Below are 72,089 nucleotides of genomic sequence, written 5' to 3'. Positions count from 1 at the left end.
ACCTGCCCCATGTACACAGACAACCCCCCCCCCAACAAATACAAATATATGTAAGAGATGCAACTATTTATCCAAACTGGAGGCCGAGCTCTCTCAACTCAGTACTGGCAAAACCAGTCAGGAGGAGAAGGTAACAACACACACTACAAACCCAGTCTCACATAGACCTATCACAACTGCAAACCAAAGACATAAACACACAAAAACATTCCCAGAGGCTCTAATTAAAAATCTACCAAATCAACAGAGGCCTCCAAAGCAGACACCCAAGCAACCACTACCTCAAAACATAGCACATGCAACACATAGTTCACAAAGTCAGTGTGCCAAACAGTCACAGCCCTTAAGGACAAACAACATGCCTGATACACTTGTAATAGGTGACTCCATAGTCAGACACATTGATGTCCCGCTCACCAGACTGAACAAGGAAAAGGTTACAGTAAGCGGCCTGTTGGGCGCTACAATCCACCACATAACACAAGCACTCAGGTCACTCCAAAGCAAGTAGAAATATGACTCAGTCATTGTCCATGCTGGTGTGAATGACCTGAGACGTACCTCCCTGGACTACACGAAAAGAGACATAGAGGAGCTCTCTGATTATGTAGCCCAGGCCGGTATGACCCTGACCCTGAGCAGCATCTTATCCTCACCAAGAATGATGCCACAGTACAAACACAGAATGATCAGCTTTAACAATTGGCTCAATTACTGGTGTCATTCCAAGGGGATCCAATGTCTGTCTGCTTGGGATGACATGTTTGACAAGCCACACTGCTTTGCCAGGGACAGCTTGCACCTGTCACCCCTGGGCTTCTGGATATTGGCCAAGGCTCTTGCCACCTCCATAGTGCCTTTTTTAGGCAAGGCTCAAAAGACAAACCCACCTCCCTAGAAAACATAAGTGGAAGAAAATAAGGGTAATGCTGCTCAACGCCAGAAGTCTAAACCTCAAGATGCACGCTCTCGAGGCCCTCCTCAGTATGGAGAACATCGATGTCTGTGCAGTGATGGAAACCTGCTTGAAGGCTCCTGAGAGCACCCCAGCACTACCAGGTTATACCTCATATCATGCTTTTCGGACCCAAAACCTGGACCAAACCACAAAAGGAGGGGGAGTATCCATATTCATCAAAGATTCCCACACCTCCAGGTTACTGAGAATGCACGAAGCATCGGAGACCATCCATGTGCAACTAACCATAGGCAAAACTGCTGTACAGTTTGTAGCATGCTACAGACCACCCTCTCAAATCCAGGAACCCCACTCAGCCTTCCTGAAGACACTGGAGAGTATGAATGTCTCTCCAAATACCAAACAAGGTACCCACAAATTACCACATAGGTGGTAATCCATTACGTACAGAAGAAGTAATCAGGGACCTAGGGACACAAGTGGACAGTAACCTCTCATTTGACACTCACATTGCCAAGGTGGCTAGGAAGACCTTCTATATTTGCCACCTTATGAAAGGATTCACATCTACATCAAGAGAGGTCATTGTGCCCCTATACTCTTCTCTTATCAGGTCCATAATTGAGTACAATGCCACATTTGGGATGTACCTTACCCGACACCTGCAGCAGTTAGAAAGACCCCAAAAGTACCTCACCAAGAGGATAAAGGGTCTCAAACATTTGTCATACACTGCCCGGCTGAAGAAACCCCAGCTGTATTCAGTCACATACTGCCTACTCAGAGGTGATGTATGCCCGACGTACAAGGCCATGTCCAATCCAGAATTAATGGACATGCTCCACCTCAGAAAATCCAAATCCATCAGAGCCACGAGAGATTTCAACCTCAACACAAAAATAAATAGGATGTGCTGGAGGGACAGATTCATAACCCAGAGGCTCCCTACACTCTGGAACAGAATCCCAGTCCATGTTAGGTAGAGCCCCTCACTGACTCTCTTCAAGAGAAATCTTGACGAGTGGATGGGAGATTGTAGATTTACATGGGGGGGGTCATCACTGTGTGACATCTAGACAGAGGCACAGTAAAGTAAACCCTAAATGGGCATAATATTCACATTGCAAGGGGTGGCGAAAGCCACACACACTCTGGCCAGGCTTATAAATGCCCTAGGGCAGATAGCCTAGTATGAACCTATGAACCTATGAAGATACAAATTGTACAGGACACTAAGGTAATCACAAGGCTTTCTTAACTGATGGTAGGAACCTTGGTGGGAATTCACAGATATGCTCTGAATTGCTCAAATATTACAGACAATACACCAAAACCACACACATTGCCAACATCCAACCTGACAGGTTCAGTGCAAACTCCCCCCCCCCCACCAAAATGCCAAATATCTATCCCAGCAGAGTGCTGGCCCCCTGACATTGCAGATGCTGAGGTAACAGCCAGCATCTTCAAAGCAAAACACACAGCATCAATGGTTCGAGATGGTGTCCTGGGCTGCGTCCAACATGAACTTCAAGAAGAATGGAACACCAAATAACACTACTGCTCAATCTCAGCCTTACCACAGGATATGTACCCAAAGAGCAGTGTACAGCAACAGTGGTCCCTCTCCACAAAGGTGGTGCCTGAATGGATACTGCAAACTATCACCCCAGAATCCTGACAAGCTTGGTCTGCAAAGCTATGGAAAGGATCATCATGGACCTCAGAAATAAAGATACTGGGGACCTACAGACACTGGACCCTACCCAGTGTGGCTTTCTTAAGGGCAGATCCTGCCCCTTAAACATGTTTGACTCATTTGTAACAGTCATCAAGGCCATTGATGAGGGGAATGTGGTCCACACAGCCTATCTGGATCTTGCAAAAGCCTTCCATACAATACCCCACTTGTTCATTATAGATAAGCTCACCAGCTTAAATATAAACCCCGATGTCAGTAGATGGGTTGCAAACCAGCTCAAGGACAGAACTGACATGGTCAGAAATGCTGCAGCCATGTCAGACTACAAACCAGCTACAACTTGCATCCCACAAGGCTCAGTCCTGGGACCTTCTTTGTTTGGTATATATTTCCCACAGGTACAGGCCAACATGGAAGGACTGTGTCTGAACAAGTTTGCAGATGACTACAAACTGGGCACCATATCTGACCCTCCAGCTGACACAAGCATCCTACAAAAGGGCCACATAGAAACAGACAACTGGTGCCAGAGCCATGTCATCAAGCTAAATGCAGAAAAGTGTATAGTCATCCCCTTTGGAAAAACAGTAAGAGCCCACCAATTACCACATAGGTGTTAACCCATTAAGTACTTTAGAAGTAATAAGTAACCTGGGGACACAAGTTGACAGATATCTTACATTTGACAACCATGTGGCTGTAGTGGTTACAGAAACATACCATATACCCACCTAATTATGAAGGTATTCACATCTAGATCAAGGGAGGTCATCGTGCCTCTTCAGTCATCCTTCATCAGCCTCACAATTGAGTACAATGGCCCCTATGGGATGTACCTTAGCAGACACCTCCAGCAACTGGAAAGACCCCAAAAGTACCTCACCAGGAGGATCAAAGAGCTCTAACAGATGCCATGTGTTGCCTGATTAAACAAACTGCAGCTCCACACAGTGCCATACTGCCTGCCCAGAGGCAATCTGTGCCTGATGTATAAAGCCATGTCCAAGCTGGAATCAATGAACATGCTGCACCTTGTACAATCTGAATGCCAGTGAGCTATGCACATGAGAGACCTGAACCCCAGCACTGACATAAATAGGACATGCTGTAGTGATTGATCCATAACCCAGAAGCTCCCTCCACTCGTGAGTAAACTCCCAGTACAGGTTAGCCAGAGAGTCCCTCATTGACTCTCCTCAAGAGGAATCTTGATGAGTGGATGGGAGATGGTAGGTTTACCCTGGGTATCACTTTTATGTCACAGGTAGACAGAGGCACAGTATACTAACCTTGAAATATGTCATGGCAAACTCCAGTTACAATGTGTGTTGAAGGACAAACACACTCTCTGACTAGCATTAGAAATGGTCTAGGGCACATAGCTAGTGTTTGTCAATGTCCACCCAAGTTGCGGAGTACACTACCAATGTTGGACAAGCCTGGTTTAAGTAGTCCATATCTGAACAAAATGCAACATGGTCATATTTGCACAACTGGCCCTTAACCAGTCTGGTGTGCTCACTATGAATATTTAAAGCAGTGATAGGACTGAAACCCAGGATACTGTCCACCACAGTGAAAGTACTGAACCAGTACACTATACGATATTACAGTGTTTGGTCAGTATGAAAGGATGTTGACAACTGTATGCAAACTATCCCATGGAAACCCTGCAGGCACAGTATAATCCCTGTTGGGTTCAGACACAAAGCAGTTGGGCAGTAAGAACACAACATGACTTCCAACACACAACTATAAATGTTTAATATTGTTGAAGTTCACACACAACCACAAATGTGGTGGACCTCAGATTTCAACATATGGAAAGCTCACACTGGGCATGCTCGCACACTTTGATAAATGAGACATATGTCAGGCAACAAGCCATGGAAAGCCTGAACTGGGCATGCTCACACACTTAGGCCATGTCTCAGTTTAGCAGTTGGCCACACATATCTGGCATTTGTATGTGTTAAGCCAGGAACCACTCACAATACAGCAATCTGCCCAGTGCACACAGTTAAATGACAACAGAGACATAAGTAAAATAGTGGATCCCTCTCATATTCAAACGTCTTCCACAGATACACAAGTTGTTCATAGAAACAGGGAAAGCTATGGCAATAAAGACCTGCAAACAGTTTATCAGCAACAAATATTGTGCATCTGAAAATTAAACATATGGGTGTAGAGGTCAATACTAGGCTGTTTGCCCTAGGGAATACATAAGCTTAGCCAGAGTGTGTTTGGCATCTGCCTCTCCAGTACAGTAGGCTACTGTGCCTCTGTAAAGTAGGTCACAGAAGGCACCGTTTAAGGCTAGTGTGCTGTGCCTCCATCAAGCAGGGACACAGTGGAGATCCCAGTGGTTGAATTTGCAATGTCACATCCATGTGGCTGGAGTTTGCTGGAAGATGGTTGGCGAGGACTTATAACAGTAATTGGGTGTCAATTACAGACTGAGGGGAGCCTTATCTGCAGTGTCTGGACAATTTCACTGTCAACACTTTGAAGTGATGATTTTGAGAGATTGAAGTGTCTTGCCAATACTGTTCAGAGACGTCCTCCCTCTGTGGGATATTGCTCTGTAATGTATTACCTCGCTCCTTCTGTTGTACAGCTTATATATGGCTGGTGTACACCAGACAGGTCTCCTGTTGTGGAGGAGTCTTGGGTTTATTTGGGATAGCATGATCAATGCAAACCTTCCGGATGCTCATAGAATGCAATTGTCAAGGATTATGCAGAGTGTCCTGTATAATCCTCCAGCATGGGTCCTTTGAAGTCTTCCACCCCAGTCTTCACAAGTGCAAAGTCTGCTTTTGATAAATACTTTGTTTGCAGTGACTTCCTTGCCTGGGGGTGGGGATGGGATATGGATGTCCAGGGAAAGTTGGTTATGGTCAGATATTAACAATGGTGGTCTACCTCTGGTGTGGAACATAGAGTCCCCATGTTGCAAATGGTCAGGTCCAATATGTATTCCACCTTGTGGCTGTGGTGACTGGCCCTGCCATAGCACATGGATTCACAAATTGTAGTGGCTGTAGGGTGATGTTGCTGAGGCCTGAGTAGTTCCCCCACTCAATATACCTGTACCTGAAGTTAACCACTGTAATGGTGTATGTGAACACCTTCATATCCTACACTGTTCCCAGGGAAGCAAAGTGTAGTTCCTGGATATGGGAGGGGTGGTCTGAACTGGTTGTGTTGTGTGCTACAGGTCCTGTGGTCACGAAGCATGGTATAAAACATAACCTGGCAGTGCTGATGTGTATATGTGACCCTGAAGTAGGCGTCTGTTAATGCATATATATGCTATCCCCCTTACTGACAGATAGTAATAGATGTACATACATCTTTATAAATAATGATGTCAGCACCCTATAAATACTGCAGGAGAAGAAAAGATACCCAGTAATTCGAATAGCATGCTCCGCTAATGCATTTCTCTCAAGTGTCATAATAGGTAGGGGTTTGAATCCCGCAAATGCACAGTGTGTGTGATTGGGCAGGGGGGGGTTAGTGTGTGTGCAATCCTATTTGAAAGAAATGTCCCTTTTGGCAACTAGAAGAACACACTAGATGATGTACATTCCTCTTTCTAAACACTGATGATGTCAGCACCCTATACGTATAGCAGGAGAAGGGAAACTTCCCAGCAATGCAAATAGCACACTCCGCTAATGCGTCTCTCTCAAGTGTTATAACATAGTTAGGTACAGGGTTAAATCCTACAAATGCCATGTGTGTTTTTGTCACACAGTTTGTCCATGTGTGTTGGGTGTTGCTCTTAATATTGTATGACATATATTATATCAGTAATTTCAATGCACACATGAGGTATGTGTGTGCCACATAGACATATGCACCTGTGACCTTAAATAGTTCCCATGTGTGAAGCCTGCCTCATGTGAATACATGGAATTTGCATTACACAACTTTTTGACTGTGGTTTTCTGTGCAGGGGCTGCGGTTGGTATGTGAATATACAGTGAGAGTACTCTATGGTGTCATCTTACCAGTGAGGGATACACTTCTGGTCTGGAGCATATAGTCCACATGTTAGTGATGATCAGGTGCAGCATGTTTTCCCCTCTTGTGGGAGTGGTAACAAGTTGTTCCATAGCATTTGAGTGTATGGATTCTAGGAACCTTTCGCCTAGGGTGCTGGAGCTACAGTAATGCTCCCAGTCCATGTGCGGGTAAATGAAGCTGCCCAATATATCTTTGTTTGGAGACACCTGCATATATTCATGTGTTCTTAATTAGGCCAAGTGGGTTACCTGGGTTTAGGAGGGTGGTCTGTAACAGGCTATGAACTGGAAGTCTGTTTAACCCACTGTTAGTTGCACGTGGATAGTCTGTGATGCGTCACGCTGTGGCAACAACCTGGGGGTGTGGGTATAGGTTCATAGGTTCATAATAGGCTATCTGCCCTAGGGCATTTATAAGCCAAGCCAGAGTGTGTTTGGCTTTCGCCACCCATTTTAAATTAATGTTGCTATGCCCTTTTTCGAGGTTAGTATACTGTGCCTCTGTCTAACAGTGACACAGAAGTGATACCCGGGGTAAACCTACGATCCCCCATCCACTCATCAAGATTCCTCTTGAAGAGAGTCAATGAGGGACTCTGCCTAACCTGGACTGGGATTTTATTCCAGAGTGAAGGGAGCCTCTGGGTTATGAATCTGTCCCTCCAGCACGTCCGATTTATGTCAGTGCCGAGGTAGCTCGATGGGATTTGGATTTTCTGAGGTGCAGCATGTCCATTAATTCCAGGTTGGACATGGCGTTATACGTCAGGCACAGATCGGCTCTGAGCAGGTGGTATGCCACTGAGTATGGAGTTTCATTAACTGGGCAGCATATGGCATCTGTTTGAGCCCTATGATCCTCTTGGTGAGGTACTTTTGGGGTCTTTCCAGTTGCTGCAGGTGTCTGGTAAGGTACATCCCAAAAGGGGCATTGTACTCAATTATGGGCCTGATGAGGGATGAGTAAAGAGGCATGATGACCTCCCCTGATCTAGATGTGAATCCCTTCATGATTAGGTGGGCTATATAAAATGTTTTTCTAACCACTTTGGCCACGTGGTTGTCAAATGAGAGATTGCTATCAACTTGGGTCCCCAGGTCCCTAACTACTTCTTCCGTACTTAATGGATTACCACCTATGTGGTAATTTGTGGGCACTTTGTTTTTGCCAAAGAGGATGATTATACACTTTTTGGCGTTTAGCTTGAGGCCATGGCTCTGGCACCAGTTGTCTGTTTCTATAAGGCCCTTTTGGAGGATGCTTGTGTCAGCTGGAGAGTCGATTATAGCGCCCCAGTTTGCAGTCATCTGCGAACTTGGTCAGCCACAGTCCTTCCGTGTTGGCCTGTACCTCTGAGAAATATATACCGAACAGGAGAGGTCCCAGGACTGAGCCTTGTGGGAAGCCACTTGTAACTGGTTTGGAGTTTGACATGGCGCCAGCAATTCTAACCATGTGGGTTCTGTCCTTGAGCCAGTTTGCAACCCATCTAGTGACATAGGGGTTTATATTTAAGCTGGTGAGCTTATCTATAATGCCCGAGTGGGGTATTGTATCAAAGGCTTTTGCAAGGTCCAGGTAGGCTGTGTGGACCACCTTCCCCTCGTCAATGGCCTTGGTGACTGGTTCAAAGAAATCGACCAGGTTTAAGAGGCAGGATCTGCCCTTAACAAAGCCGAACTGGGTAGGATCCAGTGTCTGTAGGTCCCCAATATCTTTATTTATGAGGTCCATGATGATCCTTTCCATAGCTTTGCAGACCAAGCTAGTCAGGCTTATGGGGCGATATTTTCCAGGATCCGTTGAGGCACCACCTTTGTGTAGAGGGACCACTGTTGCTGTACGCCACTCTTTGGGTACATATCCTGTGGTAAGGCTGAGATTGAACAGTAGTTTTATGTCTGGGTTTAGCTCTTCTTGGAGTTCATGTAGGATGCAGCCCGGGACACCGTCTGGTCCCATTGATGCTGTGTTTTTTGCTTTGGAGAGGGCGGCTCTGACCTGCGCATCTGAGATGTCAGGGGGGCAGCACTCTGCTGGAATAGATATTTGCCCTTCTGGTGGGGAGGGGGTGGAGTTTGTGCTGAACCTGTCAGCTAGGATATTGGCAATGTCTGTGGGTTCAGTGTATTTTTTGTCATTTTGGACTAATTCTGAGCATATCTGGGAATTCCCACCCAGGTTCCTAACATAACTAAAGAAAGCCTTGTGATTATCCTTAGTGTCCTGTGCAATTTTTCTCTCAAAGCTGGCCTTAGATGATTTCATGAGTGCCCGTAGTTTTTTGCTAACACTGATCAGAGATACCTTCCCTTTTTGGGATTTTGCTCTATCATGTAGTAGCTTCCTCCTTCTATTGTATAGTTTGTTTATGGCTGTGGTCCACCAGACAGGACGTCTGCCTTTGGAGGACTGGGTCTTGGTTTTATTTGGGATTGCGTGATCCATGCATTCCTGAAGGTGTTCATAGAATGCGTTTATAAAGGATTCTGCAGTCTGGGCTGTATTTTCCACAGGCCCGGGGGCTTTGAAGGATTTCATCTCAGTTTTGAGGAGTGTGAAATTTGCTTTAGAGAAGTTTTTCACTGTGGTTTTCTGGGCAGGGGTGGGGTTGGGATGTGAATATCCAGTGAGATTAGTTTATGGTCTGATCTTACCAGTGAGGGATACACTTCTGGTCTGGAGCATAGAGTCCCCATGTTGGTGATGATCAGGTCCAGTATGTTTTCCCCTCTTGTGGGTGTGGTAACAAGTTGTTCCATAGCATTTGAGTTTATAAATTCTAGGAACCTTTGAGCTAGGGTGTTGGAGCTAGAGTAATGCTCCTAATCTATGTTTGGGTAGTTAAAGTCGTCCAATATAATGGTGTTTGGAGAGACCTTCATATTTTCCAGTGTTCTCAGGAAGGCCAAGTGGGGTTCCTGGGTTTGGGAGGGTGGTCTGTAGCAGGCTATGAACTGGAAGGCAGTTTTACCCACTGTTAGTTGCACATGGATAGTCTCTGATGCTTCGTGCTGTGCCACCAACCTGGAGGTGTGGGTATCTTTGACGAATATTGATACTCCCCCTCCTGTTCTGGTTCGGTGCAAGTTTTGGGGCCAACAAGCATGGTATGAGGTATAACCTGGCAGTGCTGGGGTGCTCTCGGGAGCCTTGAACCAGGATTCTGTTACTGCACAGATATCGATGTTCTCCATGCTAAGGACAGTTTCCAGTGCATGCATCTTGAGGTTTACACTTCTGGCGTTGAGTAGCATTACTATTAGTTTCTTATCCCTTGTGATACCTATGGAGGTGGGTTTGTCTTTTGAGCCTTGCCTAAAAAAGGCACTATGGGGGTAGCAAGAGCCTTTGCCAATATCCGAAAGCCCAGGGGTGACAGGTGCAAGCCGTCCCTAGCAAAGCATCGTGGCTTGTCGAGCATGTCATCCCAGGCTGACAGGTATTGGATCCCCTTTGAATGACACCGATACTTAAGATAATTGTTGAAATTGATCATCTTGTCGTCATATTGTGGCATCATTCTTGGTGAGGGTAAGATGCTACTCAAGGTCAGGGTCATACCGGCCTGGGCCACATGCTCAGAGACCTCCTCTATGTCTCTTTTCATGTAGTCCAGGGAGGTACGTCTCAGGTCATTCACACCAGCATGGACAACGACTGAGTCATATTTGTACTTGCCTTGGAGTGACCTGAGTGCTTGTGTTATGTGGCGGATCCTAGCGCCCGACAGGCAGCTCACCGTGACCTTCTCCTTGTTCAGCCTGGTGAGCGGGACGTCAGTGTGTCTGACGATAGAGTCACCTATTACAAGTGTATCAGGTGTGTTGTTTAACCTTAAGGGCTGTGACTGTTCGGCACACTGGCTTTGTGAGCTATGTGTTGCACGTGTTTTGTTTTGGGGTAGCGGTTGCTTGGGTGTCTGCTTTGGTGGTCTCTGCTGCTTAGGGATTTTTATTTAGAGCCTCCGAGTATGTTTTTGTGTGATTATGTGTTTGGTTTGCTGTCGTGGTAGGTCTATGTGAGACTGGAATTGTAGTGAGTGTGGTTTCCTTCTCCTCCTGACAGGTTTCGCCAGTACTGAGTTGAGAGAGCTTACCCTCCAGTTTGGCTATATGGTTGCATCTCTCACATGTGTTGGAATTTGTTGGGAGGAGGAGAGGGTTGTCTGTGTACATGAGGCAGTTGTAACATTGCCTCAAGATTCCCAGATTCACCAGCTGGACAGGAGAGGAGATTGACAACTGACCTTTGGACATGCTAGAATAGTATTGGGAATTCCTTTATAATTGACAAAAAAAGGGCCAAAGGGGAACAAGGTACTCAAGGGGAGTTTGTGAGGGTGTAGTGCTTTTAATTTGTTAGTGCTGACTTATATAATTGCTTTAGTGAGCAAGTGCCAGGTAACTTAAATGCAATGTGTTACAGGTAACTTAAATGCAAAAATGACAAACAGTAACTTTCTTTCAAGTGAAACAAGGAAATAAGTACAGTAAGCAATGCAGATGTCACTAGGGATCCACAGAAGTGCTGAAAAGCCGTGTTTTAGGTGGAATTAGCATTTCAGGGAAATAACAAGCAAACAAGCATACAAACAAAGCTACATTCAGCAGGCCTGGATCTAGTCTATGCTACAGCAAACAAGGTGTACCAATTTCAGTAAGAAACAGTTCAAATATGCAGGCACTATAAGCCTTTAACCAGAAATTCCCAGCTCAGAAGGGCAGAGTCCAGCCTCTCCTCCCACAAGAGTGCAGACCATGAACCTTCTTAATGTAAAATAACTGGCCTGAAGCCCAAGTGCTTAAACCAGAACTAATACACTTTTAGAATAACAGACACTGAGCCCTCAATCAGCAGTTCCCAACTTAGAAGGATGTAAGCTACCTGTCCTGCCACCACAGTATCCTTGACATTTAATGAGACTCGCTCTCCTGTCATAGTTATTTCAGTGTTTTGGGGCTGTCAAGCATGGTATGAGGTGTAACCTGGTAGTGCTAGGGTGCTCTTGGGAGTCTTGAACCTGTTGTCTATTACTGCACAGATATCAACATTCTCCATGCAGAGTAGAGATTGGACTGCATGCATCTTGCGGTTTACATGTCCGACATTGAGTATCATTACTTCCATTTTCTTATCCCTGTGCTACCTATGTAGGTAGCCTTCTGTTTACAGCCTTACCACCAGAATGCAAAGATGTGCAGACATTACACTATGGTAATTAATAGGGGTGTACCAAACAATACAATGACAATCATACTGTTAATGCAACAGGCATGCTGGGATATACCCACAATGATATCATTACACTGTACAGTTGACAACATGATAATATTACTACACTTCTATGTAGTCACCCTGTGCATCAGCACCATGTTAACCTGTTCCTGCATCAGTGTTACAGATTGCAGGAGGTGGCACAGTTTCATCATATGCACAGGGTGTGTACTTGTTGTGCCTGAGTCTGCCACTGATACAACCAATCGACATGTATGTGTGTGTGTGTTAGTGAGGGACAACAGTACAAGATGGGGCAATGTTAATGCGGTGTGTGTGTATGTGTTAGCCCTAGGTGTTAGCATTATGCATGTGTGTATGCATGCACACAGTTCCACCTCGTGGCTGCCATATATGGGTGTTTGTGGACAGCCACAGACTGTACCTGCCAGGTCATACAGATCACTGTCTCTGGCCACGGACATGGTACCTGTGCTTGGCAGGGGTGCTACAGACAGTATCAGGTACTAAGCCAGACTGGGTACTGTCATCAGAAGCAGTTGGTTGATGACTGGACACATGTCCCTGCTGGACTGTCCAGAGCCATGTGCACGTGGTCTCTTGGGGTGGTCTGATGACAGCACAGACCCAGCATTGCTGGGGCTGGTACTGGCACTATGGGAGCAGCTGCGGGTTTGTTGTCATCCGCGATGACTGCCAGCTGCTGATGTTGCTGGCATACGTCCACATCAACGCCTCAACCGTCCTGCATTGCCCTGGCTCATGGACATGTATTTGTGGAACAGATCTAATGTGTCCCCCCAATGTCTGTCAATGACCTCGGTGAAATTACGGATGGCAGCTGCAACGTCACGCATAGTGTCATTCATAGCAGTGCGATGTGCTCTAAGCTCCCTCAGACCCTGTCTGGTGTACCGTTCCATATGTGTCTGTGCCTGCATTACAGCCCGGAACATAGCTGAGGTTGAAAGACCTCTGTGGGCATGTCTGACAGGGACAGTACGACCACGGATGCTTCCACGAGACCCCCTGGACATCTGCCTGTGTGGTACCATGTCAGGACTCTGGCCATGGCTGCTGTGAGGGGATGCATATGCCACTGATACCACATTACCCTGGTCAATGCCCACTGTATGCTGTCCCTCACCTAAGGACATTGGTGACAATGGATGTACTGGCAGGATGACTGTGTGCATTGATGGGGTTGACTGCTGTGTACTGTCGATTGGCTGACAAAAAGCAGACCCTGTCACACCTCCCTGTGCCATTACACATGTATCATCATTATCACTATCCCCAGCAGTGGCTTCAGGTTCCCTGCTGCACACCACCAGAGCAACACCAGAACCTGTGAGAGGAAGACAGGAAACACAGTTTACAATGTGTACACAATGTTACCACAGATGCACACGGGCACATGCACACATGCGCACATGGGCACATGCACACATGGGCACATGGGCACATGCACACATGGGCACATGCACACATGCACACATGCACAAATATGCACATGCACACATGGGCACATGCACACATGCACACATGGGCACATGCACACATGCACAACTGCACACATGCACAAATGCACACATGGGCACATGTACACATGGGCACATGCACACATGCACATATGCACACATGGGCACATGCACACTCCTCAGTACATGAGATACAAACACACAGACACAAACACACCTGCAATCCAACACCTAGCAATACTGTTTGAGGGTATTATTACTATTATTATCATTAGTGTTAAAATTATTGTTATTACACACACACCAGCATGGATTGACTGCCTTGCTGTTACACCAGAGGGACCTGCACAAATAAGACATTTATTGTCAGTGGGAACAACTGTGCCATTGATACTGTGAGTATGATACAGTACAGTACAGTAGTATAACAGTTGGCTTTCACAGGTCTACTGCTGATATTGAGAATATCAATCTTGCACAATAATTTCCAGGATAACAGCTACAAACACAGTACACATCTCACACATGCATAAACTACCAGTGTAGAGAACAGTCAACTATAGATATGGCATGTTACCTGCACGCTCCATGTCTACATGCTGGGTGGCTCCAGCCTCCATCATTACACATGTCTGCGGATGTTGTTGTTGTTGGGCTGGAGCCACAACACTTAGGAGGAGCTCCTCCAGTCTGGTGAGGGGGGGTGTATAGCTGCCCCACCACCTGTGGCAAGCTGTTGCCTGTGGATATCAGACGCACGGTGACGGACATTTCTAATTAAATCACTGCAGTGATGGCGTACCTGCTCATATGTCCGGTTATGCATGCCTATGTCATTTACCCGACGGACAAGGTCTTGCCACAGTGCAGCCCTCTCCTGCTGGTTCTGGCTGGTGCGGGAAAAGAGTGTGGCAAAATCCCGCACCAGACTCTGGTGTATCTCCTCATCCTCTGCAGCCGAGTATGAAGGGTTGCGCTGGTGCACCATCGCCTTGGAAGGAAAAGAAAAATATGTGAGCAAGTAATATGGCACACATAATACTCTACTGTAGTGATATCACTGAACTGCCATATATAGCATTTGTCTGTCTATTGGGGGATACACATGTAAATGACCACATATCAGTGCTCAGCCAACATCTGTGTGACAGTGCCTGGCACACTCCATACAACAAACTAGTATACACCAGCAGTTGGCACACTGTTTGAGGTCCAATGCACAACCTCACACTGGGGGTATGTATCAAGGTAATAGATGGGGAACATTGTCAACCCGTACAATGCATGCAATGCACAGTTAAAATTTCAATGGTAATGCACCCTAGTCTTTGCGGCCATACCCCTACCTACACCACAGTCATATACAGGGAACCACAGCACAACATATGGCAATATAGTATGTTTGCATCCCAATACCTGACACATCTTTCTCTGGCCTCACACCAAGGACACACACTACCATGACAGACACAAAGTCATGCTGAGCAATCACACCATTACAGACCTTGCACACAGTCAGTGGCACACTCATTCCACCTCACATAGTTGGTATGGCAATGAGTACATGTGTGTGTGTGCATTGTGTCATAGGTAGGTAGTATGCCATTGGCCCTGGGCCTACAGCAGCATACCGTTATGCTACCCTGCCCCTTGGGACACATGTAATGTGATTGTACTTGCTCCTGTCAAACAGTTACACAGGGGACTCATATGGCATATTACCTATCTGCATAACATTCAACAGGGGTATGTCTGACATCTACTAATGAGGAGCCTTGCTTCTTAATGCTGGGTGGTTTACTCCAGGGTATGGCTTATTTGTGGGTAGGAACCTGTACCTCCACCATGTGCTCTTTACTGCGGTGCCAAGGATGACAGACATAGGTCATTTAGGCTGGGGATATTGTGAGGTGTTACCATGGTTGTTGGACAACTGTTATGGGTGTGACTTAACTATGTATATCCAGCAGTGGTAACCTCTGTGTAGGTAGTATGAAAGGCACTCTATCTGTGGTTTTGTCAGTCACTCTGCATAGGTAATGTGTTTGAGGGCATTATCACTGTTTGTTAGGTATGACTGTGTCCTTCTCCCTTTCTGTAGTTGTCACGGGAGGTACATACTGTGTAGGACATTGTGAGGTGTAGAGGGGTACAGTGACCTACATTTCCCTAGCTGATACACCATTTGTGCTGACACGTACCATGTACAGGGATTACAAGACTAGTGTGCCACTGTGAATATCAAAGGGGAGGCTATTGTACACTTGTTTCCCATGTTCCCTTCTGACACATCCAGTAGTAGGCAGGCAACCACCTATGCGGTGGTTAGTGGTGAAAGTGTTTTGGAATGGGGTATGGTACTCCAGTATCCACACTGGTGTTCAGTCCATGCCTTTGTCACCAGGCACCTGTTGCAATACATCTGCACACATGTGCCTCTCTTAGTATACATACATATATATATATATATATATATATATATAGAGAGAGAGAGAGAGATTCATATACATACATATCTCTAGACATTCATATCTGTCTATATATGTGTATGCATCTATATATATATGTGTCTATTGCATATATACGTATATGCATATTCTATCTATCTATATATGTCTATCTATTTATACATCCCTCTCTATGTACACATATATGCATATTATATATATATATATATATATATATATATATATATATATATATATATATATATATATACACATATATAAATATACATATATATATATATATATATATATATATATATATATACATATATATATATTTTTTTTATTTACACATACGAATACACACACTACCATACTGCTAAACATCCATTACTGTAGAACCTACATTGTACGTTGTACTACAACCTACATTGATATGTGCACAGAGCAACCTTCAAATACATATGTATGTCCAGCCTTCACTAACAGTTGCAGTATGTCCCCTGCCCTATGCACATCTTCATATATATATATATATATAGATACAGACTGCTAACACATATGGAGGGTTCACAGTATGTAGATTATTAGATTATGTAGTTTACATTACCTTTGTTTCTCACTGCTGTTTGGGATGGCTTGCTGCTGGCTGGCCTGCTGATGGTTGGCTTGATGTTTTTTATTTTTATTTATTTATTTTGGTGTCTCTCTCTGTCTCTGTCTCTCCCTCCGGTTGTTGCAATAAAACTATTGCATGCGTGGACTGGGAGTACAGACTGCTTTTGTAGGTATCTGCACATGTGCATGTGATGGCCTCTACACCAATTGTTAGCCAGTATTTACTAATTGCATGCAGCCTGCTGTGTGGCAATTGCAGTTCTCACTGTGAGTGTAAAGGTTGGTAAGTCTCTCATATTTAAGGCTGTGTTGTAGGCACTGAAATGCATGTTGTACTGAAACCTGACTATTGCTTCCTCCAGTTCATTTTTCTCAGTGTGTATGTTAACTGACACCTAATAATACTAATACTGTTTAAATGGGAGTATGTGCTTTCCTGTGGAACTTGTGGATTAACAGGTATACAGCAGTGGCTCTTGCAATTTGTTGCTATGGCTTCACTATTTAGCCTTTACATTCACTCCTTGAAGGCCTGCTAGGTGTCTTTACTGGAATGTGTTGCTATGGCTTTCCTATTTTCCATTTACATTCACTCCTTGTAATGCTTGCTATATTTCTTTCAGCAGCAATTCCTTATATGTTTGGTGTGGTTTGGTGGTACTACATGCAATCTGGTCTGGCCAAGGTGTGGGGCTTGACACCTACAAGGGTATTTTATTTTACTGCTGAGCAGTAGTGGGGCCTTGTACTTTGTACTAACAGTTATAGATAGCAGGCACATGCGGCGCTTGTAAGCTGCTATACTGTCCTTATTTTATTAGTTGGCTACATCCTTTGATATTTCTGGGTTGTACTCCTACATGAGGGTGTGCTTGTGGAAGCAATTCGACAGCTATTCACAGAGTGTGTGACAGCAGACAGAATGATATGCCTGTGAGTTTGTGACACTTGCAGGCCTCAGATACTCTCAGGTGTATCTTTTATCAGCCTCAGGGAATGGTACATATCAGTGGGATACACCCGTGATATATTTCAGATATTCTGCAGTTGTGACTGTGGGGTATTTTGAGCATATGTATTACTACACCATTTCTGACATGCAAGTAGTGCATACTTTAAGTAACTTGACAGTTATCATTACATGGGATTCCACACCTTTCTGCCTACTGTTAGTACATTTCATAGGGAGTCAATGGGGCACAGTTAACATTTGTTTTCAAATCAGGAACATCCCTGTAAATCAGTCACAATTGCAAGGTCTGGCCTCTTACCTATTCAAATATGGTGGTGTTTATCCTGCTCTGATAGTGTGTGTGGTTTGCAAGGTGCTACTGTCACATTATTACCTACTAGCTACCTACTAGCATGGCTGTTTCTCTTCTCACACTAATGTAATACAAATCCACAAGAATTGCCAGTAAAGATACAAGAAAAGCTTTGTGTAATAGCCTTCCTATATTCCCTTTACATTCAGTCCTATTATTTCATGGTATATTGATTTCAGCACAAAGTTCTTGTATATCAGTCATGGCTTAGTGGTAAGTCATGCAGACTAGTGTTTCCAAGGTCCTGGGTTCAAGACTGACAGAGGAATTTTATTTTGCTGCTGAGCAGACTACAGACCTTGTCATTCAGAGTGACTAAGGCACTTTTAAGCAGTTGTAAGCGGGTTAGCGCTGGTTTGCGCGGTGCTCATGCATGCGAACTGTCGCTTAGCTTCATGCACACACGCTTAGTTAAGTGCACACAAGTGCACACCCGCTTACAACTGCTTAAAAGTGCTTACTCTCGCGCACACCCATGCTAATTTCTTTGAAAGAAAAGAAAATGGGGAGATAGGAAAGTGGTTAAAAAGGGGGCACAAAGAGGGTAGGACAGTAGGAAAACAAGCTCGGGATTTGCAGGAAATATGTAGGAAATGCCCATGGCTGCCCATTTCTTTGTCAGCAACAGCTGTGCATATGTGTGTAACTTGGTGTGAAATTTGAAACCTTCCACCCCTGAGAGAGGGGTGAGGACAACAAAATATGTTGTACAGCCAATTGTAATTACCAGTTCACATGTCCAGCAGACATGTCTGCAAAACGGGCAGCTATGTATGGGGCATAATTTTTTTGCAGGAACAGAGTGCCCTTTTTTTATTTTTTTTTCAGGTGAGAGTGGAATGTGAGGTACAGGAAGTAGGTATATTTGGGGAGGTAGGTAGGGGAGGTTAACAGACAAGACAAACAAGACGCATACAGGGCTGGAGTATGACACATGTGGGGGGGGGAACACAATTGACGGGGATGGATGTTTGGATATCGCGAGCCCATGAGCCCACAGATGGCAACAGTGGAACTGAGATCCCCACCCATGGGCAGTTGCCACTGCGCCTTCACTGCCCAGGACGAGGCTGTGCTGGGGGCTGTGTAGGACGGGCAGCAGGCACACCCGTGAGTTGCACCACCCGTGCCTCAAGCTGGCGTAGGGGTTCAAGCACAGAATGCCTGATCTCGCTACGCACCACAGACCGGACACTTTGGAGGGTGAGTGGACGTTCTCTTCCGGCCATGCTTGCAGAGGGGGGACGAGCCCCATCCCCTGCAGCGCTTCCACCCGAAGGTGGCACAGGGCCACCGGAGGAGGTTCCGGCCTAGGCACTAGTGCCAGGTGCACTCGCCAGCTGAGGTGGGAGAGGTGGGTCCGCTGAAACCCGCCTTCCCTGTTGTCCTATGTTTAGCAATATTTTATGACATTTTGGGTTAGTAACAAACAAAACCATTCAAAATTAGTTGTAACAGCATGCATCAGTATTCCCATTACCAAACACCCATGAATTCCAAACATTGAACAGCAAGCATAACACATGCATATTTTGAACAACAGTACACAATCCAACAGCACGCAGGGTTGATTGATGGCAACAGGCCATCAGGTTTGGATATGTGAACAGGGCACATGCATCAACGTACATGCAAATATGTATGAACCAACAGGACAAATGTCCATAGGAATTAATTGTGAATACACATACCGTGTTTGTTGTGGAATGGCATTATTTGTGAATATAGGTTAGGGTGAAGAAATATTTCATTAACAACTTCAACTACCTATACATATGCTGTACATTTTTAGTAGCTGCAGATATATATACCCTACAGGCCTTAGTACAGTTTCCTATATGTAACCTTAGGAATGTTGGTGATGGGAATGTTACTGCTACATTAATATACATTGCATTTTTATACATACACGTTCATATCTGTCTGTGTTCAGGTATAGCATCCTGCTACATTTGATTTATATGGCTCTAGACAACTGTGGATGTTCATTATTTCATACAACCATACTATCTCCATATTGCAAGGGTACAGCAACATATCCAAATTGTGGGACAGTCACATTCCAGCTACAGCACTTTATTTCAGACATTTCACTGTTTGATTGTGGCTGTCTCATTCATTTCATTATGTACTGACTGCAGTATACTTTATTCAAGAGTTATTACAGCTTTCTTGGTGGATTCATACCTCTTTCTCACACTCTCACTTGTTTTATTTTTACAATTCAAGATGGTACTTAATTCTAGGCATTATTAACATGTCTTACTTGGTTACAACAATCCTTTCCAACAGACTCACATGTTTCATATGACAGATTTTAAAAGGGGATGTATTTGACACATGTCTACTGTCTTTAGCTTGCTTACCACTAATTTTCAGGCTGCAGCAAGTTATCTGATATTACAATACAGGTGAAAAATCTCTATTTCAGACTTGTTTAATTTTTATTTCTGGATTACAGGCTGCATCACTTATCTAATCATACTGTACTAGCAGAATCTTTCTTCTAGTGTTATTTGAACTTTATTAATATGTAACTACACTGAAGTCTTTTACAAGCTGTCTCACTTATATTGTATAACAATTACAGAAAAATAATTACTAACCTGCCTGGTGGCGCAACCGCACCAGCCTATCACCATAGGCTCGCCGATTCGTGGAACGCACACCTGCAGATGTAATATAAATGAAGTAATATTGGAACATACATCTCCATAATATCAGCTAGGATAATTTCTTACATATGTAATTACATGGATACTTACTCAGTAGTGGGGCTTTGGGCATTTGCCGGGCCTCCTGGATCCAACGGTTCAGTTGGTCCTGCTTTTGTCTCTTCCGGTCCGCATGATGGTGATGGACCTGTTCACCAGTCCTTGGTATGCCTGTGGCACTGGTGCGATCATGTGCCAACCAGTTCCACGGCTCTGCCTTGTACGCACCTCACAGAACCTGGCCCTGCATGAGTTGAGCCTCATGATCATGGACTAGGAGCCAAACCATATATTTGGACTCCTCAACACCCCACCTCTGTGCTTGGAAGCGACTACCCTCTCCTACACCTGCCATCCTGACTGCAAATAGGTTCCACAATCAGTTATGCTGTGTATTCCCACCTATGGGGCTTATATATGCCGTTTTCCCGCACTTATCTGTGATTGGCCATTTTGGAAATATATCAGCTTGAAAAAACCTGCTTTGTCATGCTTCTATTTCCATTCATTCCTATATATATGCTAATACTGCATTTCTCAGTCCAACTGTCATGGCTTAGTGGTTCAGTACTTTGACTATGGTGCACGGTATCCTGGGTTCAAGCCTGGGCATTGCTTTTTTTTTATTTTATGACTGTCTACACAGGCTAGGAGGTGTGTCTATGTAAAGGCGGCTTTGATACAGCCTGCCCAACGTTGCCCGCTGGTAAGCTGGTTGGCGCGTTGCGCAGCTCCGCGCAAATGGGTTACGCTGGTTTATGCGTCATTTGGCTATAAGCACGCATTACACTGTGTGAGACGTTGCTCAGCTACGGGCACACAGTTTCAGCATGTTAAAGCGCCGCTCAACTCCAGGCACTCATATTACACCTGTTAAACCACTGCTCACCTGCAGGCAGTCATACTCAGCTTGGTAGAGCACTGCTCAGCTATGGGCACTTATGCATTTTTTTTTTTTTAATCAGATTTCTTCAAAAATACATGGCCCATTTCATTACATTTTACTTAAATTATAGTTATATATATATGTCAGGGGATTGTTTTGTGCTTATTTCACTAAAAATAGAAAATGATGTTGGGGCTCGAACCGTGACTACCTCCTCTTTGGCCAACGTCTCTACCACTACGCTATTGTTACTTGGCTTAATTTGCATATTTAGATCTTTTATGCTTTTCCAATGACTGCTAACTGTGGCTGAGCGAAGGGCACACCCGCACAAACAAGCGCAATTACGGGCAAACTTTTTTTAAATTATAAAAAAAAATAATTAAACTGTTAATTTTTACATTTTATGTTACAGTTGGGTTTATAGTCTGTGGGGGCATGTGTGGTGTTGTGTTTCTTGACATTTCCGCGGACTCACTCGTGGGAGTTTCCTTTCAGGACTGTGACTCTTCTGGGGGTGTGTCCCTTTGCAGGACTCGCCGTGCGGACACACCCCCTACTTTCCTACACGGACCGTGTTAGCCTAGGGTGTGATTCAGCATGCCCTCATGAATATGCATGGCATGCTGACATCACCCCGTTTAACTACAGCCTCCGTGTAAGACTTGCTAACTCTTACACGGAGGTTTCGTGAATCCTGCCTATGGAACTTTAAACATATTGTTTTAAGTATTATCTCAACCAGAAGCGAAAATAATAGCAATATAGTACAAATATATTAACAGAGACCTATTTTTTACTGGTATGCAACATCTTAACTTGCTGAAATACAGAAAATAATATCAATTTAATATATGTGCTGTGTCAGTGTCACTGTACAAGTATCACTTAACAGGAAATATGGTCAAAATGTGTCTATTTAGAGGTTGCGTTAATATCGAAGAGTGATTGTTTCCCTACACAGGAACACAGCTATCCTTTTTTTTAAGACTGGCGGGCAAAATCTGTAGGGGGGGGGGGTCCGTCCCTATTTTGAAGGTGTGTGGAAATTTCTGTGTGCGTGGTGTGTGTACGCAAAAGTGGAACAGCTGTAGTAAGGATACAGCTATCGGGTATACGTTACTCACCTGGCAGGTGTTCACAGAGTGCACCTGATGACTTATCTGTGCATCCTTTGCTACTGGATAATAAAAATGTCACCGCACATAACTAGAAGGAGAAACATTGTTTTTAGGAACAGACCAAAATAGGACTTAAAAGTATATGGACATTCTGTGAGGGCAAAAATCTTTGGACGGTTACAGTTATATGGTCATTGCCATAATTACTCATGTACATAGAGGCAGTTGCAATGTTACAAGGAACATAATCTCTATGACCTACTTTATAAATGTTTATTACAACAACCAAAAAAAAAAAAAGATCGGTATCCTTTTATTGGACTCACAAGGCTAACCTTCGCTGTGGGCAAAGATAATGGTTGGGGGTGGCAAAGAGCCAAAGCCAGGGGAAACTTGTACATTTTATTTGAATTCAGTTAATAAAATGTTTCCTATATGTTATATGCCTTAAGCTAAACTGAAAATGCATTGATGTTTTTTCATAAAGTGGCTTTCATGATCTGGTTGTGTTAATACTAAGTACCCATTACTTTTATAAACCTAAAAAATAGTTTGAATAGTAGGTTTTTCATTGGCATACACTTTCCGAAGTATGTAAAGTCTGAAACTCAAATGTCTGTTTTTATTTCTTGATTTCAGTCCTCAATGACTTACTAGAAAAACACAAATTTTATGAGGAGCACACCAAAAAAATGTAAGGCAAAAGTCTGGACACTTGAGAGGTACGAGAATAATGGCTCTTAAAATGTGTAACACAGCCGTTGCTAACAGCTTTAACTTGGAAGTTCACAGCATGATTAAAAATTAATATTTTGTTCACCTTCCCCCACCCATTATTTTTGGCTTTATCCAGATTTGTTCGTTTAAGAGGTTAAGTGTTATGATGACCGTTCTACGTTTGACAAACTGAAGGTTGAAACTATTGTTAGCTGTTTTAATTCAGCAGTTTCTCAGCAGGTGTGTAACCATAAGCTGATACTGCGATTTGGATATCACCACTGCCCAGTCCAACACGCAGGAAGTCCCAAAATGGAAGTTATAGGCAGACGTAAAAAAGGGCAGGGCCGCAGGTGAAGCATTGACGTATTTCTCGAGTGAAGGTGATTCATGTGAACAGGTTTCGTTTTTTTTTCTCACTACTGACTGATACTACATTGTCCAGGATATATATAAGTGAGATTAACTGCTTCTCAGATTGTAAGACTTGAACCTGCATGAACATCGGGATTGTTGTATTGGAGTTTTACGTTTCTGGTTAATTTAATATATTGTAAACTGTGTTTGGATTGCTAGCTACAGCGTGTAAAGAAAACGGTCACGTCGAATGGTTCTTTTGTTTGATACCTAACCTAGTGTAACCTGAGCTTTTGTTTCTCCAGTGGTGAATCGGTTGCATAAACCGGTTTTTCTGGTCCTTGTTTCTTCAGAGAAGTCATCTAAAAGAGACAAAAAGTTTATAGCCGAGCAGTTTGAACGGCAGCCTCGCCCTTCCGTGTACAACACCTTATAGACTTGTTCGTGAGATTGTACTGATTAAACGCACCGAAGAGTTATTTACAAGAAGAACGCTTATTAAATCCCATTATGAGAACTGTTTTGAGCTTAATACTTTTCTCCCTGACTGTGGCTGTAATCTCTTCTCAACAAGGTGAGTTGATTTGGGCTTAAATGTAATGGTTCGACCTACCTGTTACTCTGCTGTGAAGTAGTAGATAGCTCTGCGAGCAGTCTGGTACTGCTCAGCATAAAAAAGCTTTGAAGCTCTTGACAAGGCCCTCTTGCAAAGGGCTGTCGATATTTTAGTGCCAATTCTACTGAACGTTAAATTCAAGTGCGCTCTAACTTGATTATAGTAGCTTGTCCCTGGTTCATAAAAGGAGCACCTTAGATATGTTTGGTGATATCGATGTGTGCTGTTTCGGGTTTCTCAGAAATTTCTATGTGCCTTTTATGGTCTGTCTAAAAATATTTTATGGGAAGATCGACGCCAGGTGTTAACCTGACATTGTGGATGTGGAGAAGCTGATGCACTCTTAATTTTGAAATGTGACTATCGTCCCAGGTTTGGATATTACTTTTTCTTTGGATCCGAGTCTTCTTGAGCTGCGAAGTTGAGCTACAGAGGGCGAAGTGATGAGTGGAACTGTTTGGGAGGTGTGTTATAAGGGCGTTTGCAAACATTCGAGATGCAGAATGTATGGGGATATTTGGCTCAATTTTATGGTAAAAATATGCCAAAAGTCGGGGACCGTGCCTCGCCCCGTTCCAAAAATATGTAACGCTTTTATAGTTGGGGAATATATGGGTAAAATATTAAAGATTTTATTAAACTACCAGGATAAATCAACGGTATAGTATTGAATAAACATGACTGTTGCCCCTTTTTAATGTGCTTTGAAACGCAAATGAGGAACGCACCACGTAATGAGAGCTACGAGAACGCTTTGCGGTTTTACTAATAGTCTTTCATTGTGATTTAGTCTCTTATCCGCCGTGGCGGCGCCACCTGCTAATTTTCGAACACCTCTGTCTACCTGGTCAGTTCCCGGATGTATTGTACTAAATGGCGTAAACAAGGTCTACGCCCCGCCACCAGTGGGCCTCCGCTCATTTTGTAATGGTTATAATTGTGGGTGATTCGTGATCTGCTTGTAGAACTCTTTATTTACCGCCCCCTCGCGGTAATTCTTTCTAGAGTCGGGGGTCTGTTCAGAAGACATACCGCGCTGTCCTTTTTGGGAACGGAAGGGTCCTTGCTTATCAACTATACAGATTTTCGCAGAATGTCTAGAGCTTTGCCTTGGGTGGGCTGTTTGTACTCCAATGTTTGGATTTTTGCCCCACCTACTCAGTTTTGGCTTTGTCAGGACTTTTTGTTCTAAGAGGTTGAAAGATATGGAGGGGATCCTAAAATACTTGTCCCATCAGTCAACCAATTATTCCTACTGTTCAATTTTCTGTTGGTGCCAGGGGACATCCTTGGGTCAGCTGGTGCCCTAGCCAAGAGCACTCCATAGTGCCTCCACACCACCCTGTTGCCCCCATCCTAGGCTACCTACACCGTCCAATTACTTTCTTCCCTTTTCTCATGGTTTGTCTTGCTCTTGGTCTTCTGGTATACATTTTTTTAAGGATCAGTTTCTTTACTAAAACAAATACTGGAAAAGCACCCGTGCTAGAGCAGCACCCTAGGTGGCTGCTTAGTTGACCTATGGCCAAGGCCGGCTATGGTACCAGAAGTCTCTGACCCTCGCGTTGCACCACCTGGTTCTAAGATGGAGAACTTTCTCTATTTGGCTGTTCTAAAACCATACGTTCACAAATCTTTAAGGATTTGTATCAAAATGGGCCTTGGCTCAAATCGGACATACCAATTAACAAATGTCATAATGTGCACAATTTTTCTTCAGTGCCACACAACCCATGTAAGTGGAATGTCTTCTGAATTCAGTTCTCAATGTCAATTTCCAGAAAACCTCAAATTTTGAGCCAGACAGGCAAAAATCTGAATCTGGTTTATACAGTAGTTAAACCATTTGGCTAATAGCATAATGTTGGTTTGCCTTAAGGTTGTAGCTAGGCACACTTAAACGAGTAGAGTTTTCTTAAGCATTTCCTGGAAACTTTCGGCACTGGTAGTGTTAGTGAAGTAATACCAAATACATGATGGAACACGCCCCTAAAGATAATGGCTGATTGGCAGCAATTGAAAATGGTGCTTTTTTTGTGTATTAAGGCAATATTTTTGTGTATCAAGTAAATTTTGAAATTAACTTTGACATGAGAAATATTTAATGATGTGAATTGCCTTTTTAAAAGACTGCTTTCCTTCATAAATCCTTTTCTGCATGTACCCTAAGCATTCGTAACTTGGTGACTTGCATAGACACTTCACCACTGATTAAACTATTGAACTGCTAATCTCTAAACATTTTGCATATATTATTTTCGGGGACAAGGTCATAGAAACTACAAAAACAAGCCCCAGCACTTGTAGATGGGTACCCTGCTCCCAACAGTTTGGATCCCTGCACTTGTGTCAACAGTTCTCGCCCCCTTGTGTAGACTTAGCTGCACATGGGTAGTTAAAAAAAAAAATCTTGAAGGCTCGTGAATTGAATTTAATCTACCAAAATGCACTACAAGTTTTATCACTATAGTCTGCCTATTATAGACGTGTACACCTGTGCTTGGCATTACATGTCCTCAAGGGTACCCCCCCAAACACGTAAATCTATTTTTGAACATCCACCAGTACATAAAACACACTGGAGGAGAAAGTCCATGGTGGTTTATCTTTGAGTGACACTTGTCTCATTCAATATTATCCATGACAATTTGGATGAGTACCAGTAAGTTTATCCCTGGCCTTAATGTTTCCCCCCTCGAAGTGTTTGGGGGATATATCTTGAGGGTGGTATGACTACTCTGAGATGGCTTTGTTTTTGTAGTTTCTATGATCTTCCCCCCTCGAAGTGTTTGGGGGATATATCTTGAGGGTGGTATGACTACTCTGAGATGGCTTTGTTTTTGTAGTTTCTATGATCTTGTCCCTGAAAATATGTAAAATGTTTTTGAGATTAGCAGTTTTCTCAATAGCTTAATCAGTGATGAAATGTCTATGCAGGTCACTTAGCAAGTTATTAATGCTTAGGGTACCTGTTTCTGTAGCTCACTGACCATGAGCTCAGAGCAGTGGTGGTACTGTGACTTGTGTCCATAATTTAGTTTTAGATTTATTTTGGCGGTTTAGCTTGCTGTGAGGTGACAATGCTAACTGCTGCACCACAGTGGCCTACTAGTAATAATACATCACTGTGTAGTACGTGTTTTGCCATGAAAGTGGTTTAGAGAACGGCACACGTCTTTGTAAGTTTTTAGACAAGAATAGCAAGTGAGTGGGGGGGGGGGGCAATGGCCCAAGATTTGGAATTAATCCAAATATGTTTTCTACAATAAAGGGTTTTGTATTGGCATATCTTGAGAGAGATTTACTATCCCTTAATATCCTTAAAGGGACAATCCCGAAGTCTAAAATTTTGACTTGGGAGACTTGTCCCAATACCTCCCTGTTGTCACCACCCACTTAGCACATCCACATCATCCGTACTCTTGTTTTCAGTTTACTTTATACACCCCTGTTTTTCATTTCCACTGAACACAATTAATGATGTACAGCTCCTGTCAAACTCGTAGTCCCCGATCACTGGGAAATTATAGGGTCTTTACATTTTTGTGTGCGTTTGTGGTGGGAGTGGTTAGACAAGACTCTACTTTTTATGAACGTGTCAAAAAGCTTATTTAATTGTGCCTTTTTTCCTTTATTTGTTCTGGATAGCGTAACTGCAAGCAGTATAGTGAAGTGTACAGTTTAATGAATTCATACGAAATTTAAGCAGTCTATTCACTTATTCCCCTTGCTCCGTGGTAAGGTACTCAGAATTAGTATGTGCAATTATTGCAGGTTGCTGTAGTGTACAGCCCCAATTGTAACCGTACGTTTTGGACTTAAAATTTAAAATTAATCTGCTTGTGTCACTTTACAGCAGTTCGGCAAACCGTTACTCTTTGCTGGTATTCTGAGATCAAAAATGCAAAACGTGAAAGATTGCTGCTACTACTGTTTAAAAAAAAAAAAAAAAAAAATGTTTACAGAGCAAGTGGCAGTCGTGCATGACTTCATAACACTTGGCTGGTATTCAGAAGTCCTCTTAATTGTAAATTTTAACTTTTTTTATTGTAGCATATTTCAAGTTTTAAGGTTGGTGAGAATTGGAAGCATACAGAAGTGTTGAAGATGGGTTCTAGCAATGGCACCCTTAGAGGTGTTGAGTTGCTTTATTTCTGTAAAGAGTTTGTCTTTCGGCTTTTCCCGGGTAGGGGTCGCCACAGCGGAACTCGTAGGGGTCGCCACAGCGGAACTCCGGTCCGCTAATGATTGGCAGTAGAGTTTTACGTGCTGGCTTGCTGGGCCTAACGCACAACCCTCAACAAAGGAATGCCCATTCACGCATGTCGCCACGCAAGACGCTCTAACTGAGAATCGAACGGGCAATGTCTAACTGAGGCGACAACGCTACCGCAGCACCACCACCTTTTCATAAAAAAAAAGTTTAATTACTTGTGCTGTATGCAGGTCAACTTAAATCTATTACTCCTAGTAGTTTTGTTTGTGAATATGCATTGATTTCAGTATTATTCCTTGATGTAATGTAGAAGGTGCAAGTGTTGTCTGCATATTGGATAGTTTGAAGCCAGTGGGGTAGCACTGTGTAGCTTATTTGTAAAAAAGCAGCAGTCCCAAGAATTGAGCCTTGAGGTACTCCTAGTGTGACAGGATGAGGGGGGGGGGGGGTAGTAAGCAGTTTTACAGATTGTTGGTGGTCCTGTGGAACCATTAAGTGCAGAGAAACTGAGGTTCAGTTTGGAGAGTGTATTTAATAGTGTGTATGTGGGGGGGGGGGCATATCGGAGGCCTTTGACATGTCTAGAAAGACAGCTGAGACTATTTTACCATTATTGTCTGAGTTGGTTGAAACCTGAGTGCAGTTGTGGTACCATGATGGGGCTAGCATGTTGAATGTAAGATGATTATTTGGGAGTGGATAAATCTTTCGAGGAGTTTGATGGAAAGAGAATAGCGATCCGTCTGTAGTGGTCAACTACCTTGTGTAAGGGGATAATGTATGTGATTTTTTTTCCATATTGCTGGTCCATGTTCAGCTGTGGACCTGTTAAGGATTGACACTCCTAATATATGGCTTCAGCTGTGATTTTTAAATATTCTGCTGGTAATGTGGCTGCTATTGAAGAGGGAGTTTTTTGAGTAGTTTCTTAATGGTAGCTGTGGGAACAGGCTAATATTGAGAGGTTTGGAGGCTAGTGATGGCTCTCTGGAAGTAAGAGTACGCTTTCAGTGAATTTTTCTGCAGTGGTGGTAGGAGAGTGATAAGTTGGGCGTGGTGGTAGTGGAATGTCCTGGGTGGAGAGGATTATGCTGGTGTTTGTTGCAGGTTATAGTACCTTTTTTATCTAGGGTGATTTGGTGTGTTGCCTTGTTTCTAATTTGCTGAAATGTGATGTGGTTGATTTGGGTTTTATAGATGAGCCATGTTTGCCAAGCTTTGTCCCCCTCTCTCTTTAAGGTGCATTCTGGTGTTAGCCATGGTATGTGGCCTTAATACAAACTATCCGGGGGGGACAATTTAATTGCAAGGAGGGTACTGTTGAGTCTACTGCAGCATCAAGGGGCAGTTTTTTAGACTAGTTTTAAATTTTTTAGGGTACTGATTAGGTCTTGGGATTTCAATTTCCACCCTGTAGATTTGGTGGAAGTGTGGTGAGCCAATTCTTTTTTTTTTTTTTCCCCCTCAAAAGATAGGTTGGCATATGGTCACTAAGGCTGTTGGTAAGCAGCCAATAATCTGTTAATTCTGAGGTTTGCTTTATGTCCAATCCAGTATAGATTGAGTTTTATGCCTGTGTAGGAGCTTGAATTGAGCTTCATGAAGCCATAGAGATTTGATGTGATTAGTAGGGTTATGTGCATTACAAGTTGTCCAGTCTATATTGGTCACCCATAATGATTTCTTGGGCTATGGAATTTTGATATAGACTGGATGATGTGCTCTATAGTGAAGCTGCTATTTCTGAGTGGACACAAGTGGGTGTAAAGGATATGAATTTGTTTTGGTTAAGTTTAGTAGGTAGGATTCCATTTTCAAGGTTATCTATGTTTAGGCTTTGTGGTAAGTGTGAAACTGCTCTTAAAGAAAATGGCTACCCCACCACTTCTACTTTCCTGTCTGCTCTAATGTAACCAGGTGGTGTAACTTCATTCTCTGTAACATGTGCTTTGTATCTTATAATGGGATAGGGTGGCATGCAATTCTTTTTAACTTTGACTATGCTTCATAAGTTTAGATTATTTTGGAGCCTTTCATGATTGGTTATATCTTGTATTTGAGGGGGTGGTGAGGTATTCTGGGGGCATGGGTTTGGGAGAATGTTTCCACTTATGTTTGGTAGCTATGGTTACTAGTGTGTGGAAGAATGGCTGTATGTTTACATAAAAGTGGGTATTTTTGGGGGGGGTTGGTTTAATATGCTGTAGTCTGAGGTGTGATGGAGTAGTCAGGTGTGGGAAAGAGGTAGATGTACTTTATGAAAAGTGTGAGGGGGAAACTTTATAAATAGTATTTTAAGTGAGCAGTAGGCAGAGCTAGAAATACCCACTGTATTGATAGCATTTTGTAATGCTAAATGATTAAGCCTTGGTTATAGGTTAATGGGTTAATGTGTGGTAATGGATGAATGTTAAGGTTAATGTGGAAAGGAGATATTGGAAATTGTATAGGTGGCGATTTGGGGTCTACTTGACTCAAATGTTCAAAAGTTCGAATGCATTAAGATTGACACATGCATTGAATTCTAAACGTTTGAAAGTAAGTAAAGAAAAAAATATACACACAGATGTAGGCAGGGGGACAAGCCCCCTGCACTCCCCACACCCCCTGCTACTTAAATATACCTACGCTTGAGATCGCACTACATTGAAGTAAACGTGCACTTTTCGATGCATATGGTTTGATCCATGTATTTGCGGTTTTACGCCTTTGTGTAAAAGTAGACCCGGTGACTTGGTAGATAAGTGGGTGTGGTTAGGTGTAAAATTTGAGTGATTTTTTTCAGGGTGGGAGGGAATGGGGGCAGGGGAGCTTGTGAAGCCTGAGCTTAGCAAGGGCAGAACAGAGTGGGTGTGGCTGCACAGAAGGAACAGTGTCACTTGGACTACCAGGTACTGTGGAAAGATCTATGCAGCTGACAATTCTGTAGAGTAGGAATTCTTGGATGAGAACCCCAATGGGGAAGGAGACTGCAATTCCAAACTAGGAAATTCTGGGTTTAGAGAGAGCTGGGGTGGGTGTTAGCAGTGTACTCCTTGAATACATTCTAATGAAATTACAGTCCTAGAAGGTTTAAACCATTAACATAAACTGTAATGTCTTTACTATAAACTGACCACACTTTTGCACATCTAACTTGCTGGTAGAGAACTGCTATAGGGATGCCTCAGTGTTAGCTGAGAACTGTAAATGGAAATAAAAAAAAGTTTAGGAAAAGCTGACAAGGGGAGTGCTAGAGGAGATAGGACTGTACTGTCTTTATAGTTCATGAAATATAAGGAGGGTGTGAAAGGAAAATGGGTAATGCAGCTTAACACTAAAGTTGAATAAAAAGCCTAAGCAGTAAGTTGACTAAGATGTTGGCACCTAGCCATGTATACAGTGCTCAACCATGATTAATATAGCAATAACCCACTTCTGGGTGTGGGTAATGCTAAATTTACCCACGGTTGGCTTTGTTTGGTCCCTCTGGCTTCGCCCTCGGGACCAAACCACACCAACCGTGGGTAAATTTAGCATTACCCACACGTGGGTTATTGCTATTATACCATGACATTATTTAAGAAAAGAAGCCATTACTTTTCTTAAATAATGGCATAGTATAATGCCTGTTTGCTGCCCTTCCGCAGATGTCTGGCATCCGCGGCAGTTCTGATGTACTGCGCGCCTGCGCAGTACATCAGAGCTGTGGGCAAAAGCAATGGAGAAAGCAAGATCTCCGTTGCTTTTTTTTTTAGTGTTTCGCTATGTTAAATGAGTTTAACATAGCGAGACAGTTAAAATAAGCAACGGAGATCTCCGTTGCTTATTTTAAAGCTGTCTCGCTATGTTAAACCCATTTAACATAGCGAGACAGTGTTTTAAAAAAACGAGTTATACTAATGGAAAAAAGTCCGGGCGACCGGATCTTTTTCCATTAGTATAACTCTATTTACAACGGCACGCTGGCCAATCGGCGTGCACGTTTTGGGGGGATCATGGTATAATTTAAAATATCCACCTTGGCCTGGTTGAGCTGTCACTGTAACACAGGACTGTCTTGACTACAGAATCTATAATTGCTACAGTATAGCAACTGTCTGCGAACTATAAGGAATTACATCCCAGTTTAAGCATACAGTGAGCAATAGTTCACCATTAAGTACAGCTGATAAAGCACAGTATCTTTAAAAACCGTGATCATTACATGGTGGTTAGTATGAGCTTAAGTGGTCAGTAGTTGTAATAAAAAATCCAACTTGAAACAATAATACATAAGCAGAGTTCAGTTTTTTGATTAGTTTCAAGGTTAACAGGTTCTTGCAGAAATGGTTGGACTAATCTTAAGCAGCTTCTCGCACCTATTTGCTCTGTAGTCTCTTTGGAGCCATAGAACATGGTTTTCCTCCTAGCACCCAAAAGTTCTACCACCTGTTGGCTTTTTTAGGAGCAATGCAGCCTTTGTACACTGTGCGTGGAAGCTTTCTTTTTCTTCCCTTTTGTGCTTCTTGTAGCAACCAGGGTCTTGGCTGTGTAGTACTGATGCCTATATATTTATGCTGATGTTTCAACTGAATGAACAAGACTGTACATTATTAGCAGTGAATATCTTCTCTTTCGGCTGTTCTCGTTGGGGATCACCACAGCAGATCATCTGTTTCCATTTCTTCCTGTCTTCTACATATTGCTCTCACACCAACCGCCTGCATGTCCTCTCACCACATCCATAAGCCTTCCTTTTCCTCTTACCTGGTAGCTCCATCCTTTTCCCAATATACCCATCATCCCTCCTCAGCACATGGCCAAACCAATGCAATCTCTCCTCTGTCTCCAAACCGTCCAACCTGAGCTGACCCTCTAATATACAGTTTCCTAATCCTGTCCATCTTACACCCAGTGCAAATCTTAACATCTTTAACTGTGTCACTTCCAGCTATGACTCCTGCCTTTTTGTCAGTGCCACTGTCTCCAACCCATACAACATAGCTGGTCTCACTAACCTCTTGTAGGTACCAGTCTGTCACAAATCACTCCTGACACTCATTCCACCCTGCCTGTACTCTCCTTCACCTCTTCCACACTCACCATTACTCTGAACTGTTGATCCCAAGTACTTAAACTCTTCCACCTTCACCAACTCTACTCCCTGCATCCTCACCATTCCTCTCTCCACCCTCTCATTCACACACATTCTGTCTTAGTCCTGCTGACCTTCATTCCTCTCCAGGATCTCCTCAACCATGTCCCTACTCACTACAGATCACAATGTCGTCTGCAAACATAGTCCATGGGGCCTCCTGTCTGATCTAGTCTGTCGACCGGTCTTATCACCATTGCAAATAAGAAAGGGCTCAGAGCTGATCTTTGTGATTCCACCTTAAACGGATCTGTCACTCCCACTGCAGACTTCCACTGTCACACTACCACCACTCGACTTCCTCGTACAATACTACAACTCCTCTCTAGGCACCCTATCGTATGCTTTCTCCAAGTCCACAGACACAATTCAACTCCTTCTGACCTTCCCTATATATCTCAATCACTCGGAGCAAACATCGCATCTGTAGTGCTCTTTCTCTGCATGAACCATACTGCTGATCGCTAATCACCTAGCTTCCACTACTCTTTCCCATAACTTCAAGCTGTGACCAGTTTTATCCTTCTGTAGTTATTACAACACTGCACATCACCCTTCTTCTTAAAAAAATAGGTACCAAAACACTTTCTCCACTCCTCGGGCATCCTCTGACTTTCCAAGATAGATTTGTGTAAACAATCTGGTTAAGAGCTCCCACTGCCATTTCTCCTAAGCACCTTCATGCTTCCACTGGTATGTCATCTGGACCACAGCCTTTCCATTCTTCATACTCCTCTTCATAGTGGTCCGTACTTCCTCCTTGCTAATCTGTTTCACGATCCCCACACCATCCATCCTTTCTCATTCTCCAACAGCCCCTCAAAGTAATCTTTCCATCTGCTCAACAGCCCCTCAAAGTAATCTTTCCATCTGCTCAACACACTCAACACACTCTATCTCTTCGCTTGTGAGTACGTTTCCCTCACTATCCTTTATCACCCTTACCTGCTGCACATCTTTCCCTGCTTGGTCCCTCACCGATTGGTACAGGTCCTTTTCTCCCTCTAGTGTCCAACCTTTCATACAACTCTCCATATGCCTTATCCATGGCCTTTGCCATCTCATCTCCTTGTACGCCTGTCTACTTTATCTCTCTGACAATCCTTGGCCTTTGCCATCTCATCTCCTTGTACGCCTGTCTACTTTATCTCTCTGACAATCCTTGGCCTTTGCCATCTCATCTCCTTGTACGCCTGTCTACTTTATCTCTCTGACAATCCCACTTCTTTGCCAGCCTCTTCCTTTGTATACACTCCTGTACTTCCTCATTCCACCAGTTCCCCTTGTCCTCCTTCCTCTGTCCACATGTCACAGACCACCATTCTATGCTGCCTAACTACACTTTCTCCTGTCACCACTTTACAGTATGCTTCTCCCTCTTCTTAAAATACATATTCACCACAGCCATGTTCATCTTTTTCGCAAAATCCACTATCTTCTGCATTCCTCTCCTTAATACCATACCTGCCCATTATTTCCTCATCCCCTTTGTTCCCTTCACCAACATGCCCATTGAAATCCACTCCAACCAGTCTCTCACACTTGGATGCCCTCACCCTTGGATGCCCTCACTACCACTTCATCCAACTCGCTCCAAAATCTTCCTCATCCATCGCACACCCAACTTGCCGAGTGTATGCACCAACAACATTCATCATTACACCATCAATTTCTAGCTTCATAAATGTCACTCTGATACTGTCTCACCTCCAAAACACTCCCTACCCCCATTTCTCCTCCCATTCACACCAGTGAGTACAATGGAATAAAAACTGAAAGGGTGTTCAGAAAAGGCTATGACCAAATTGCATAGAAAAATAGGAATTGAACAGTAAATCCAGAATATTTGGAGGAGAAATGAGGTTCAAGGGAAAGCAGGAATTCATTTATGTCTGTTTAGAAAATTGATGCACCATGTCATGTCTGTGGTTTGTTTAAAATATACAAATGTATGTCATAAGTGGTTCAGTAAAAATTAGTCTCTTGTGCTCCTGCCTGCCTGTTGGTAGAAGTAAAGGTGGTGTGGTCTCATGTATTTTCATGTTGTGTTTATGGTGATACTTCAGAATAAATATTTCCCTGTTTTCTGTAGTGCCTTCATGATCACTCTAAAACCAGATTTTCATGGAGACTGGTTTGTATTTAACATGTCATCCGTGTATGTGTGTTAACCACTTCTGGTTTGAGTAAATTGCTTTGTATAAATTGCTTTGTAGCCAGTAAAAGACTTGTTGAAATCTGCTTGTATGCAGCTTTAACTGTTCTGAGTCTCAGTTTGAGGATAGTAGTTGCCACCAGAAAGATCAAGGGTTCTGTGGTATCTTAAGTTTTATGGACAAAAACTTAACCAAAGGTAAGTTGGTGACTTGTGCACACTTATTGAACTAGTAAACTAATGCTACAAACACAAAGCAACAGGAATGCCATGTCTAGTCTTCTGTATCTCAATGGTCCAGATTTTCAGAATGTCCACTTTTTTAAGTTTTTTTTTCTGGCAAATCACTGGGCTGATGTCACTAAATGACAAACATTTGAGTTTGACTTGTATCCTTCAGAAAATGTATGCCAACACAAATCCTGTAGAACACTTAAAAATTGTCCCTATTTTTGGACGTTGGTCCAGATATATCAAGTGCCAAAATGTTGAGTGGTACGAGGTTGTCACACTGGCAGATAAGTTTGTCTTTTAGTGAATTGTGATTTGAACCAGCCAAAATAAAACAGTAGGGACCATCATCTATGGTAAGGTTAAAATGAAGAACTAAGTGTTTAATTTCTGGGCCCTAATGTGGTTTTTAAGCTAATAATTCACGTAAGGTTGGCTACAGTGGATCGTCATTTAAACCCACTGAAATGTGTACTTGCAAGGCTGCGGTTACAGCAACTAAACAGTATTTTCTGTACTATTTACAGTAAAAAGTTCATATTGCTGTCTCTGATCTTTGCTCTCCCCAGTTTTCTGGTAGATCAGAGGATTACAGTTGTACTGCCAGACGTGTCTATGAAAAATGTAATGCAAAAACTGCTGTTGAGTAATAGTCTGTAATTTTTGAACTTGGGTATGTTTCTTTCCTGCATGTGTGCGCATCCTGCAGTGGACTGGTGCTGTGCAGGCTCAAATCGCATACTTCACCCCTGAGCAAAATGTACAATACTGAGTAATCTGGCACAATCTCAGACCCTGCCCTGTAATTCTATGATCCTATATGGAGCTGTTGTGGTGGAACACGTGTAGAGCAGTTGCATTGCATCTCCTAAAACAAGTAGTAAGTAAAGCTATCGACTATGCTTTTGTGTACTGTCCCAAAATGCTGGGCTTGAGGGTAGTACAGAAGTGGTACTAAGAGCCAGTATACAGGACATCTTTCATTAGAAATCCTTAGGATTTGCTGCAATTGAAGCTAGAACAGACATCTTGATTGTATGCACTTGCAGTATGAATGTATTGGGGGAAAATCTATCCAAAAATCCTGGGCTTGAAGCCAGGTACAGGTGAATTGCATTGAGCAGAGCTCATGGAAAAGTATTGCTGGAGGAATTGTGCAGGAGGGTGAATCTCCAGTGGCTTTGATACTGCACATTCCTGAATATCTTATAAAAAAATATTGATATTTTGGAAATGTTTGAAGGATTTTGGAACAAGTCTGTTGTAAGACTGCATTTGAAAGCAGTCTTGCTGAGCCAGTGATTCTTGTCTGCAATGTGGAACAGTGGCCACATGGATTTACTGTGCTTTTTGATGGCAGTTGTCTACTTGATCAGTATGTAGCCTGATCAGTATGTAGCTCCTAAAGTGGTAAGACTAAGACTATTGACAATCCAGTTTAAATTGATGGCAGTAGATGAGATTGGCATAATAGCCAAGGTTGTTTACCTTACAAACGCAAGTTGCAGGGTTTGATTCTCACATGGGATAATTGGCTAGGCTTAAAATGACCCTTAAGGGCAGTTAAACTAGTACTTGTCATTCTCACATGGGATAATTGGCTAGGATTAAAATGACCCTTAAGGGCAGTTAAACTAGTACTTGTCTCAGAACCTATGAGATTCTGACTGTAATACCAAAGGAAGTCTTTATTCCCACCACTGTAGCGATCTGCATGTCCTTTTTAAAGCCTGTTACTGCCTTACTCCCAGCTGCTTGCATACATTTTGCACACTGTACCACGAGCACTGAATGACTAACCTACTGAAAGCTTTTTTCCAGTTTTGACAAAAGGATAAGATCCAGTTTTCACTGGATCTGTACCTATTAACACCTTGTCCACATCCAACCTCATTTTCCACAAAGCCAAAAACACTCCAGTGATATTTCTCATTGTTTCAGTTGTCCAAGTTATTTGGTGGTACCCTGCCATACCTTGGTACTGGATACAAGTCATCGTTCATAATCTTTCCCCATTTTTTTTGCAGAAGGTGTCAGGGTGTCACTTCACCAGGGACAGTCGTAGCACTGGTTTATACCATCTGGTGGCTAGTCCTGCTGCAGTAGTTCTTCCACACCTCCTGCATCTATGAATTAGTGTGCAAACCACCTACTTCACGTCTTTGAAATGTATGAGGAAACCCATGTGAACACTGGGAGGATATGTAGACTCCAAGGCACCGCAGCCAAGAACTGAAGCAAGAAAACTCTTGCTGTGCCACTGTGACAAACTACTGTCAAATCACAGCTAAATAGGTAACAATTACTGTAAATGTACAGTACGGGGGGGGGGCTACTACACAAGCTTCCTTTTTAATGGTTCTCCTGTAAACTTTACAGAATCTAACTCTCCACTCCCAACCCAATTCTTTCTAACCATTCTGCACATTTTCCCACAATTTCCATTTACTTGCCTCTTGCCAGTTTTGGTATTCAGTACTCTATGGTGTAGATTTTGATTTCCTCTTTGTACATCTGCAGAGTTCATGCAGGAAAAAGTATCAGTACTGTGCTTAGTGTTGGACCCACATTTTATGATGCAGATGCAAGACTTTGGCTTTATAATTCACCTGCATGTGATATAACCCCTAATAGCTCTCTGCAAGGCTCCGTGAAGTAGCTCCTTGATGGAAATTGCTTGAAACTGGATGTGAATTGACCTGCCAAAACAGAAGCTACTACAGACACTCTGGGGAAATATACTTCCAGTTGAAAAGGAGCTGGTAATAAAAACAAATTTTGGCTGGCCTTCTCAGCATTGCTGTAGATGAGGCACCAATACCCTTCTAAGCTAAAGACGTTTCACTGTATGACCATTAGACACAAGCATGGCTCTCCATCTAAACTCCACTCCCTGCAAGCTCTCCTCACCCCGGAGAATGTAGATCCGTTTAGTTATGGAGACATGGTTTACAGCAATGGGGCGCACCCAGCAGTGTAGGGCAATACCTTCCACACGTTAGACTTGCTGGAGAACGAAAAGGGACACAAGGGGGAGGTGTCTCTAACATCAGTCATAACTCAGGATTGGTTGGGCAGTATGCCATTAAGCTGCACATAAGTGAGTCCAATATAGTATCCTTACAATTTATAGGACCCCTGCTGGGTGGCCACAGTGGTGCTGCGGTTAGTGTTGCCGCCTCACAGCAAGAGGTTCTCTGGTTCGATCCTCTGCTGGGGTGCCTTTTGTGCGGAGTCTGCATGTCCTTCCTGTGGTCGTGTGGGTTTCCTCCAGGTACTCTGGTTTCCTCCCACATCCCAAAGACATGCAGTAGGTGGATTGGACACTCTAAATTGGCCCTAGGTATGAGTGTATGCATGCATGTGTGTACCTTCTGTGGAAGGTTTGGTACTGGGCTGGCAACTCAACACCATAAAACTCCACTGCCAATCCTGAGCGGACAAGTGATCCGCTGTGGCGACCCCAAACCTGGAAAAGCTGAAAAGAAAAGTTATAGGACCCCTGCTATTACCCCCCCCCCCCCAAATAAACTCCAAATAGACAGACTGTCCATTCTACCAAACACACACCATACTCGTGAAGTGACTTGACTGCCTTTCTATAAACTGTGAAATGGTCCAGGGCACTGTCAACATGCACCCTGTACTGTAAATATTATTGTTTCTTAAGCTTGAGACACCACTTAAACCTGGCACTTTATTCCAAGGTGAATGCTCAAGCCCAAATGCCCATGGAGTCCTTCACGGTCTCTCTTCATGTATACAGCTACATAAGAGTTGGTAGTAACTATCTGAAGTAAGCATAAGCCAACCACCCTGGTGGAATCCTAGTGGTTAATAGGTTGAATAACAAAGGTAAGAAAAGTGCAAGGCAAAAACCTCAATCTTTGGGTGGGGGGGTCTGATTTTTCCACAGCAAATTTTTTTCAGCAACCTCAAAGGCAGCACACAACCATGGAGCCACCTATATGGAGCTACAGGCTCTCTAAGCTGAAAATTTGCATAAATGGGACCTGATATCTTGGGTTGCATGCTTAATAGCTTGAAACATGACCTTTTTGGGCCCACTAGGATCATTGTGGCCTTCAAAACAAAAGAGTTTTTGCAAAATGAATGGAGAACTGCAACTGCTTGTTTGCACAAGGGTGGGTCCGCTACAGACACAACTGTAGAACATAAACCTACCTGAATGGCTTTACATAATCTTGTATAACCTGGATAACCTTCAGACATAGGTCATGCGTATTCAACCTGGTGGGCTTTTGCCAAAACAGTGGAAAAGGGTAGAACAATGAATACTGCCTACCTTGACCTGGCAAAAGCATTTGACAGTACCCCACTGCAGCATTGTAGGTAAGCTGCAAAATTAAGTATAAACCCCATGTCACCTGTTGGATCACATTCATACATCAAGCACCATTTGTAGCCATGTTGTGGAAACAAGGCTAAAATTACAAATGAAGCACCAAGCAATGTTGAGGTGCTAAAATGGGTCAGGAAACAAGAGTGGTGGGGATTTTTTTTTTTTTTTTTAGTTCTGGGGTGGAGCTGTCCTTTAAGAGCACACATGGAACACAGTTTAGGATCTGGAAGAGTTTAAGTATAGTTGATAAACACATGAAAATACCAAGTCCTTTTACAGTAAACAAAGGAAGGCAATTTTTATTTTTATGTAAGGATTTCAATGTATGATAGTTGTTTAAAATGAAATATAATGTATAAGGTATTTTAATATCTCTCCATTCATTTAAACAGTTGTCATTATTTGGGCGCCAAAATTAATTAAAATGGGCTTTAGCACTTTGATCGGGGTTCTGATGAAGTCTGATTTTTCAGATGAAAGCTCTTAACCCTGGGTCTGTGTGAATATTTTTGTTTTGACCCTTTTGTTGGGTCTCGTAACAAGGTTCGAAATAAATTCAGCTGAGACTCTACTTTTCCTGGTTTGGATTACTGGTTGTGGACATATACATTTTTGACATTATTTTCAAGTTTGGCTGGTTTCCTTGACATCCTTTCACCTGTGGGCAGGCCGTGCTTTGCCTTCTTGGTTGGTTTGTTTCTTTTACAGTAAACGGCAGAGTTTCAATCAGGAAATGGCACATACCAATTCACACAGGTACAGAAAAGTGGTACTTGACTAATCTCCCTATTTTCCTGACGGATCTAACAATATTATTCCCTTGTTACTTAATAGAGCAAGTTGGGATGAAGTGGGTGAGACACTTGTCAGGTTACAAAAGGACTGCAGTGTGACTTTGATCTTGCCTAGTATTCGGTATCATTTTGGTGATAGATTACAGAATGACATAGCATACAACTGATCATTTGACTTCTGGTTCCTGTGCTACACCCCCCCCGAATATTTGCAAAATCAGGTGGATTAAGATTAACCTCTTCCAGTGTCTTAACTGATGTATGTTTAATCCGTTACAAAGCAGTCAGGATCCACTGTTGGTACATTTTAACGCAAGCAACTTGGATATTTTCAACACCATCGTCTGTACAGATCAGTTTTGATTTTGTATACAAATGACATAATTTACAAAATTCCAGCTAGTTGTGTTGGCATGTTACATATCCACTGCCCTACTTCTCCTAACATACTTTATAATATCTCACATTGTCGCAGCACCATTTTACTGTAAACTGCTAAAGGGCTTTTTATTTTATGGTTCTGCTTGGTTTTAAGAGGATAAATCTGTTCCAGTAGAAACCTCCCTTATTATACTTGTGAGAAGTGAGTTCTTTGCTGTGTTTATCTCTGCATTTGTCTCAAAGATGACTGCTACCTACAGTCTCCATACTGTGCTTAATTTCACAAAGTAATACTTGCACAATGGCTGTTTCACCAGTTAAAAGTATTGTGAGCCCATTCCCATTCAGACTGTTTACCAAAGAGTTCTAGGTGATCCACTACAGCATGTTGTTGGGACCTCTGGTGAAATATTAAGGCTTTTGGCCACTTAACATCTGTGATGACAACTAAGATTTGCATTTAGAGCTACACATACGCGATCAAAGACTGGGAATTAGAAATGATAGCTTTTTAATGGATTATAGTACCCGCCCCCCCCCCCCCCTTCCATCACAGCCAAAAAGCAACATGTGAGCTGTGTTCCATAAGTTGAGGGAGATGTGGCTGTTGAAAACAGTTTGGTTGCAGGTAATGTCCATGTGCAATAATCTTGCCGAAATAAGCAGGTGGTTTCTTCAGGATAAGAAGTGCCCTTTTGGTGTGTTTTTAATAGATGAGCAGTTCTGGTAATGGGTGGTTAGAATTTTTCTGATAAATTTAGTGGCACATTAAATTAAGATGCAAGGGGGAGAATTAGATTGTGATGAATTGGTTACTGAGGTTGTGAAGTAGTGAATGGAGGTTAGTGTTTTTAAGGACCAGTTTATTCTAAACAGTGCGACTTTTTGACTTCCTAGTGAATGGAAAAATTCATATGCAGTGGGTGTTCAGTATTCTGGTTAATGTGTGCTGGGCTGTTCTGATTAAAATACTTTTAATTAGAACATTGTGAAATTCAACTTGTTGAATGAATAACCAAAACTGTCTGTTCAAACTCAAGTGGGTAAACGGACTTGCCTGTAAAGGAGTGGCCAGTGAGAGGGTGACAAGTGGTTTGCTGTCTTCGTGCCTACGGCTTTGTGCTAGGCTTTCATGTTTAATGGAGTTTTACTTCAACCTCAGTACCACCCAGGATTGTAAATTAGTCCTACCTTGCAGCCTTTTTTTTTTTTTTTTTTTTTTTTTTTTTTCAAAACTTGGTCCATGATCACCAGTTGTCCTCCAATTACAGACTAGAGGATACAACTGCTTCATATTCCTTTCTGATGGGTTTTTTACCAAAATGTGTGGTAAAATTGTGGGGTCTTTTGTATGACCCTGAAGACTTCTGTGCTATGCCATGTGTTAGTGGGCCAGACCCACCAGAAAATGAGTCTTCTGCTTCAGTCTGTACTGTGAACAGCACAAGAACTGCTGCTAGTCACTTTTGGAAGTGGACGGATTATTTTCCGTAAAGATGCCTAGACTTTGCAGGAGATTTGCTGCAATATTACCCGCATGAAGTTGCAGCATGATTAGTGTAGTGTACTGTAAACAAAAATGCAGATTAAGACTAGGTATGCAGTGAGTGGGATGTACAAACTAAGCTCTAAAGTGGTCAAGATGTTTGCATCTTAGGTTAATCGTAGACTGAAACATTTATATGGAAGCAAAGAAATTGCAGTTGAGAGAGCAGGATTTAACTTTTGATGTGGGGGGGTGTAATTGTGAGCAATTCGTAGTCCATTTGCTTATTCATTGTGAAACTTGTAGATTTTGTGTTTACACTTTGTTCCATTTAGTGGGTTGATATTTGGTATTCTTTCCCTACAAATCCCTTACATGCGGTATTTGGAAAGGGGTACTTGCAGTGTAGCAATAGGTTGGAAACGCTGCTTAAACATATTTCCTGGATAGCTTTGGCTTCAGAATAATATCCAACTTGCTGTAGGCTGGATGTACTACTGCAACTTTCTAAGTGTCCCCATTACAGTGAAAAGAAAGCTTTTTTAGCAAAAAGTTTGAACAAGTTACTGCTATAATGCTCTAAGCAAGTTATTGCTTCTCTGCTTTTAACAACTTAAAACCTTGCAAGTGTAAAATAAAACATCTCTTCTCACAGGTTGTTCAAGATGTTCTCCAAATAAATGGGCATTATGTGATGGCAGCGTTGACAGCTCAGACTGCACTTGTCCAGTTACGGTCTCTGAAAATTACACAGTTCATGTGAAATGTGGCGAAACAGCATGTAAGTATGTCTGTCTGTGCACTATTGTGTGGTAAAATGCACGTCCTTGTGTACCAGCCTTTGATAGCAATTTAGTCTAAAACCAAAGCATTTACTGTATTTTTTCTGTGTGCAAAAAAACTAAAAAAAAAACAAAAAAATACTACTGCTTTCCTAAACTTTCCTAGTTAGCTGTTCCAGTGATCAGATTTTGCTGACCCCTGGGCTTTGTATTTGGTTCCTGTGTTCCTCCATTTTCTAAGGTTAAACTATTCGGGCTACCTAAATTCCACTCTTCAATTTTTCCCTTAAAATTACCTTCCTCGAACTGTACTGCTGATCAAACCAGCGTATCCTATAACTAAAAAGTTCATCTCTACTTGATTCCCAAGTAGACTATTCTGTAAAGCCTAGCACTTGCTCCTACAGTACTTTCACCTTGATAAAGCACTCTTATTATAAATAGTACTCCACCAGCCTAGAACCCACATCCCCCGGAGTCTTTTTTGTAAGTTTCTTATCTATTCCTTCTAGCATGTCAAGGGATCAGTTGCTAGTGTCCTCTCCTGCTCAGCTGGTGAACCTGGGAATACTGAGGCAATGTTACAATTGCCTCATGTACACAGACAACCCTCTCCTTCTCCCACGAAACACAAATGCATGCGAGAGATTCAACTATACGGTCAAACTGGAGGCTGAGCTCTCTCAACATAGGACTGGCAAGACCAGACAGGAGGAGAAGGTAACCTCACACACACACACAGTACCCAGTCACACACAGTACCAGCACAACTTCAAATCATACACATAATCACACAAAGACATACTCTGAGGCTCTGATCAATAATCTACCAAAACAGCAGAGGCCACCAAAGCAGACACCCAAACAACTACCACCTCAGGACCAAACGCATGCAACACATAGACCACACAGAGTGTCAAACAGTCACAGCCCTTAAGGCCAAACACAATGCCAGACACACTCGTCATTGGTGACTCCATAGTCAGACACAATGACGTCCCGCTCACCAGACTGAGTAAGGAGAAGGTCACAGTAAGCTGCCTGTCGGGCGCTAGAATCCGCCACAACGCAAGCACTCAGGTGTCTCAACAGCAGGTACAAGTACGACTCGGTCATTGTCCACGCTGGTGTCAACGACCCGAGACGTACCTCCTTGGACTACATGAAAAGAGACTTTGAGGAGCTCTCTGATTTATGTAGCCCAGGCAGGTATGACCCTGACCTTGAGCAGTATCCTACCTTCACCTAGAATGATGCCACAGTACAGTGATAAGATGATTAGCTTTAATAATTGGCTTAAATTCTGGTGTCATTCAAAGGGGATCCAATGTCTGTCTGCCTGGGATGACATGCTGGACAAGCCACGCTGCTTCGCAAGGGACGGCTTGCATCTGTCACCCCCTGGGCTTCTGGATATTGGCAAAGGCTCTTGCCACCCCCATAGTGTTTTTTAGGCAAGGCTCAAATTCTAAACCTACCACCCTAGAACACAAAAAAGGAAAAAAACTTAAGGATAATGCTGCTCAACGCCAGAAGTCTCAATCTCAAGATGCACGCACTCGGGGCCCTTCTCAGTATGGAGAACATCGATGTCTGTGCTGTGACAGAAACCTGGTTCAAGGCTCCTGAGAGCACCCCAGCACTATCAGGTTTTACCTCATATCATGCGTTCCAGCCCCAAAATCTGGACAACACCAAGAAAGGAGGGGGGGTGTCCATATTCATAAAGGACACCCACACCTCAAGGTTGGTGGCAACGCACAATGCATCGGAGACCATCCAGGTGCAAATAACCATAGGCAAATCTGCTCTGCAATTTGTAGCATGTTACAGGCCACCCTCTCAAACTCAGAACCTCACATGGCCTTCCTGAAAACACTGGAGGGGATAAATGTATCTCCAAACACCATCATACTAGGTGACTTCAACTACCCTAATATAGACTGGGAACACTACTCAAGCCCAAACACTCTAGCCCAAAGGTTCCTGGAGTTCATAAACTCAAATGCCATGGAACAACTTGTCACCATCCCCACAAGAGGAGAAAACATACTTTATCTCATCACGAACATGGGACCACAATGTTCAACACAGGAAGTATACCCCTCACTGGTGAGATCAGATCATAAACTAATCTCGCTGGAGGTCCTCATCCCGCCCCACCTGAAATAAAAAAGACCACAGTGAAAAACTTCTCAAAAGCCGACTTCACACTTCTAAAAACTAGTGTGGTCTCCTTTAAGGCCCCTGAGCCGGTGGTAAACATTACTCAAACTGCTGAATCACTTACAAATACCTTCTACCAGCACCTACAGGACTGCATGGATCAGGCAATCCCAAACAAAACTAAGAGTTTGTACCAAAGGCAAGCGTCCAGTCTGGTGGACCCCAGCCATAAACAAGCTCTACAACAAAAGGAGGAAGCTACTACAAGATAGAGCAAAATCCTTGAAAGGCAAGACACCCTTGGTTATTATAAGTAAAAAAACTAAGAGCTTTCATAAAATCATCCAAGGCAAATTTTGAGAGAAAAATCGCCAAGGACTAAAAAGACAATCAAAAGGCCTTCTTTAGCTATGTTAGAAACCTAGGAGGAAACTCCCAGATATGCTCAGAATTAGTTCAAAATTATGTGAAGATTACTGAACCTACACACATTGCCAACATACTGGCTGACAGGTTCAGTGCTAACTTCTCCCCCACAAAAAGAGATCTACTTCTCCCCCCCCTCCCCCACAAAAGGAGAGATCTATACCAGAGGATTGTAGCCCCCCAAACATCTCTAACGCCCAGGTGAGAACTGCTCTCTCAGAGGCAAAAAACACAGCATCCATGGGACCAGATGATGTCCCTGGCTGTGTACTCCACGAACTCAATGAGGAATTAAACCCGCAGTTAGGACAGCTGTTTAATCTTAGCCTCACCTCAGGATACGTACCCAAGGAGTGGCGCACAGTGACTGTGGTCCCACTTCACAAGGGCAGTGCCCCCACCGACCCTGGAAATTACCGTCCCATTAGCTTGACAAGCCTTATCTGCAAAGCCATGGAAAGGATCATAATGGAACTCATAAATAAAGACATAGGGAACTTGCAGACTTTGGATCCAACCCAGTTTGGCTTTGTCAGAGGCAGATCATGCCTTTTAAACTTGGTTGACTTTTTCGATAACTTAGTCACCAAGGCCATTGATGAGGGTAAGGCAGTCCATACAGCCTACTTCGACCTGGCAAAGGCCTTCGACACAATACCCCACTCGGGTATCATCGAAAAACTCATCGGCTTGAATGTAAACCCATACATCACAAGATGGGTTGCAAACTGGCTAAGTGACAGAACCCACAGGGTCAAAGTAGCTGGCGCCATGTCAGACTCAAAGCCGGTCACAAGTGGTGTCCCACAAGGCTCAGTCCTGGGTCCACTCTTGTTCGGCATCTACTTCTCTGAAGTACAAGCAAACACAGGAGGGTTATGGCTGACAAAGTTTGCAGATGACTGCAAACTGGGCGCCATAGTCGAAAACACATCTGACACGGATATCCTTCAGAAGGACCTCACAGAAACGGATAACTGGTGCCAGAGCCATGGCCTAAAGTTAAACACCAAGAAATGCATTCATACCCTTCGGGAAAAACAAGGTTACTCCTAGCTACCATATAGGCGGCAATCAACTTCTGTGATCAGGGATCTGGGGACCCAGGTTGACAGTAACCTTTCGTTTGACACTCGCGTTGCTAAAGTAGTTAGGAAAACCTTCTACATTGCCCACCTGATCATGAAAGGATTCACATCTAGATCAAGGGAGGTCATCGTCCCCCTGTACTCATCGCTCATTAGACCTAGGAGTACAATGCCCCATTCGGAATGTATGTGACCCGACACCTGCAGCAGCTGGAAAGGACCCAAAAGTTCCTCACCAAAAGGATAAAGGGTCTCAAAAATATGTCTTATGCTGCCCGACCTGAAAGAACTCCAACTCTATTCAGTCGCATACCGCTTGCTCAGAGGTGACCTGTGCCTGACATACAAGGCCATGTCAAACCCAGATTTGATGAATATGCTTCACCTCAAAAAATCTAGATCCCTCAGAACCACAAGGGCGGGAGACTTAAACCTCCAGTGGATGGGAGATCACAGATATACCCCAGGGATTACTTCAGTGGCACTGCTTGACAGAGGCACAGCAAAATAATAGGCATAGTTTTCTTCAAACTAAAGGGGTGGCGAAAGCCACATAACTATGGGCTAGGCTTATTATGCCCCTGGGCAGATAGCCTAGTATGTACCTATGAACCTATATGTATACAGCTTCCAAATGTCTTTAATTTTCAGATGTATGCTACTTGGCCACCTTTGTTCATTTTACAGCGGCTTTAGTGGCAACCTGTTTGCAGGCTTGTACTTGGGGAAGTAAGTGCTGCAGAAACATGGCAAGAACTGTTTTGATTAGCTTCATTACTGGCTTGTGGTAGTATGTACTTGCACACCTAATAGTATTTGATTAAACGCCACTCTCTTGTGTGTAGAAACTGTAGTGAGTAACGTGCCATATCACCGTACCTGCCCCTCAATGTGAATGCCGTCGGCTTCACATCAAAAGCTTGTAGCATTTTCCTGAGTCATGGAAGATAGTGGTTCCAGTATTTGTTAAACCCCATTTCAGTGTGGAACTTTAACTCTGTAAGGAATCCCAGCTTTCCTTACTGGAGTCCTTTCAACTGCCCTGTCACTTCTGTCCGGTTTTCACCCGTTTTTGTATTTAGTACAGCCTGTCTGGATGGTATGCAGTGCAACAGTCCAGAGTAAAGTTACAGTGGGTCCCACCCACCTATTGAGTGGTGGGACTCAATAGTGACAGTCCAGCTACATAATCTGTTTAGCATATTCTGTTTTGGCTGCTCAGGTCCCACCCACCTATTGAGTGGTGGGACTCACTGACAGTCCAGCTACATAATCTGTTGTGTTTAGCATATTCTGTTTTGGCTGCTCTTGCAGGGAGTACAAAAGTGCTTGGAAAATCTGGCCTTTAATCATTTAGGATTTTGTGCCATGCATGTTCAGCAAATGTCGTTCTCATGGTACTACCACAATTTTTCCATTTTCTGCTTCCCACCATAGAGGGTACAAGCCCCAAGCGACTTGCAGCAAATGTCCTTTGATAGACAGACATGTTCTAGCATGTCTGAACAGTCTTACACAGAATTGATTATCCTACTCTTAAGGCAAAAGTGTTTATAAACTGTCTGTGGTCTCTGAATGTTTGGGGGATGGGGCCTTAAAGCTGGGGCTTTTGATGAAGCCGTGCTGCTGCTGTCTTTATGGGAACAGATACTTGGGCTGCTGTGATGGGTTCCCTTCCTAGTCTGTAACTTCAGTGAGGCTAGGTATACCTCAGCTGTCAAGATTTACTTTTATTTCTGTTCCTCTTGTTTGGTTTTCTGGCAAATTTAAGGATTGAAGTTACTAAATATAAATAGCATGACACTGAGTTTTAAACTTCAGAGTCTGAGCTGTAAAGTCTGTCCTTTGACAAGGTTTGCTTTTGTCCAGATTCTTGCTGTTGGTGGAGATGTACACTTGGCTGTAATTCAGGGTGACTATCTCTCTTCACCCCATTTTGAGGGTATTGAGTTATCCCCACCCGTATGATGTCCTACATTTATGCTAAAGTGTCCAAGGCAGTTGTGAACTTGGCACAGATGGTCACTGAAGTACTAGGCAGAATCTGTAAGCGCATTGTCTGGGTTGTGGCTCAGTTTTTGAGGTATGGTGGGTCTAGTGTAATGCTGGTTTATCTAGGATTAGTTTCTTCAATCTGGCATACCAATGAAGAATTTCTTCTACCAAAAGCTCAGCATACATGCAGGTTTTTAAAAAAAAAAAAAAAAAAAAACTCTCTCCATTCCACTGGAGCATGGCAAAAGGTCCAGTTCACGACCCTGAAATCTAGATGTACATTTTTTAAGATTTTCCTAGTCTCCTTGGAGAAATCCTCTCTAGATCCTGCATAAAGCCATTCAGATTTTCCACTTATCTTCATGGATGGTTCCTGCTGTGGTTGCTGACAGTACAGTAAGGCAGGTACTGTGGCCATACCACCTCTGCCTGATTCTGTTCTGGACAGAACCTAAGCTAGATGCCATTTAGAGGGGCATACGAAGGTTTCAGGATTTGACACCTCAGTCAAGCTTCTGCACTCCAGAAGTGACTTGCCACAGTCTCTCAGGGCACCATAAAGATTACGGGATTGGGCCTCAAATCCTTTCCCAGTCAATGAAGTCCCTTCTAGTCATTAGGGTGATTGGGGGGGGGGGGGTCTGTGCCAACTCCCAGCTTTCTTCAGTAGGAAGAAAGTGGGGGGTACTTTAACAAGGAAGGAGGAGAAACTGCAAATATGAAATGGTGCTGAACTGTTAATCCATTCCTGCAGTACCAAAGAGTATGGAGACTGCATTCATGTGATTGAAGGTGGCCTCTTCGCTGACAGGACGTTTTCAATGGCGGGAGGAAAATTTCAAGTGTCTATGCTGAGATGCCTCTGCATAAGGTAGCTTCTGACCAATGTAGAAATGTTTGTCAAAGGATGCAAAAGTACCAAGTGTCTGGGTCAAATTTAAGTAGAATGGTGAACACACCACCACCACCTTTGTTTTTAACAAAGGAAGCTATAATGCATTTCTTAGCTTTTGAAGCTTATGATTACAAAGCCAGGCATTTGTTTGTGCTTCCTATTGCTGAATTAGTGGAAAGGTAGCTTTATGTGCTCTCCCCATTTGATTTTTGACAGCAAACCTGGCTAGTCCTTAGCTTTTCTGAAAGTGTATGCTAAAGAAAACTGACAGCAGTGCATTTTAAGATTTATTAAAGCTATCGCTTCTCCTAGTGACTGCAAAGTGCTTCATGATGAAGACTGAAATGTACAGAACCAGAGCTGGACTTTCAACACGCAGAAAGCCAGGCGAGCATGCAATCATTGATAACGATGGAATTTATGATCCAATGTGTGAAGCATCTGGTATCTTTAAAGCTAAACAGTGTAATAACTCACAAGAATGCTGGTGTGTCAACACTGCTGGAGTCCGACGAACAGATAAGAAAGACCAAAGCATCACATGTGGTGAACTTGTCAGAACATGGTATGTATGATTCTTAGTGTTGAAACAAGTGAGGGGAGTAAACGGAACTAAATGCATGGTTTTGGTCATCTTCAAGATGGGGAGATATTGATTTCTAAAAATTTCTAGCTGTCATTTAATAGAAATTGCTAGAGGGTAGAAGAGCTCATTCTGCAGCTACATGTGGGTATTAAGGATGGCTGTTGTAGAAAATGGCTTGATTGGACAGGGCTGCCCTTTGTTGCTGACTAAACAGCCTTCATATTTAAAGTGAATCTAATGTAAATGTGGATGATTGTATAAATGTTTTCCTGTTTTAGGTGGGTTCGTATTGACCTGAAGCATGAGCCCCTAGGCAATATCAGTCAAAGTGCCTTGTTTGAGTAAGTAAAATTTTGAAGTTTTATGCAGTTGTGCCCATTGTATTCCAGATCATTTAAACTTATTTATTTTTTAATTCTTTCAGAGCCATAAGAACCAAACTGATAAAACGTTATGGAGTCATTCCAGCTAGTATTGATAAGATTATGGTAAGGAACTGCTTTTTATTTGCATTATCATATGTAGACTGGCCCCAGTGTTCACTTAGATGACTGCTGTCCTTTTCATTGTAAAAATCCTTCTGGTTTTCTGTTGTACAACTGATCGTGCAGGACACTACCTAGCATACTTTGGAAAGTCTGTGCCTTTTACAGCTGGAATATTTCTTGCAGTTCTATAGGTTTATAGGAAAGTACTAGGCTAGCTACCCTCTAGGGCCATTTCAAGCCTATCCAGTTTCCCTTTTTGTGCTCAGATTAACCAATCCCATTTGGTTATGACCATCCCATGGTTATTACCCCCAATGAGTAACTGAGATCCTATAGTAGATTTGAAGGGACATGTGCATAGGGTAAAGCGCTTAGGGGATGCCTCTGTGTCAGTTGGTATACAGGGGCAGTCCTAGGGTAAATGGTATTTACTCAATCCTCATTAGGCCAGTCACTGAATGAATAAAAGTGTGTCTTTATCTTAAGGATAGCATTGTCGATCACTTTGTTTTATAAGCTGTGCAATGTAGGACTTTATTACAGCATGGACACATGTTAGTCACTCTGCATAAATTTATATCCTGATCTTGGTCAACTTTCAAGGTTGTATTAATGTGCTGGTTCTTTGGGATAGATGACTTCCCAGAGGATGCAGTAATATTCCTTCCTTCCTGTGATTTTGGGACAGATGCCAAACAGGAGAGCAACACAGAACCTCAAAGGGTCCCCAGTAATGACTGGTCTCTTTGACCTATCTCTATCTGTGAAGATAGCTGGCAGTCCAGCAGGTGACTGGGGTTGTACTACCATAGTAGCTTTTCTACTGTGCCTGAGTGAGAAATTGTCAAAAGCTTTGGCCAGGTGGATGTATGCAGTGTACTATTTTCTTTTATCCATTGCTTTGACCTTTTCAAAAGGTTGAGTAGGTGTGACTTGTCCTTGGTTCAAACTGGGATGGGTCCTTGGTTCAAACTGGGATGGGTCCTGTGTGCGGAGTTTCCGTATGTCCTGATTAGTTCAATGCAGTCTTTCTATAGCTTTGCATACGAGACTGATCAGACTTGCGGTTCTAAGTGCCTGGGTCTGTGGGAAGGTCCTCTCAAGCAGGGGAATGACTATAGCTGCTCCCCTTTCGCTTGGTACAAAACTTGTATGGAGGTTGAGACTGAACAGAGTTAAGGGGGTGGCTGAATAGTATTTAAGATGCATACAGGGATGTTGTCAGAGCACCTATGATGGCTATCTTGAATCTTGCCCTTACTAATATGGGAACATCTTGTACTATCCATTCACTTGTTGGGTCTGACTACAAATCAGCCTCCTTAAAAACAAAATAGGAACTAATGATCCCTTCCACCAAAGATGCTTTTTAGTTTTTGATAGCACTTGTAAACATGGTATTCTAGGACAGCTGGGGCAAGTCCATCTCTGGTATATCTTTTATCCCTCTGTCTGTCCTTACTGCATCTACTGGCCAACGTCTTCAGCCTCAGTGTAGGTAATCTTATTCATAATCTGCTCAGTACATTATGCTTTTGAGATTACTAACAATTTAAAAATGCCTTGTGATTTTCTTTGGTTTGGGTAGCTGTTTTAGCCTCAATATTTTGTTTTGGCCTCAATATTTTGCTTTCTTACCAGAAGGTAAGCAAATTATAGCTTTTTTTGTTCTCTTGTATTTTCCTTAGAAATGAATGTTCTGATTAAAGGTCTGGTTACATGGCTTTCAGTGTACTGCTTGTGTGTAGACTTGGGGGGGGGGGGGGTGTCACTTAATACTGTAAAGTTGCATTCTCCTTGTTACCGTACTTCAGTTTCTTTAGCTGCAGCGTGGATAATGTTTTCTGGTTCTGCTTCCACTCTGTACCTGTAATGAGACTTGTCTAGCTTAAGCCTACAGTTAATGACTATCATGGCCGAAGACTTTCCCAGACAACCAATTGCCACTGTGGACCAGGGGTTGCACTTCCTTGAGCTGTTCCAGTACTTTGGAAGAACCAGCACTTGGTTACAGGAGTTGTTTGCATTTTGTTTTCTGTATGGCAAGAATAGTACATTTTGCCCTGCAAGAATAGTACATTTTGCCCTGCACCCAAAATGTATCTCATTTGGTGGGAGAACAGGCTTGGTCCTTGTAGCCCTGGATGGTAGAAGTTGTGCTGCCTGAGGCAACTAGGGAGGGGAAGAATTTTGGTCTGGTGCAGTTAAACTGAGGTGGAAGGGCATAGATAAGAGCTTCTATCTTTGGGTATATATGCCAGTTATTTTGCACCTGCTGGAAACTTCTCATTCTTGCAAGAAGCTTCCTGCAGTTGACAGCTTCATTACAGGCATGTGCTTTTTAAGACGAGCTGGGGCACATTAAACAATAGATGTAGCTGTGCTTTCTTTGTTCCGTGGTGGTGTGAAGCTGAAGCATTACTGGAATTTCAACTCTGGCATGCCCTGTTTAAACCAAAATCCTAGAAGAGATGCAACTCTGTTGCAGCCTGTAAAAGTAACTGCAGATTGTGGTGAAATTGTGGTGAAATGCTAATTGAAGATGAGCTACGCATACCTTTCAGTTGTCGAGATTTTTGCCTGATCTTTTGCTCTGTTCAGAATTTTGGGTTCTTTTGCCATATCATTCAGGATGGAAGTCACAAAGTGACAAAACATTGAGTTTTAGACTTGTCCTTCAGAAAATGCTTGCTAATAAGACCTTTGTATTCTATTCTCTTTACATTTTAAGAGCAGTGTTTAACATCTGTCCCTATGTTTGGTCTTTTGTGCCCCCCCCCCCAAACAAATTACTTTTGACTTTACCCCGATTTTATTGTGCTAAGCTTGAGGTACAAGAGCTGGGGATATGCATTTTAACTGGGTACCCAGGCTGTCTTGACATGCCTAGCAAAGTCTGGTTGAGTAGTGTGGTGGTCAGATCTGTAGTGCTGCTTTTGCTTGGCAGGTCAGTTATCTGCTGTTGACTTGACTTGTTCTCAGGCCTTTTCTCTCAGGATTTTATTAGACTATAACGATCTCTGTTGGTCCAGTTAGCTTCATGCCATCGAGCTAGTTATTTTAGATACGTAGCAGTTGACTTGCACCAGCGTAATGTTGCCTTGCATGGCTGGTGTCTCCCAGTTAATAAGGCATGCCTTGCTATATGAAGGAATTTTGTATCCTGCAGAGCTGACTTTTAATGGCTTTATACACATTTATTGGGAATTCGTGTTGCAGTATAAGACAGTTGCCACCCTAGGAATATCGATCCACCCTAGGAATATTGATTCATCAATTGGGGATGGTCAGTATGCATGCTGTAACATGCCAGGCAGCTAAAATATTTTGCTTGTTAACACCCAAATAACCAATTTGCTTTGAAATTCCTTGACTCCATTTGTCAACTCTTTCCAGACCCTTTAATATCTGAACACTTTAAAAGCAGGTACTCTACCAGGAAGGCTTTAATCACAGGTCAGACTAGTTTACCAGAGATGTCTTTTTAAGCACATGGGCCATTCCAGACATGACACGTGTGGATCCTACATTAAGGTTTCACAAACTTGCATTGTCTGTCAGATGCATCTGTTCTCCTAAACGTCTGCTTCCTTACTAAGATTTGTGTACAAAGAGGGTATTCATACCCTGTCTTACTGAAGTGAACTGCCTGGATTGGATGCTCTCACAAATGAGATCTCAAAAGGGATACTATACGTCTTGACTTTGGTACTGATAATGTGGAGTATGATTTGTTTTGCCTTTTCTACAATACGAGAATAGGGTCATATGGTTCACAACTATTGAATTCAATACTGAATATCAAGTTACCAGATAGTTTTAATCCCCATTTCTGGAGAACATTTTAATTGAAAGAAGAGAATTGGTAATAGCAGCTGATGTGTCTGGAAGGCAGTCCTTCTGTTTATATTCCTAATTTGCCATATGGGTTTTACTAGTGACCTGAGCTTTTTAGCCGGTCATACAGTCCAATATGAAAAATCTAATTTTGAGTGAGAGCTGGCTGACTTTAGCTGTGGATTTGGTTTGGTCCTTTTGTCCTGTTTGTGTTCTATAGGTAGAACATGAAATGTAACCTGGTGTGTCCTCTAGACATTCACAAATTGTCAGCTACCCAAAATCTATTGTGAAGAGCTGTCTATGGTAAGCAATCAGCAGTCCTTAAATATGAACTCTACTAGCCTTGGTTGACAAGCCCCCCCTGTACCTTATAACCATGGCTGTGCCTCATTCTGGGAGAGTAGAGCAAGTTTCATTATGCTCTGTCAGAAAAGATCTGACCAGGGATAAGAGTGAGGATTAAGATCTGACCAGGGATAAGAGTGAGGATTAATCTTGCAGCAGATGTTGAGCATTCCCAAGTGGCAGTTGCTCTCTGCCCTTAAGGGCATGCTGTTGCATTCTGTAAGGTGCAAGCCCAACCAGTCTCAAACATGTATGAGAAGCCAAAGCATGTAATATCAAATTTCGTCCAAATTTTGGAATAAAGTGTTTAAATTGGCTTTAACAGCTGATGCAGCTTGCCAGTTGAAAGATCCACAAACTGACCATGAGCCACAACCATAACAAGGACTTGGCAAGCAGTGACTGCACATGTTCAGGTTAAGGCACTTCTGCTGTACCGGGCTCCTGTCACTGAGATCAGTTCCATAACTTGTGGTGGAGGATTTTATTGGGCTAATTCTTTCCCTGTTCTAGAATGGAATTTGCAAATGCTCATGTGCTCCGGATCGTTCCTGTTCCTCTGTCTTGACACTTAAGCTGTCCTGCAAAGCTTAATACTGAAGCATCCGTTTGTAAGTGGATGTAATAGCAACTGACTGTCTTCAGTTGTGTGCCAACACATGTAAAGCTTTTAATTTGCTGAAATGTATACTCGTTGACTGGCAGCTTTTGGTGGCCAGGTCTCAAGAGCTTTGCCCTAGAACCTTTCCCATGCTAAGGTCTCCTTCCTCTCTGCCAAAGATGCCACAATTCTATTAAAGTAGATCTCTTGCCACATGTAGCAAATCTGGGATCACTTTGAGCCATTTTAGAGTATTCTGCATTGTGAAATGATTTTGCCAAGTTGAGCTCAAAGTATTTCTACCTTAACAGGTCCTGATGTTCTTTGGGTTTCACTGTTGCAGTCATTTACATTTGGGTAGCAGTCATTACATTTGGGTAATCTGCCAGCAGGTTGCCCTCAGTCGGCCTGATTAACAAAGTCTTGGGTCCTGCGTCAGTTGCTGTCCCTTCATGTCGTCAGGGGTATAAAACCATGCAGCAGATGCCATTACATCAGTCTTTCTTTCAGTGTGGTAGCAGAAGCAGTTTGCACGTGACTATTGGACGACTCCTGAAATTTTAGTTTTCGAGTTTCAGAACTGAAGTCTTCAACTAAAAAGCCAAGTACCCCGTTGGTGAAACTTTTTTTTTTTTTTTTTTTCTTGCTCCTTACCAATGTCGGTAAAAGTTAATAACTGTATTACTTGTGGGAAGCAAATACCTCAAGGATTTCCCTTTTTACTGTATTCCTTGCCTAGGCCCTGACCACAACGTACCTTGTCGGTTTTGTGCTTTATTTAATCAGCGCACTGTCTACAGTTTTGCTTCTAAATATTTGTTCTCATTTTCATTATCCAGAAGTAACTGTTGGCCATCAGGCTACCGGAATACTGAAAAAACACAAAGAAAAAGGTAGTTTAGGTCCAAAACTGCCGACTAGGCTTCTGCTAAGCCAGTTGCCAGTTTGCTGGTACTCGGAGGTGCTTTTGCAGCCCCTGATGCATGCTACTTCTGATTAGCAGGCCTCTGCTGAGACCCATTCGGAGTCTGGTATGCCGCAAGATGCTTCCCCTATGGAACCTGCGGATGTCTATCTTGGATGGGTCCAGAGCTGCTGTGCAGGCACTGGCTTCTCGGGGTGTATTCAGGCTTACGGATTTGTATATGAAACTGACACCACCTTCAATATTAAGGCCAAAATCTTTGTCTTAAAAACCGATGCCCAGGCCACATGTTCAGGCCCCTATGCCTAAAAAAACACATTATCAAAATGGCTGAAGATTTGAACTTTACTATGAATCTTCTGAACAGGGCTCTCGTTTCTTCTGACTCTTCTAATGAACAGGATTTGTCCATACCTACTTATGAGGACTCTGATGCAGAGGATTCCATTCCTTCTGCTTCTCCCCCTGAAGATCTTTCTTTTGGGGAAACTTTACATACCTTAAGGGAGCATTTCCAGGATTTGTCCATACCTACTTATGAGGACTCTGATGCAGAGGATTCCATTCCTTCTGCTTCTCCCCCTGAAGATCTTTCTTTTGGGGAAACTTTACATACCTTAAGGGAGCATTTCCACTGGGAAGTCAGGATTTTTCTGAATCCAAAAAGAGGCTTAAGGATTTCCTCCTTCCTCAGCATAGGCCTTTGGCTGTAATTCCGGTACTATACATTGTTGTGTTTTCAGAATCCAGTATTGCCCCTGATTCCCTGCCTCCAGCCCCTTGTAAGCCAGACAGATACTACAGGGTTCCTAACTCCCACAAATTCCTTTTTAAAAATCCTGTTGTGGACACTGCAACCATTTCTCTGGGGCCTAAGGGCATTTAAGGCTTCTACTGCTAAAAATCCTGTCCCTTCTGATAGAGACTTCAGGGCGCTGGATAGATGGGGTAAAAAATTTTATACTTCTGCAACCTTGGCAATCGGGGCTTTAAACTGTCAATTCCATATGCTAAAATATCAACAGCGTATCATGGGACTGATTAAACAAAATTTCGGACAGTGTGGAAAATTAAGTATTTATAGGATTTATTGCATTCAGCTGAACAAGTTTGAAAGCCTACTTTGCAATGTGGTTTTGATTCTTTGGAGGCCTCTTGCAGGGCAGCTGTTACTGGGTCTGTGCTTAGAAGGCATGCTTGGCTTGAGTCCCTGCCTGATCATGTTAAAGCGTAATTGTTGGGTGTCCTTTGCAGCAGGGCCGTCTGTTTGGCAATGAGGCTGAAGTTCTAAAATATGGAAGATAAAGCTAAATCTATGCAAACTGAAATATTTCTTACAAGTACAACCTCCAAGATTTAGTAGGCACTGGCCTACTAAGAACTGGTCCTTTCCAGTTCCTTCCAGAGCCACTCAAGCCAAACCCAGACCTTCCAAAAGCACCAGTCCCAAGGGACTTTCAGAACTAAGAAATGGGGTGCCTCCGCTTACAAATCTGGAAACAAGACACTGCCCCATGGTAAACTGTCTCAATGACTTTCCTTTAAAATTACCAAGCACTTGCCTCTTCCACCCCTTTGGGGGGAAAACTGGCTCTTCATGCAAAAAACTGGCAACTTATAACCCAGGACAAATGGGTTTTGAATATGTCCCAGGGATACAGATTTGATTTCCACACGTTGCCAACTCCAGATTTCATTTCCACACACTGCCAGCTCCAAACAGATGGCCAGACCTGCCTTCAAATCAGTGGGCAGAGGCTCAAAAACAAGTACTTTCCCTTTTCCTCTTCTGGTACTAGTTGAATTGCCCGATGTTTAAGAGGGACAAGGTTTCTATTCCAGACTTATCCTGGTACCCAGAAAAGACAAATCATGGCATCCAATTCTGGACCGGTCTACTCTCCTTTATGGACATCCAAAATTCAAGATGCTGACTCTTCACCAGTTACTTCCTATGCTAGGCAAAGATGCTTGATTGGCAACTGAGGCGTACCGGCATATCCCAATCAGGGAATCTTGCAGGAGATACTCTGCTTCAAAGCAGGCTACTGCATTATCAGTTCTCTGCACTGCCCTTTGGCTTATCTACTGCGCCCAGTTCTCTGCACTGCCCTTTGGCTTATCTACTGCTCCCAGGGTATTTACAAAGTGCCTGGCTCCAGTGATTGCATTTTGCAGGCAAACAGATATTCAAATATATCCATACCTGGATGATTTTGTCTAATTCAGGCAGAAAACAAGGCCATTCTTCTAAAACATTTGGCATTTGTAAAAAGGGTTCTAACTTGTCTAGGGTACACCATAAATGAAAAATCAACTGGTACCCCCTCAAAAAAATTACATTCCTGGGTGCAAGCTTTAATACAAATGCCCAGATGGCTTTCCTTACACCAGAAAAGCAAATTAATTTGGTGACTTCAAATCAGGTGGCCACACAAACCCTGCTGTCTGCAAGAGAAATACTGTAAGCCTTTGTGTTCGTGGCCTCCTGCGTTCTTCTAATGCCATATGCAAGACTGCATATGAGGAAACACATTGTCGCAGCCTGGAAACCATGATTCCTATCCTACCTTGCCCGCAATGAGTTTCTATGGTGGACAGAGGCCTGCCACCAAAACGAGGGACTGCCATTAACACCACCCCTACCGCCCAAACCCTAACTACACACGCATCAGACTATGCTTTGGGGGACTCATCTGGCAGGGAAGTGCGTTCAGGGCAAATGGAGCCCAAATCAAATGCACCTTCATATCTATCAAAAAGAAATGCTAGCTGTACAGAATGTACGGGCAGCCTTCAAGGACTACCTTCATCCAGGACAGCTAATGGTAAAGACGGACACCAGTTACGTGGTACATAAACAAGCAGGGGGTTCACATTCCTACCCCCTCTGCAGACGAGCCATGGTATTGTGGAACATGTACTTGTATTACAAGCTCAATTCCTGCCAGGAAAGATGAGTATTTTGGCAGACTAAGCAGAAATCTTATGGGCCCACACGAATGGAAACTGGAACTATGGCTTTTCAACATGTTGACATGCCTCACCCCAGAACTACCAGTTGGACAAATTTTGCACAAGAACTCCTTACAAAAAAAGCCTGGAAGGTTGATGCCTTTCCCCCTCTGCCTTTGCTCTCCAAAGTTCTACTAAGTCAAACAGGACAAACCAAAAATGACTGCTCCAGATTAGCCTCGCCAACACTGGTACCCACTTCTATGGAGTCTGTCACAAATTTCTCCATGGCACCTGCCTCAAGACACCTTCCTTACTGTCTCAGCAGAACAACCAAATTCTGCATCCTCAGTTCCAAACTTTTGAATCTTGCAGCTTGGCTAATCACTTGCATCCCTCAGCAAACTGATTGGATGTCATTTTGGAGGCGAGAAGACCTAGTACTAGAAAATCTTATGCTGACAAATGGAAAAGATTCTGTGCCTGGAATGTATCTCCAGGGATGAGTACAGCAGCTCCCAATTTACCTCAGATTCTGCAATACTTAATCTGAGATGCTTCAAGGGCCTGCATTTTTTTTCCATAAAAATCCATGCCTCAGCCATTTCAGCTCCATTACAACAGATATCAGAGGGGCCAAAAACTTGAGGCCACCCAGGAGAGCTCCAATCCCTGCCTGGGACCTTTAACTTTGTTTGAGAAACTCACTCTACCGCCTTTCGAGCCAGCTGCTACTGCAGACTTCTTTCCTGGAAAACAGCCTTCCTTTTAGCAATCACTTCGGCTAGAAGGATTTCTGAATTACAGGCCCTTATGGCAGTGGAACCTTTCATCTTTCATGCGGACAGGGTGTCACTCGGGACCAACCCATCCTTCTTGCCCAAGGTGGTAGCCACAGTGTGGCTTAGTCAGTCCATTCATTTGCCAACTTTCCCAATCCACAGAACAAGGGGGAGTGGATTCTGCATTCATTGGATGTACACAGACAACTTGGATTTTACTTGACTGGACTAATCTCAAATCTGTGAACTGCTGGTAGCATTTGCTGCAGGGGCAGAGGGGAAAGGCTATTATTTCCAAATGAATAGCCATTGTATTCATTTCTGCTATAAGCACCATGGAAAACCTATTCCCCAGGGATCAGATCCCATTCCACCAGGGCTGTATCTACTTCTACAGCCTCTCAGAGGTGTTCCTACCAGGGATATTCTAGAAGCTGCTTCCTGGAGTTCAGTTCATACTTTCACCAAGCCCCATCATTTACCAATTTTCTCTAAATCCAGAGCTGGCGCCCCATCATTTACCAATTTTCTCTAAATCCAGAGCTGGCGCTGCCACTGCTGTTTTGCAGGGCCTTGTAGCCGGTCCTAATGCTGTATGAATCCATCCTCCCAACCATAACTTTGGGAATCTACCCAAATGTAATGACTGCAATAGTGGAACACAAACATAGTACAGTTGTGTACACTTACCATAAATGATGTTAGTGTATTAACTGTTGCAGTCCTGGTTACCCTCCTTCCAGCCCCCTATTTTTTTTCTCCTATGCCTCTCCTTTCTTTCTACTACACTTGAGCCTTTTTGGTGTATTTGCTTTTGTTTGGCGGTTATATTTTTGTGTTTTAAATATGTAGTTTGCTCCCCATTTGGGGGGCACCTGTCATCTGGGGCAAGAAACTGATGTGATGGCGTCGGCTGCATGTTTTATATACCCCTGACATCATGGAAGAGGGGACGGCAACTGACGCAGGACCCAAGACTTTGTTAATCAGGCTGACTGAGGGCAACTTGCCAGCAGATTACCCAAATGTTAATGACTTCAACAGTAAATACACTCTCTAACAACATCTACATTTATGGTAAGTGTAAAACAACTGTACTTTCTCAGGAAGATTAGGAAGAAGTTTCTTCCCTGTCCCTTTTACTTTGTCTTGTGTAAATTAGTTTCCCCCTCAAGATTAGCACTTCTGGGGGAGAAGGTTGCCCTGACCTGGGATGTTTGGCTCACCTCATTGACCTCCAGATCCTTTGGTTACCCATGTGGGTCACTTGGATTATGGTGCACTCTTTCTTGCTCATTCTACTTGAGCAGTATGTCTGCTTCTGAAGTGTTCTAACTTTAATACTTTTCTCCACCCATAGTGCCCAAGACCTCCTATGTGGCAGGTGTAAGCTTTGTTACAAAGCCTTAAGCTGAAACACTTTCACATGTTATTGTGATTACACCAGGCCCATTTTGAGAGTTGGGCAGCAGCTAGTGTCACTGATCGCTAGCCATAGCCAGTGGGGTGGTTTGTCCTTTGGATCTGAAGATGGTTTTGTCGTCATGGTGGCATCTATCCAAAGTGGAGTAAGTTGCCGTTAGAGTTGCTAATGTCTGGTGTCTTGCTCAGTTTCTGGTTTGAGACTGGTATTGTGAGCTGGGATCAGTGCGGACCATGGCCCTGACATTCGTGCAGTAGTTGGTCCACTTTGGTGGCAAATCCTTCAATGTCATGTCTTTAGTAATGCCCATCAATGCTAGAGAATACATAACTCTCCACTGCTGTGGATATGGCCAACACTAGTGGACAGGTGCAGTTTTCCCAGTTTGTGTGCTAGCCAAGACTAACAGCAGCAGTATTCTGTCATGGGATCTCATTTGCTCTAAAAAGTTAAAATTTACCCAATATTGTATATATTCCTTAACTTTGTTTTTATATATTTGCACTTGTGTGTGCATGCTGTAGATGTCATTTTTGCAGTACAGTATCTGTTTGAATATCTACCTCAGCTTGGCCTTGTCATAAGTTGAACATTAAAGGTGTTTAACTTGGGACGGGATGTCTGCTAAAACCTGAAGGTATGTTTTGCTGGTTCTGTAGCACCAAAGTCAAAATGGTAATCTTGTCTTTTGTCCACCACTTGACAGAATCCCTGAATTATTGCATGGCCTGGAGGAGTGAAAAAGCCGTACTTAAAAGTAGATTTAAATAAAACTGGCCATGGACTGTGACTTTATATGAATAGCAGCAGAATTTCAGTGCAAGTTTAAGGTAAACTGACTGTGACTTTATATGAATAGCAGCAGAATTTCAGTGCAAGTTTAAGGTAAACTTGACATGGGCCCGTTATTTGTTCCCGTTGAAAAGGTATTTACTTCTGCTTACATTTTTTTTAAATGTACTATGGATTTCTGGGGCTAATCATGGGTACTGTTTACATTGCCTAGGTAATTCTGCCTTGGAAAGTTCGAGAGCAAGGGTTATTGACTCATTAAATTGTTCAGCTTTTCTGCTACAGCATGCAGACCCCCCCTCCCAATCAAGGGTTGGATCAGTTTTCAATCTTTTGTAACATGCAAAGAGGGAAAGCCTCGTGGATTTGATTAAACCGTTTCTTCTCTGTTGTAGCTCTGCTTGAATTGCAGAAAGGCCATGCTGGCTGTGGTCTCTAAGCTTTCCCATCGCCACTGCAGCTTGCTTATAACTGCCACTTATCTCTTCCTCCCACCTCTGGTGGGTAAAGCGGTTAGGCTAATGGTCCTTTCTACAGGGCAGAATAGTACTTACCTTGCAGTACTGTAGAGTAGTATAGTTTATGCTCTAAAGCAACAGTAGCAGTTGGCTTTGTGGCTGTGGAGTTACTAAGCCCCAACTACAGCTTAGTCTTTCATATTGCATGTTTGTTGCAGTTGGGATGGATCTTTAAATTGGCAAAGATATATTGATGGGTTGTAACTACTTGAATAGTGCACTACTTTGGCATTAGTATTGTAAAGTGATAAGGTGGCTATGGAAACTGCAGCAAAAAACAGCTTTGTATCCTGTAACCCATTGTTTAAGGAGTTCTGGATACAGGTGGTATGAATACATCTTTATAATCTTGTATAGCGTGCATGCTTTTGCAACACACTGAGCTTGTGTATGTTCACTTGACAGAGTGAAGAAGAAAATGTGGTGACGATAGACTTGTATCAGAATAATACCAGCAGTTCACCTGATCTTGCAACAGTAGCTTACTATATGGAAAAAGATGTGAGTATGTTCAATTTTTCTATAGTTTCTCCATTCTTCCCCAGAAAACTATATGGGTGTTAACGATGTATATAAGCTTGGTATACTTAACCAAACAAATGGTGCTGGTTGTCTATAGTTGACATTTGGTGCTGGTTTCCTATGTTTGACATTTGAGGAATATTGCAGGAAAACTAGTACTGTACTGTTTTTTTACAAGTATGCAACATCTTGTCAGAATGTACTCCTTTTTCCATTAGGACTCATTACCCACATTTCTTTGTGATTGAGCATGCCTGGCAGATGACCAATCCCCAAGTTGCTCCTCTTAACGCATTATTGGCACATTAAGCCTTGCTGCCATTTAGTAAGAAGTTACTGCTCATCTGGTGCTGTGCATTTGCAAGCATCCTATGGCTTTGGGTTTGACTCAGCAAATTGTAATTTTGACTTGAGTAAAGGTTTTACTTCACAGGTACACAGTAATGATAGGATACAGTTTCCGTCTGAATTGGTATCCAGACAAACCTGTAAGTCTTGATCTGCTTTTTGAAGTACTACAGGCTGAATCTGATTTGTTTGCATTAACGTACCAGGTTTTCCATTTGCAGAGGTCATGCACAAAGGTGTTCATTGCAAAGGGTGTGACTGGCAAATTTCTTTACTATATACTTGGTCCTCCTGTCTTGCATATCTTGTTTTTCACCTTCTGCAGAAAGCACTAGGTTCTGCAGTTTTCATGTTTGCATGATGGCTTGAAATCACTGTTTCTGCTTGAAGGCTACAATTGTATCCATAGTAAATGCATGCTTGGCATCCTGGAGTAACAATTTTACAAAACTGTAAAATGCTTTTTAAACCTGGGGAAAGCTTCCTTAATGCACCTATATTCTTGCATGAGTGAAATATATGGGGATGACTACACTTAATCTTTAGTGGGAACCTCTTCATATGATGCCTCCCGATTTTAATAAGATTATGCCACTTGAGTGGCTAAGGATATAGTCTGAGATAAAGCACTAACAATTGCCTAGCTGACCCAGATTTGATTTTAGTGGTTTGGGTGACAGGGAGGCTTTTGATTGCTAAAGGGAAGGAGTGCCCTCGAGGGGAGTTGCCCTCCGATGTTACCATTGTGTAGGTGCAATTTTTTTTTTTGTGGGGGTGGGACAACTGCTGTTGAATTTGGTACAGCTGTCTGGCACTGGAAACTGGGCCTGTAATTGGGTTGGAGGGGAACAAAATACTTTGCTTCTGTTTTAATATGTTTGAGTTTCCATGGTAGTTTCCCTTTATTTAAACTTTGTCATTGGCATGAGTTTTTTTCTGTAAGATGTGATTGCCTGAATTCAGCACAGCTTGGCCCATGCAGTGTAATTACTCTGAATACCGGTACCCTGTTTTTTTTATTTACTCACCAGCAAAGTGGTGGTTGCACTGCTGTAAAAAAACTTGTCTTGGTTCTAGACTGTTTTTGACTAGTATCAGTAGTAGCTGTTCTCTTTCTGATGGCTTTACTGGATTTTGTAACCTGCATGTTAGCGGTGTTTTATGCAGGGACTGAGGCAGAGGCAAGTTTTAAAATGGTGTCCATAACTGCTGCCTGAATACTGGTTTAACCTAGTTCAGAGTCGTGGCACACCAGAGATAATGGGGGGGTGGGTCTTGGAAGTTGGTGCCTGGTGTGGGCAGATGCTGCAAGCACCTCCTTTTTGTTCTTGTTGAAATCTCCTTGATGGCCACTGCTGTGCAATTTAAAAAAAAAAAAAAATTAATTGCTGCACAAATTATTTTTTTAGGTGAAAAATAGCTCCTTGTTTGCTTACGACAAAAACCTGAATCTTGCGGTTGGTACAACTCCTGTGCTGGTGAAGGAAATTTTCATCTACTTTGTGGATGAGAAGCCACCAGAGTTCACCATGAAACGCCTGACTGGCGGTATTATTGCTGTCATAGTTGTGGTGGTGGTTGGTGTTCTTGCTGCAATCGTTGTTCTGGTAAGCTTTAATTACTTTAAATGTTCAGTCTACTTGATATGGACAAATTACTGCATAACTTTTTTTCTGCTTATTGTATAGTAGAGGTTTATGATGTGCAGGTGGTAGATGAACATTGTAAGGAAGAAACCATTAGTGTATGAAGACCTGTGCTACCTTGGTCATGTTATGCATGTATTGACCATAGTATTTCATTGTGTAGTTGTAAAGAATGTTGTACAAAGTTAGAACTGTAAGCTGTAGTTCATTGTGTGTAGTAATGCTTGATGCCCCCATAGCTGAATAACATCAGCACATTTGGTGTTGGTAGCTTAAGCAGTGAAGACTAGCATGTAAATAACTTGTGTAATCTTTCACACTGCTGCATGATAACACCATGTGTGACTGCCTTAAATGTGTAGTAACTTTTTTTATGGGGGGGGGGGGTGCTGGTGGCCTCTTCAGCAGCTCTTGCATCTTTTATGAAGGGATGGAGATATGCCGTTATTGTCGAGATGCTTTGTAAAGCATCATGGCTGCCCAAATGATCCCCTCTGGCTTGTCCTTATCCTAACATCAAGGAACATTTGTGCCTGAGGGGGTGGGTGATGGGCAGACAACACACATGCCTTGCTTGTGTGTAGGGTTGGTGAAATATCTGCGCATGAAATGTGAGCCTTAACTGATGCAGTTATACAGAGTATTGCTGAATTGCTCTCTGGATGTGTAGAGCAGCTTTCACCATGCTTTTGTGGGAAGTCCTTTGAGCTTCTTGGCATTACGTGAACATGATTGCACCTACAATCCCATGCAGCTTGTACCCTCCAGCAGCTGCTTGTTTAGAGGCACACCTCTAGTGCCTCACTGTATTTGGAACAAAACCTAATGTTTGCTCTTCATATAAAGTAGCAAAGCCTTTTAAGTGGTAGAGGAGGAACAGCAACACCATTTCCATTTGATCTTGCCTTGTGCTGCACCTGACTGCACAAGGGGAATCTTTGCTTTGGCTGTCCCTGTTAAATGCAGATACCTGGTGGTGCAAATGAGCAGGTCAAGATCAGTGTGAAGTTTTGCAGTGGCTTGTACTATGACTTGGCTGCATGCAGGGTGTTTAGGTTCTTGTACTGCTTGCATGCAGAAAACACTTTTTGGTGTTACCATGTACCAGCGTGTAACCTTTTTTTACTGTGGGCTGCTCCTTTCAATTTATGCACAAGCATAGTCTACTACCTTGGACTTGTGCTGTAAATTGTGTTGTGTGGCTGTCTAAAAAGGCGGTGAAGGAGCATAAAGTGGAGCGAGCTGGGGCATGAAAGTGGTATCCTTTGCTACTTCACATTATCTTGGACTTGCAGTACACCCACAGTAGGAGCTGACAACTTTCAGAGCCAAAAATGTCCATTTTTCTTGATGGCATGTTCTGCTTGCACTCCTTACCTGGATGCTTAATCACAGGTTATGCGTGAGCGTACACTGTCCAGAGTACTGGAAATAGTCTGTTTACATGGCCTTTTAAGGGTTTTGATTGTTTACATGGCCTTTTAAGGGTTTTGAGCTTGATCCACTTGGTATGTATATGAGGTATCTAATGAGAAATGTGTACTAGTTATACGCGCAAAGGTATTTTGGAGGGTGTAATTCTCTGTCCTCTCCCTATGGTTCTGACGCCTATGGTTTAAACCATAAGCAACACCTGAAAAAGTACTTGCAAAAGGCCAGTAGGGTGAACTGCATGATGCAGAAAATGAATAGCTTAGGATAAGGGGTGACTGCTTTAAATTCAGAGAAGTAAGTCAGAGGAGGATAAGGGGTGACTGCTTTAAATTCAGAGAAGTAAGTCAGAGGACAGTGTGAAGTGTACACTTGGCATATGCCCAAATCGGGTTGTGGTCTCCTTATTCTCTTCTCGGAGGTACTGCAATCTGTTGGTATATGCAGGTGGGGGGATATAGGCTTATCCCCTGCGAAATGGCTTGAGATTTTTTGTGACTTACCCTGTTACAATGCTGGGACTAGGGAGCCCTGTGGAGGCTACGCATGTATGTGCGAGCCAAGTATAGGAAGATTTAACTAGGTTCTTAAAAATCCAGTATCTAATTGGAACCGTATGAGGTATATGGGAAAGCTGTAGTACTTGATTTTGACCCTCAGTGTTTTGAATTTCTTTAGAATTTCTTAAGTTTAACCAGTTTCATTTAAGTGATCCTACTTGCATTATGACCTGTGTGTATTAGGCTAACTGCCCTGGAGCCTATATAAGCCTAGCACAAGATTCCCTGGCATGCCGCCCAAAATTAGTTCCCAGTGCCCCTGTCAAACAAGCCCACTGAACTGATCCCTGGGGTGAACTTCTATTGCCCACCCACTTGTCAAGATTTCTCGTAAGAGGGCAAGTGAAGTGCTCTGCTTGACGTGAATGGGAAGTTTGTTCCAGAGTATGGGAGTTGAGCTGTCCCTCCAGCATGTTCCGTTTATTATGGTAATGAGGTTGGTCCATGTCTTCTACATTATGGTCCTAATCATCCTTGTAGGGCTGAGTTGCCACTTGTACAAGTAGATACCTGGTATAAAAATCCAGGTCTGGAAACTTGAGTCTCCATGTTTTTACCCAAGATGTATGTTTTGCTCAGTCTGGAAAGATTGATCCATCAAGAAAAGCAACACAGCTCGCTCAGGTCTAGAGTTTCAACTCCTGTTAACCCATAAAGTGAATAGGAGTAAATTGATCGGTTAACATCCAGATTTGTAGAGAAGAAAATTAATTTTCTTGTCCTGGTGAAGGTAATTGTTCCAGCTGCCTCAACTTGCTAACTTATGGTGGCTGCACTCTGAAAAGTGAGCCTAGTATCCCTGTGAAGGAGCCCAATTGCTGCCACTTTGATCCAGAATGTCTGTCACCAAGCACCTTAGTTTCTGCTTCACCTCTAAGAATCACTAAGAGTGTAAAATACTTTAGCCACTGAGTGTCCATGTCCCCCACCATCACTTGTGACAAGATTGTAGCTTAACTACTTGAGCCAAGCCATTCTTCAGCAAATGTGTAAGGTTTCTTCTGATTCTAAAGGTACTGCATTTCATCCAAAGTCACTGTGTTGTGAGCCTCTCCATTACACACCTAAGATAGTCACTTGATCAGATTATTAGAAAATATTTGGTTGCTATTGATGACTACACCATAATTAACTTTAAAGGGGTAGTGCAAATAGAAGTAGCAGTAGAAAATACACTACATTGCTTGCTCTGCACTTGTAGGCGAACAAGATGATTACCAACTCGCTGCTTTATCTGCATGGCTGTTGCTTCATAGCAAAGTTTGATTAACTGTCTGACTTCTCTCTCTAATTCCCATAGATTGTTACTAGGAAGAAATCTCAGAAAAAGAGAGGAGAGGTGAGTTGATACCAGTTAACATTTTTTACTGTCCAAACTGAAGTTATAAAGGCATACAAGCCTGTAAAGTTCAACGTGCTGTTAGTTACACATCAGCTAACAAAGTTAGAAATTGTATAGCACAACTGACTTGGATACAGTGTAAATGCACTAAATGGTTTCACACTGGATAGGTTACATCACACACACACACACACACACACACACACACACACACACACAGTTTTACAATTTCAATTTTGAAAACTGGAACATCTACTGTAGCTTTTGTAGTGGTGTAAGTATTGTTGCCTTTAACAATGAGAAGACCTGGAAGTCCTCCTATAATCCACTTTCTCCAGCTCAAGTTCTTGCAGGGACCTCCTAAAAGAACAGTATAGCGTGTAGAATTACAAACACTGCTGAGTGTTTACTTAAGTGCAGTTGTCGGTGCCAAAATCTCCTGTGTAACTGAGCAGGATGCATTTGGATGCATGGTTTTATAATGTGCTATATGCTTTTGAATAAAACTTGCCTACATCACTGTAAATAAAACTAAACATGTTTGTTTTTCAGGGGAAGGAAATGGATGAGATGCAGAAACAGCAACTGACTGCCTAACCATTGTCCTTCACACCATTCCAAGACTTGTAAATGTGGACTATGTACAGTTTTGTTACATGTGCTTTTCTCCTGGGAGTTTTCAATGTTGTACCACAGGAAAAATACAGACCTGTCTAGTGGTTTTGCTGAGTACCATCACTATAAAACGATTGTTGCATGAGGCCAACAACTGAGGATTTTACAGCTTTCATAACTTGCCATTATGTAATGTTGCACTTCCTTTTATTACTGTGATATGGGGAGACTTAAGACTATATGCTGGTGTAAATGTGGTGTAACTGCCCCATCGATGTTTTTTTATTGTTTGAATAACTTGGATATTTTAACATGTTTTCATTAAAGTGGTTAGTGAGTTAGAAAAATTGAAATTTGTATTGGGCTGTTTTTACTAGTACTCTGCTTCCCTTCAGTTCTGCTGAAGAGGAAGGGATTCAAAATAAACATGTAAAGTTGGTAACTGTGCCTCAGTGAAGCTTACATCAGCAGTCCCCAACCACCAGGCCACAGATCATTTGGTACCAGGCCGCACAAACATTTAGATGGTGAAAAAAAGTGTATGTGGTGGTTTGCATGTGTACATGAAAGCAGACTGTGTGAGAAAAGAATGAGCATGATCCCTGGCAGCAACAAGAGGTTTGCATACCTCACAAAAACTTGGGACAGAACCACAAATAAGGATAGGTTTTAAATATTGCTGTTAAAATGTAGAAAGTTGCTAGATTAAGCACTGAAAACCAACCCTCCTATTTCCAACAACCCTCCCATTTCCAACATCTTTGTAAAGTGGGATTTTTTGCGATGACTGCAACCAATACAGTTACGGGGTAGACTGAACACGAGCACACACTGGGTGTCCATTGTCTCCCATCACCCCTAGATGGGAATGTATCATTGCAAGGAAGCAAGCTCAGGGTTCCCATTGATTCTGCATTATGCGCTTTATTTTGTGTGCGTGCAATGGCCAGTTCTTGGAAACTTCTTAAAATGAGCTGGTCCTTGGTGCGGAAAAGGGAGACTGCTGGCTTGCATAGACCAGGCATTGACATCATGTGTAGTCTTGTGCTGGGTGTACTTGTCATTTCTCCATTGTCTGGCTGCAATTGACCCATCTGCAGTTATCCTGTTTTCCTTGTGGCAGTAGTCTGAGCGCAGCAGTCTGGTGTTTTATAACCTTCATACCTCCCTCAATGGCTGAAGTGGCCTGCACAGGGTGTGTGCATTCACTCATGCTCCTTGAAGGCTACATACAAACACTGTAATGCAGAGTGCAAACCCTTATCCCATTCCTGAGAAGCTCTTCAGTAGGTGCCAGCAGTTCATGGGATAGACTACCCCTTCCCCACACCCCAGGATGGATGGAAGGGCTGATGTCCGTTTCCTTGACCTGTCTTTAAAGTGCAAACTTTTTGTATGAAGGTAGTAGGTGTGGCGGAGGGAAAACTACCTTCAAGAGTCTTCTTGCTATTATGTTCAGTGGTTAGAACTTATTTATACTGTTCCTTGCAGTAGATCGTGAAGATTCCTGCCTTCAGTCCTTCATTCTAATCTTATTTTTCAGAGGGATGTCTGAAGCCTGCATGTGCTTGACTTGACAGATCTGTAGGTGAGTAACCCACAATGCCCTATTGCAAGACTGTCCTAAGGTCAGCAAAACTAGCAGAAGTGACTTTTCCAAAAGAGAAACCTGGACAGTGTTAAGAATTTTTGAGATTGCATTAAATACTTCATTGGCAGAGGTATTCAGTTCTGTTTGTTTTAAACAGAACCACCAACACTATCCCAATTTTGAAAAGGGACCTTAAATCCCAGTCTGATTGGGTAGTCAGTATGACCACTTAGTTTCTAACATGACTGGAATGGACCCCATTCCCAAGTCTGATTTTATGTACAGAGTTAATTGTATTGGTAACTTATCTAAATACAATTGTAGATTCTTTTTTAGAAGACCTGTTGCTCCTACTACTATTGGAACTGTATGGGTATCTCTTCCACATTGCTCTCCTTTCTGCCTGTAAATCGTGATATTTTATGACTCTCTCTGTACACACGACTAGTCACTGGGTATGGTGATTTTCAGTGATCACTGCTACTCTTCTCCCTTTTTTTTTTTTT

General features: G+C 42.9%; 1 protein-coding gene across 2 annotated transcripts; it reads left to right on the top strand.

The window, feature by feature from the left end:
- The first annotated feature begins 23,581 nt into the window (after nt 1–23,581).
- On the top strand, nt 23,582–70,345 carry EPCAM (epithelial cell adhesion molecule). Of its 2 annotated transcripts, XM_044060196.1 has the most exons (9): nt 23,586–24,137; nt 43,577–43,702; nt 50,586–50,838; nt 51,138–51,200; nt 51,284–51,347; nt 63,934–64,029; nt 65,808–66,005; nt 69,336–69,374; nt 69,930–70,345. In XM_044060196.1, exons 1-9 carry the CDS (start codon nt 24,074–24,076, stop codon nt 69,972–69,974), a joined length of 948 nt encoding a protein of 315 aa, XP_043916131.1. In that variant the 5' UTR covers nt 23,586–24,073; the 3' UTR covers nt 69,975–70,345. The 2 variants fall into 2 exon arrangements, with proteins under 2 accessions (XP_043916139.1, XP_043916131.1); XM_044060204.1 differs by lacking the exon at nt 65,808–66,005 and having other exon boundaries at nt 23,582–24,137.
- The last annotated feature ends 1,744 nt before the right edge of the window (nt 70,346–72,089 follow it).

Source organism: Protopterus annectens, chromosome 1.part0 (genome assembly GCF_019279795.1).
Source record: "Protopterus annectens isolate FY-2018-M chromosome 1.part0, PAN1.0, whole genome shotgun sequence".
Lineage (NCBI taxonomy): Eukaryota > Metazoa > Chordata > Ceratodontiformes > Protopteridae > Protopterus > Protopterus annectens.
Note: the sequence above shows the minus strand (reverse complement) of the source record. Positions and strands in the feature narration are given on the sequence as shown.

What these genes read in the sequence shown, in the direction of transcription:
- EPCAM (XM_044060196.1), top strand. Translation starts at nt 24,074, where the DNA reads ATGAGAACTGTTTTGAGCTTAATACTTTTCTCCCTGACTGTGGCTGTA. An exon ending in GAAATGTGGCGAAACAGCAT is followed by an intron (nt 43,703 to 50,585) that starts GTAAGTATGTCT and finishes CGCTTCTCCTAG; the next exon opens with TGACTGCAAAGTGCTTCATG. An exon ending in CTCAGAAAAAGAGAGGAGAG is followed by an intron (nt 69,375 to 69,929) that starts GTGAGTTGATAC and finishes TTTGTTTTTCAG; the next exon opens with GGGAAGGAAATGGATGAGAT.